This window comes from Podarcis filfolensis (assembly GCF_964270895.1).
Source record: "Podarcis filfolensis genome assembly, chromosome: 8".
NCBI lineage: Eukaryota > Metazoa > Chordata > Lepidosauria > Squamata > Lacertidae > Podarcis > Podarcis filfolensis.
Genome location: NC_139611.1, coordinates 25,649,554 through 25,711,624, shown reverse-complemented (window position 1 = coordinate 25,711,624; position 62,071 = coordinate 25,649,554). Strand labels below are relative to the sequence as shown.

Here is a 62,071-nt window from a genome sequence, read left to right as displayed (position 1 = left end):
CGAATCCAGGGTGTGTTCCCACACTTGGAAGGGGGGGAGGATCCCACACAGGGACACCTAAGGAAAAGTGGGGGGAGGGAGAGAGACGGTTTCACAGACCAATTATAATAGGGCTCCTGGCCAACCAGACCTTTTAGCTCAACGCCCCCCCCCCCGCAACCCACCTGACCAATCCACTCCCTCTATGTTACCTGATAGGTCAGTCAGCCATCATAGATAACATCCCCCCCTCATCCCAGCCTGTCCTCTCACAGCCCAGAGAATGAGTAGGCAAACTATGGCGTGGGGCCAGATCCAGCCCAATCACCTTCTAAATCTGGCCCATGGATGGTCTGGGAATCAGTGTGTTTTTACATGAATAGAATGTGTCCTTTTATTTGAAATGCATATCTGGGTTATTTGTGGGGCCTGCCTGGTGTTTTTACATGAGTAGAATGTGTGCTTTTATTTAAAATGCATCTCTGGGTTATTTGTGGGGCATAGGAATTCATTCATATTTTTTTTCCAAAATATAGTCCGGTCCCCCACAAGGTCTGAGGCCCCCTGCTGAAAAAGTGTGCTGACCCCTGGCCCAGAGAATGGTGTGAGCAGTGAGCAGAAGGACCACTGCCTCTGAGTCTGCCTCCTATCAGCTTAGAAGTTTCTCCTGAGGCTTACTGAAGCCTGTTCCTAGGGGATCCCTAGCTACCCTTCCTTGCAACTAGGAGACATGTTCATGTGAGTTAGTTCCATCACCTTTCAGCTCAGGTAAACTGTGAGGAGGGCCCCATCTTTGTCTCATTTCATTGCAACACCTCAACAACTGCATAATCTGTGTTTGTTTGTAGCCAATGACCTCCCAGGTCTCACCCTCTTTTACTCCTTGGCCAAACAAGTCTGACCAGCGGTCTTTCAGTTTTTCACACCTACATTTCATCCGAGCATGAATTTGGGGGACCCACTTCTTAATCAGGCTGCAGTGAGCCCAAAACGTATTATCACTGGAACACAAGTGGTTGTGAAGAAAAGGCGTTTGCCTTCACCTGGCAAGCAGAAAGCCCCCACCCCAGATAATAAGCTGACCATGATGCCCTGTGCTGGGAAGTACAGTATGTGAAATGTCAAAGGAGGAAGGGGAGTTGGGTTTCCTGTCACTGGGCTGGATTAGAAACATGAGCGGTAATCTTGCAATCGTGATTGAAGATAGAGAACTGTTAACTGTGGCTTCAAATAGGATGTTGTTGTGATTTTGAAACAGATAAAGCAGTTTTTCTGCTTGATGATACCTACACATATGCAAGCAAAAATGTAAAGTGCAGTTTAGATAAGTTATCCTAACTGAAAAAGCATTGGCACCACTGACCCGGTTGGGCATGTTCATTTTATTTTAATTAGCTGCTTATACCTGTTTTCTTCAACTTGGAAAATAAGACTGTTTTCTCTTGGAAAAAAGTATGTGCAGTTGCCTTTATTCTTAATAGAAATTATTCTGAAATGCCCATGCACTGACTCTCCAGCTACTAAACATGGGGTGAAGATTGAGTGCACAGAGAAATCAGGTGCTGTGAATGTTACTGCTGCTAAAAAAATTAAAATGGGGACAGGTGATGTGCTGCTCTGGTTATATGTTAATAGCACATTGTCTTGATAGTTTCTTCAGTGGCACAGCCAGGCTTGATGGGGCCATGGGCAGGTGGGGCATACTGCTACCTTGCTTCCCCCGCCAATGGTTGCTCAGTGCCCCAGCCCACTTGCCAAGCAGTTGAAAGGGACTAGACGACCAGGGAGGAGCGAGAGAGCACACCCCTCTCCACCCCCGAATGTCTGAGATGGTTTGTATCACCAGTCTTTGGCTAGATCTTTTGATAATCCTAGAAATCACTGTGTAAAAATCTAGGAAACTGCAGACCATTAGCTTAATATCTGTTCTGGGAAAAGTGGTGGAAAGCATTACAGATATAATTCTGAATCATGCAGAAGAACAAGTCTTGCTGGAGCAGAACAAGCATGGCTTTTGCAAGGCCATCCTGTCGAACTAACCATTCTGAGTTCTTTGAGAATGTCAATAAGCATGTGGATAGGGGTGATCTGGTAGACATTGTGCATCAAGACCGTTAAACAGCTTTTGAGAAATTTCCTCAGCAGAGAAAGCTTAGCAGTCATGGGTGATGAGAACAAGTCTTTCCGTGGTTCAAGAACTGGAAGCAGAATTAGTACAGCCAAGGACCCACAAGCTTTGGTGTGCGTTATGAATGCCTACCCCATTGTTAAAATGGCCATGAGGTTACTATGGGATTGCTTGGCCCAATGTTTACATTCCACAATACTGTCCTTCGAGTCTCTCAAAGCTGCTAAAAAAATTCTAGCATTTGAAGATGGGCAGTTTATTGAATTCTAATAATGACTTTAACCAATGACAGCTATTTGAACCAACTGACACGACCAGATGATTGGTTGTAAGTCACTCTGGGTTGCTTTGGGCAATATAAAGTGACTAACAAAAGTAAGAAATAAGATAGTAAGATAGTCAGCCCTTCTAAATAAACCCTCAGTCATCCTGTGAAGGCACCCAGACTTGAAATTTTGGATATGCCAAAGAGCCTGTTGAAAAAGCTGTGCCGCTATTCGTACCAAGTGACTGTGAAATGGTAAAATCCTAGTTTCTGGGAAATATCTTAACAACTTTGTTCTCTGGGAGTGAAGTTTAAGGCGGCAAAACTCTGATCAAACACTTACTGATGCCCGTACTCACACACAAGAGTCGAATAACTGGCTTTTCTGCTTTTACCACCCAAAGAAAATTTCTGCTATCAGAAGATTTAAGAACCAGTCTGGTGCATCCTCAAGCCTGAAATCAGAGTCCAGAGGCATCACGCTGCCGCTTCCCACGTTGGCCAGCCAGATGTGCCTGAGAGCCTATAAGCAGAATGGGGAAACAACAGTTGTTTGCTCTCCAAGCACCTGGAATTCTGGGGTAGACTTCCTCTGGACAAGGAGGTTCCACTTCGCTGTCATGGCAATCACATTACAGTGGTACCTCGGGTTAAGTGCTTAATTCGTTCCGGAGGTTCGTTCTTAACCTGAAACTGTTCTTAACCTGAAGCACCACTTTAGCTAATGGGGCCTCCTGCTGCTGCCGCGCCGCCGGAGCACGATTTCTGTTCTCATCCTGAAGCAAAGTTCTTAACCCGAGGTACTATTTCTGGGTTAGCGGAGTCTGTAACCTGAAGCGTATGTAACCTGAAGCGTCTGTAACCCGAGGTACCAGTGTATTCATAAACATGGACCCAGCGTGTTGCCCCTTTGTGCTTGGTTTTCCCTTCACAGGGTCTGTGACCTTCTCACTCCTGGGGTTTAGTTCGACCAGAATCCGGAGCATCCATTTCCAGAGTTAACTCTCATAACATGACTCCCCCGGGGTCCGACGCACAACGCAGAAGCTGCCTTTCCCCATTGGCTCCGCCGCTGCAGGTAGGCGGGCCTTGGCCTTCCGCCTCGCGCCGACCCAGGTGCGAACGTGACGTCAGCAAAGCCCCCTCAACTGCCAGAAAGCGCGGGCTGAGGCGGCCGCTCGCTCTCGCCTTTTAAGCTTGCTTCCCCTCCCCCACCCGCGACCTTTTCGAATGACGGCCGCTACGCGCAGGGCCTGAAAGCGAAATACGTCACGAGTCTCCTCAGATCAGACCCCCTCGCCAGGGAATTTCCACACAAGTTCTTACCAAAGACATTTAAAACACGCGACTCCCCCACCCTCCAAAAAGAAGAATATTATTGGCTACTGTAGTTTAAGGGCGCTGGAGACTGTGGCTGTGAAGGGGGCACATTGGTGGGGAGGAGGTGCCGGGTATCTGCGAAGCCACCCCTTCTCCACTACCACCCTCTCGCCATAGGCCATGCAGGCAGCTTCGCGGTGAGCTCCCACAATGTTGTTAGGAGACTTCCCCACCCCCTCTTTCGCGAGCCATAATTCTCGCAGTCGTTTAACGGCTTTCCCCTTAGGGAATTCTGGGAATTGTAGTCCTTATGGGGGTGGCGGCGGAAAGGGGACCTCTAACGGTTCTCAGCACCCTTAACAAAATACAGTTCCTAGGATTGCTTGGAGGGGGTCGCAGCTCTTTAAAGTGGTAGGAGATACCACTTGAAATGTGAGGGGCTGTTGTTAAGAGAGGGAGAGCCGCGGCTGGCGCGGAAGGGGTTAAGGGGAGTCGGAGGCTCCTCCTCACGGGAGTTGTCGCTCTCTCTCCGGCTGTACCATTCCTCCTGGAAGCGGGGGGGGGGGAGAGGAGGAGGGGAGGAACCATTAAGCCTTTGCTGACGGAGAGCCATCGCGAGCTTCCAGCGAGTGGCAGCAGCAGCAGCAGCAAGCGCCCGCCTTGTCTCTAGAGGAGGAGGAGCTGCAGTTGCCGCCGCCTTTTGCACGTAAGAACGGGTGCATAAGCGTGCGGGAAGGAGGCGCGTGCAAAAGGTGGCGGGATGGGGCGCCTGGGTGAAGCGAAGGCCTGGCTGTGGAGGCGGCGGGGCGAAATCCTCCCTCGTAGCCGCCGGAAGGCCGCCCCTCCGCCTCGTGTGTTCAGCAGCCTTCCTCCCTCTCTCCCTCCCTTAAGACTGAAAGCCGGGCAAATCCCAGCAATGGGAAGCGCGGCGGGGGAGGCCTGGCTGGGCGCGCATTCGCACGACTGAGGTGACCCGGGTTGCGACATGCGCGTCAAGGTGGTCCAGGGGAGTGCGTGCCTCCGCCTCTCCGGGGCAGGCCTCCAGATGACCGACAACGTCAGCCCCGCCCCACGCCCCTTCTCCAGTCCTGCTCTAAGCATACAGGCAGACAGCAACCAGGTCTGCTCCTCTGCCCTTGCTTTCCATCTTTGGGTAAACCAGGCATCCAGATACCCAAGGCTGAAACCTCTAATCTGTCCCCTGCTTTCGCAACTGTGCCCGCTGACCCCAATTTCCTGAAAAAGGCCAATGCACTCGGATAACACAGGACTACACTGCTGGACTGTAACTCCTTCCTACTCAGCTAAATAGGTATAGCAAAGCAGAGCTATTTTGCACTGCTGGCAATAAGCAGTGCACCCTCAGCTGCATAGCCGTCTTGATACTGGTATAATAATGATGGGGTCTTTTATGCATAGATACTGGCCATGGAATTAATATTTGAGAGGTTGCAATTTCCGCAGAGATTTGAGCTGCAAGCCCTTCACTGCGTATCTGCAAAGTGTCTAACAATATCTTGCGGTTTTCCTCCTGCAACGTTTCTAGGGAGAAAGAGCTCTGTGCTCTTTGTGTCCTCCCTGACAAGAGGACACCAATTGCAGGAGCCATTTTACCAAAAAGGTTCTATGGTCCCTTCTGGTCCCTGTTTGTAGCCTTGAATTCATATGGTTGGTCTGTGGGCCTGATTCTACAGCTCTTCAAGTTTTATTTCCATTTCACTTTAGCCTCACTGTGTTAGTGCTGTTCTTAATATTTTCTTCAACCCTTGCTAACTGTAATAGCATTCAAGCATTGTGTGCATTTCTCCCTCCTCTCAGTAAATTCAGTTCAGAAGCTATTTTTTTCAGCGTTATGTCTGAATCAGCTGCAACTGATGGGAAGCCTGTCAGTTACCGGCCATTACTGTACCACTCACAGTCACAGCAGGCCTAGCCGCTGTAATTGCTGGCAAAAGTAATTGAAAATGTGAAAGAAACCTGTGCTCCCATGACGATTTACAGAATGTTTAACTAAGTGCGAGATGTCTAGATTACTGTCATTGCAGTTGTTATGTAGCGAGCCCTTGGGTCATCTTGACTCTGCATTTCTGCATCCTCCCAAGGTGCTTATTTGACCACTGAAAAGTTGGAAAAGGGGCAACAGAAAAATGGTAGTCAGCCCACTGGGACTTGCTTCAGGCAGGATTGCAGCTTGTGACCTTGCCAGATTAATGATCGTTATGACTTCCTTGCAATAAAAGTTGGAGATGAGGTTTTCTATGTCTTCTCGGCAAGAGTTGGCTTCTGATGTAGGGAGAAATGTCATTCCCCAAGCACTTGGAAGTAAATAACCTCATTTCCCCAGCAACAGGTTTTCCCCCTCAGTCACAAATTGGTGGTTTGTTCGTTTGGGGCTGTAGTTAGAAGATCACTTCTTCTTGCCTGGTGTCCCTCATAACCAAGGCTCCGCTGCAGTGGGCATCTATGATCTCTTGTCTCCCTTGAAGATTGACGTAGATTTAAAAAAGGGCTGAGATCAGATATGCAGCTGGCAGGAAGCTCCTATTTCATCACTCTTCCAAGAAAGAAATGCTAAACCAGGGCTTTTTTTCAGAAAAGTGCTGTGACCTTTAACCTTCCCAGGATCTGTGGGTGTTCCTGGCTATACTGATGCTGGCTGCTTTAAGGTGCCTCTAAGGCACTTAACGTTGACCTCTGTCCAGCAGTTCTCCTTTCTATATCTTTCTTCTCTTCAGTAACTCCTTAGTTTGGCTGCAACTTGGATTATTGAGCAGTGGTGATTGAACAATAAACTGTGCAGATAAATGTTGCTTTGCCTAACACTTTGTTTTTCTCTTGTTCTGTAGTGTGTGTGTGTGTGTGTGAGAGAGAGCTAGCTTTTCGTTATCGAGGTGAGCAAAACGCCCAGTTTTCAACATGACTGCCAAAAGGGCTCTTGTGATCTTGGCCAAAGGAGCTGAAGAGATGGAAACTGTCATCCCCACAGACATCATGAGGAGGGCAGGTGTGAGTATGCCCTGGGGCTTCCTAGATAGCTCTTCCTTTCCTCCATTCCTCCTGGCATTGTTGTTGTTAACAATAAGACACTGTCCATGTGCAAGAAGGCAAGTCCCTTCCTTGGCATAGGGAGCTTACAGTAGCTGAAATGGTTGTCCTGTGCCTCTGCGTTGTTGCCTGCAGGTGGATTCCTCATGAACTAGATACTGAGCTGGTTGTAACAGGGTTGACTGTTTAGTCCTGGGACCTGGAGGACTCATGCACTGTTTAGAGTTGCATGGACAAGGCATGTTTAGTTGCTTGGCAATTGCGAAGTGGTTTGAGAAGCCATTTCTGCTGAGTTTCCCTTGCGTAGGCAAGCATGGGAAGTACAGCAGGCCACCTGTCATTTGAGAAATCCTCCATAGCGGAAGGTGGCTGAACCTGGAGCCTGGGTGATGGCCAGGGATGACGGGAGCTGACGCTCTGGAGGGCTTTGGGTTCCCCCACTTCTGTTCCATGCAAACAGCACTTTATGTTCTGTATTAAGGATGGGTAGGTTTACATTCTCAACAGTCCTATCACCACCACTCCCCTTCCCATACCACCAACCCCCTCCCTCTGTTATTATGTTGGGGAGAAGGTTATATTACAATATAGAGAAGCAGACCCCCATCCCTGCAGCTTTTAGCCAGGAAAGGAAAGAGAGATTTATAGATACAGGTGATCTAGATGTAAGTATATGCAGGTAGGTAGATATAGGTCTCTGCCTCTTCTGCGGGCTCAGAGGGATTTACAGTGGTTTTATCATTCTTGTCCTCATGGAGCTCACAAAACCAAATGTTTTGGCATGAAAGAAGCTCAAATAAATAAAAACTGTTCTTGTAAATGTTATAAACCCTGTTCTAATAAACAAAATAGTGAAATAAAGTCGAACCTCTACTTACCACTGCCTCTTCTTACGGTCGTTCCAAGGTGCGACCACGGCAAACCCTGAAGTAACCAGCGGGTTTGCCGCCATTTGCACATGCGCAGAAGCGGTGATCGCTGTTCGCACATGCACAGAAGCGGGCAATCACCGTTCACACATGCACAGAAGTGGGCAATCACTGCCCACGCCTGTGCACAATGGCGCCTCTCCTAGCGACCTGTTTCAACCTCCAGACGGGCCTCCAGAATGGATTATGGTCGCAAATAGATGTTCCACTGTAAAGTAAACCACACCATCCAAAAAGCTATCCAGAAGCAGGCTGGCTGGCACCTGCTAGACGCAAAAATGATGTGCTGTAGAGCAGGGCTGGACTGCAGAACAGAGGCCAGTTACAGGGGACGGAGACAGTATCTCTTTCTGATTGGCCACTTGTGCAGACCAACCATTAGTCCTCTGAGTTTGATATAGCCGCTTAATTCCACGTATGCCTCTTTAACAGCTATTGTATGCTCACATATTTAGAGGGGGTATGCTAGAATGTCTGCAGACATTTATTTGGAGCCAGGGAGATATTGTTCAATTATGGATTGTGTTGCTCCCTGTATAGATTTCTCTGAAGTGATTCTTCAGAGAGTTAACTTTTTGAATAATAGCGGGTGGGGTTGGTTACTTGCTGATGGATTGGGTGGGGGAGAAAACACACTATATGCAGATTTACTAAATCCCCATTGTGCTGGGGACCGCTAATGCAAAAATTTACCTCCCCCAAACTATTTCCATTTCTTCGGTAACTCAGTAGATTTTGGCAAATAAAGCAAAGCTGTCTGTTTTCTCACCAGATCTCTGTGACTGTAGCCGGCCTGACTGGAAAAGAGCCTGTGCAGTGCAGCCGAGATGTCTTAATTTGTCCCGACAAGAGTTTGGAAGATGCCCGGAAGGAGGTTGGTGCCACACAGATTCCATGTTACAAAAAAATGGGTGCCCCGCCTCTTTCATATTAGGCCTGAGTTTCTTCATCATCATCTAGGGGTGGCCTAAGGGTACCTTCAGCTTGCACAGTGATAATAATCAGGAGAAAGGGGGAATTGCTGAGGAGCTGGAAACTCCAACTGGTAAAGAGGCAAATGGTGACTCTGGGAACTTTGGAGAAACCTCTCACGGTGCCTGCATGTGGCTTCATGGAATCATGGCCACAGAAGGGAAATGCAGTGGTTGAACTTGCAAGTTTCTAAGTGGCGTTCCATTAGCAAATGTGGATAGTGATTCTCAGTGCCACTGAGTTTAAATAAACACTATGACCTTACATGTCAAACAGATGCTAAGAAATGGCACTATGAAAAAAAACAAAACACCCCACAATATTTATAACTTTTGGAGGGAGGGGAAAGATGCTAGGATCAAATCTGTCTGGAAGTAGCACCCTCTGATCTGGAAGGTCTCTTCTGCCCACCCACCAACCCCAAAATCCTGTCATTTTAATGATGAAGGGAAAACCTTCACACCAGAGGTGCTTATTTCTGTTTATTCCAGGATTGAGCCATGGCACAATACTGAGCGTTCGGTTGCCTGCTAAAGGATAGCTGCAAATAAGATGTTTGCTTTTGTTTTTCCAGTCTTCATGCTTTTCTTTTGCTAATGCTTTTCCCTATTCTTAGGGACCCTATGATGTGGTGGTCTTGCCAGGAGGGAACCTGGGAGCTCAGAACTTGTCAGAGGTAACAACTTGGGGAAATGTGGGAACTTCCCTCCTATATGAGCAAATATTCTCCCGTTCTGAAAGTGAAGGAAGCAGAGTGCAATCATTCCAAAGTCCAAAGTAAATGTTGCAACAGCTTTGGTGTGTCTAAAGCCAAACTGGTTTCTTTTCTGGGGGAAATTGGTCCACGTTCCCTTCCCTTGTATAAGGCTGTAGATATAAAGCCACAATTGAGCCAGGCTTACTCGAGTGGTTTTGAAACAAAAGAGGGCCCAATGGCACGTTTTGGGGTGTTGGGGCAGGGGAAGGAAGAGGCAGTTTCCTTTAGTCATCTAGTAACAACAAAATCTTCTGACACCTTCCTTTGTACCCTTTTTCTTTGTTAGACGACCAGATCTGAAACATAACAGCCTTCTTGTGTGCATAGCTGGAAAAGGATAGCTTGTTGATCAAATAATATCTTTCCTTGCAGTCGCCTGCTGTGAAGGAGGTACTGAAAGACCAAGATGGCAGGAAAGGGCTGATTGCTGCCATCTGTGCAGGTATGCTATCAAGGTCCGCACCCAACACTCTAAAGATCCAGGATACCAACCCTGCATAGAGCTTCACCTACCACAGCTGATGCCATTGGCTGCCTCACTTCTGAGGTTTGGCTTTCTTGTGCCACTGATGGTGTAAAGAAAAACACAACTAATATCGGCACGCTGCAAGTCTTGCGGGTTTGAAAACTGAGAGTTGAAACGCTGTCTCAAATCTCTACCCATTGAGGAGAGAAACTTGAAGATAACAATCCCGTTAATTGTGCTTGCCCCCATGTGGAAAACGCTCTGTTTATACAGCGAAGCAGGCCTGGTTTGTTTTTCAAAGGGAGCCTTCCTTTAGGGGCAGCTTCTCTGAGATGGGATGTTACATGAAATAACACTGCAGAAATAGCTGCATTTCCCCCATGGAATCCTAGGTCCCTCTTCCAGTTATCAGCTGCTGACTGATTCTCTGCCCTCCTTGCTGCTTCTGACAGAGTGGCTGGCCAGGCTGTGCTGTGCTTGCCATATGTGGTGTGGCTTGACCTTCTCTCACTGCTTGGCCTTTGGGTGCTGCGAGTGTCAGGTTCCGCAAACTCCTGAGAGTTGCTCATCTCAAAAGCATTTTAGGTTGGCTCTTGCAAAGGGATCTGTTTGCAGGAAATGCATGTGGATGTCTCAAGCTTGGCCTGCCGCTCCAGGAGGCCTCTCACTGTAGTGGGGATCCTTGGCTCAGTCTCTCCTTAGACACTTTTGCTGTAGGAACTCCTCTGAAGTGGGAGTGAGTGTCATTCTCCATGCAAGGGTTTCCCCTCTAGGAATTGGCTTCTTCTGGCCAATGGGGAACACCAGTCTCCCTCTACTTTGTGGCAGTAATAATCCTTCCAACTGCTTATTTGTATTTGCAAATGCAAGAACCAGCCAACCTCCTCGTTAGGGTGTAGGTGGGGCTGACTTTGACATATGGGCAGAGCCACCTACCTGTCAAATGACCTGCAGTCATGGCGATATCAGGTGACTTATAGGTGGGCAGCCCCAGCCCCCTGTTGAAGTTGACCCATAGGGTGTGAGGAAGAGTCAGCTTCACCAGCGCCTTCCCCACAGGAAACTTAACGGCTGGAGTGAACTCTGGGTTCTGTGCTAGCTCTACACACCCGAAAGGTGTTACCAAACTTCCTGTTACCTTCCTCTTCCAGTTCAGTGGTTTAACCAGGACTAATTTTTTCGTGTCTTGTTAATTACACAGGGCACAATGGTGTTTTTGTCACCAGATTAAAAGGCGGGAAATCACTTTGAAACTCTGCATAAAAGTTTCCTCTCTTAGTTATGTAGATCAGTTCAGTATGTGTTGTACTTTGTTCAGTGGGACTTACTCCCAGGCAGATGGTGATGGGTGTACTACAAGCTGCATAACTTAATTGCTGGTTGTTTCCAACTGGGGAATCGTCATCCCACATATTTGGAAGTTTTGTTAAAATGGGGGGAAAAGGTCTTACGGTCTTCCTTCATTTAAACCTAATGCTATCATTTCAAGCTTATTAACTGCATACACTTAACCGTTCCTCCCAAGTCCTGCATGAGTAGGGTGTGTGATGGTGGTAATGGAAGGGTGAGAGATCCCCAACACTTTTGTGGATCTGGCCTCACTTGCCACTTCGATGCTGGGATGGCTTTCCAGCATGGTAAATGTGGCCCCGGGTTCCAAAAAAAGGGTTCCCGCTATAAAGTGTGCACAAGTGACGGCTCTTTGTTGATCTCTAGGACCCACGGCTCTGCTGGCACATGGCATCGGATACGGATGCAAAGTGACAACCCATCCCTTGGCCAAAGACAAGATGATGAGCGGAGGTAGGTGGCTGCAGGCGCACGGCAGATATTGACTTGCACAGACAGTGTTTTGTGAAGCACAGCTCAGGATTGTAATTAAGATGCTTTCCCCCCAAAAGGAATGTCGGGTAACGTATGCATATTATCAGAGACTTTGGTTTTGAGAAATCGCCAATTCTGCGAGACCTAAATCTGGCGGCAGTTCAAAGTTTGAGGTTTTTACTGCTTTGGGTGTCCCTCCCCCCTTACAAACCATCAGTATATAAATTTTATGAAATAAATAAAGGATGAGAATTGCAGCTTCTCTCCTTGCTACAGTGGATGAGGTTCATAGTTGGGGGTGGAGTTACTTCCTACACATTCAAGCCAGCTTCCTGTGGCTGATGCCTGCTGGAGTAACCTGTTCTTGTTTTGGTTTTTTCCTTGTGCTTTCCTCTGAAGACCACTACAAATACTCTGAGAGCCGCGTGGAAAAAGATGGGCACATCCTCACCAGTCGGGGACCCGGCACCAGTTTCGAGTTTGGCCTTGTGATTGTGGAAACGCTGCTGGGGAAAGAGGTGGCCGCTCAGGTGAAGGCCCCCCTTGTCCTGAAAGACTAGGGCAGTGCCTTGCTGAAAGAGGAGAAAGCCTTGCGGCAGAAAGCCTTTTTTCCCTTTTATAGCAATAGCAACACACACTCTCACACAGGTCAGGCAGCCCCCTTAAGCGCAGCAGCAGCAGCAGCAGCAGAGATGATAGTTGCACTTAAGCCTGGAAACTTGAAGCAGCCTGGAGGGGAAGGTGCTGCTGTCCAAGTCCCTTTTGTGTTTTCCGAGACCCACTTGCTTTCAATAAAAGAGGAACTCTGTTGAAGAGGTTTGTCTTGTATTTGTGGCCCTGTTTATTTATTTAAGAATCCACATCCCATTGTTCTTTTATCTTTTATCCCAATAAAACAATTTTAAAAAATCTGTGAGTACAACAGCAAAAATAAAACCACCGAACTGTAAAACTTAAGCAGTGACCACCTGCAACCCAAATGTGTTGCAAAACAGGCTTGCTAAGATGGTGGCCTTGAAGCCATATGAAGTTGGGGCTAGGTGGGCAGCCATCCTGGGGCTGGAATTCAGCTAAGCTTTATCAGATGAAGCCACGTATTTGTCTTGCAATGCTTCAGCATAGGCAAAGGGGTGGATTTGTTTCATTGTTTGAAAAGATGCAAGATTTCGCCAGACCATCAATGGAACAAGTAACTGACAAGGGATAGGTTGAAGCCACGGCCTCCATTCCCCCTTTCTAGCAAACCTTTTGAAGCCTAAATTGCAGAATCACAGGTGCAAAATGGCATTTTTACCTCCGTGCAAAACAGTGTTTGCTTATCAAATTATCTGGTTTGCCTAGTCAAGTCATGCAAATAGAAGATAAATGTTGAGGGAAGTGATTAAATAAGAGCGATTCTGAGAGAGTACTGCAGGGAATACATAGATGGTTGAGACATTTTTCATGTTGACTACGCACAAATGACTTCTAGGCTTAATTTTCATATTCACTATTTATATATGTTTAAGAGAAAGAAAGCAGCTTTGGATCAATGCAGTTGTGTGCCTAAAATCCAGAAGGGACACCTCAATTGTTTGAGATGCCATCCAACATAAAAACAGACACACACTTGTCCGCAGCAGGGGTACGACTGCCCCCCCCCAAATGAAGGAAAACATTGCAAAAACCAACAAAAACACAATTATTCCACGCACCCTAACTTGAACTTAAGGATTTTAATAGCATGCATAACACCTGAGTTGAATTGATGCTGAATCGAGTCTACTTTTGGCTAAGTGTTCCAAAGCATTGATTTATCCTATTTAACAAAATTTATATACCGCTTGGTTGTTTAAAAAACCCTAGCAGCAAACCTGTAAATTATTTACAAAAACAGTCAAATGCCTTGCCCCAGGGGCACCTTACAGTGGGGATACCCCTTCACAGATCACCCCTACTGAACTTAAGGGTCAGTTTGAAAACACCAACAGAGAGTTTTGTAAAATAATTCTGCTGCCCTGGGTAGATGGTGCTGAAGTGAGAAGGAACAGCCCCCTCCCCAGATTCTCCTTTAGTTTGACTTTACTCCTCTTCACCCTCCTCCTTCCTGCTGTACCAGGAATGGGGACCTGCCCAATATTGTGTGAGCTCCCAGTTCCCATCAGCCCCAGCAGACCATGTGGCCAAGAGTCAGGGAGGATGAGGACGACAAGCATAACTCCAGCTGCATCTAGAGGGGGTCCCCCTAAGGCTTCCCTATCCCTGCCCTAATTCTGGAAAGAGGGTGTCTTACTTGGGCCTTTGATCTTGCCTTCTGATGGTGGTGGAGGGAAGAGGAGCAGCTATCACTTTCTTACGTAGGATCCCTAATAAAGATTACACAGACAAGCGGCAGAGAGAGTGTGTGGACCAGTGCTCTTCGGCAGTAGCCAAGCAGCACCATCGACAATCCTGTTTTCATTGAACCTCTGCCCTAAAATCCATTGAAATTCTACACCGAATTCTCAGAAGCTTGGAATATATAAATGCAGCCTTGCTCTGTAGTTTCTGCTATTTGGCCCTCGGGTGCACAGATGTTCTCTGATTCCGAGCACCCGCCCTATGTTTACAACACAGGTGAAGTGTGCAGCCCCTGTCTCCAGGCTCCCCTGTTTCTTGTTGAAGCAGAAGTTTTCTCGCGGTCCTTCCGGGCTTTCTCCTGTGGGAGAAGTGGGTGCTTCAGCCTTTTCCCCTGCCCCAAGGAAGCCTTCTCACTGCTCGGCGTTTCTGACTGTGGCCGTGTAGGCTTGGATACAGGTCTGGAAATGGGCCACTGTGTTGAACTGCGGCTGGAAGAGGATCAGGTAGCATTTGGGCAGGAAGAAGGTGCAGAGGATGGCGTAGACGCTGGTCTGCACCGTGAACATCTGCAAGGCAGGGATCCCTTTGCCCTTCCCTTCGGTGGTGATGTAGATGAGCATGAAGCAGCCCCAGCCCATGAGGAAGACCAGCATGCTGGTGGTGAGGAGCCTCGCCTCGCTGTAATTCTTGGGCAGGTTGCGGCCCCAGAAGGCGAAGGCGAAGCAAGCGCCGCCCAGCAGGGTGATGTAGCCCAGCACCCCTCCTAGCCCCATGAAGTGGCCTTCTGAACATCGCAGGTAGACCTCCCTCTCGCTCACAAAATCCTCTTGCAATGTAGGCGGGGAGAAGCGGAGCCAGAGGAGGCAGATGAGGGCCTGCAGGCCGCAGCTGAGGCCGACCGAGATGTAGGTGCCTTTGTACTTGACCCAGCACTTGGCGGCTCCGGGGGGCAGCTTGCAGGCCATTTTGAAGATGAAGATGATCTGGAAGGAGCGGACCAGGAGGCAGGAGACGCAGACGGTGAAGCTGATGGCGAACAAGGGCTGCCGGATCAGGCAGGTGACCTCAGTGGGCTTCCCGATGAACAGGCTGGTGGTGGTGCAGGAAGCCAGCAGCGAGGCCAGCATGACGAAAGCCAGCTTGCCCCCGGCCGCTTTGACCACCGGCGTTTGACGGTGGAGGGCAAAAACCAGCAAGCAGCCAAAGAGCAGGAAGAAGTCGATGATGGTCAGGATCACCAGGGCCAAGATGGTCGTGGTGGTGATGTTGAGATACGTGATGAGCGGGGGGAAGCAGGTGCTGCTCTTCAGAGGGGACCACATCCCCGGGGGGCACGGGATGCAAGTCTCTCCACCTGAAGAGGACGAAAGGAGAAGCTCAGTCAGCAGCAGGACTGCTTAGAAGTAGAAGAAAGTGCCTTACACCAAGGCAGGCACCGACTAGCTCAGTGTTGTTGTCTCTACATTGACTCTCCAGGACTTCCGTGCAGGGATCTCTCCCAGGCTAGGGATGCACCTTTGCCGCATCAAGTAGTTGGTCCCTTACCTTTCCCGCCCCAACCTGGCCACAGTGATCCATGCGACGGTCACCTCCAGGCTTGACTACTGTAATTCGTTCTACGCGGGGCTGCCCTTGAAGCTGTCCCGGAAATTCTAGCAGGTGCAGAATGCTGCAGCGAGGCTCCTCATGGGGTCCCTGCCATGGGTGCATATTCACCCAGTGCTTTTCCAGGTGCACTGGCGCCCGGTGGAGTACATGGTGTCAGATTTAAGGTGCTGGTTTTGACCTTTAAAACCCTTCACGGCGCAGGACCCTCGTACCTATGGGAGCGCCTCTCCCGGTATGCCCCACGGAGGACCTTAAGGCCCATAAACAACAACACCCTAGAGGTCCCAGGCCCTAAGGAAGATAGATTAGCCTCAACCAGAGCCAGGGCTTTTTCAACAGTGGCTGCAGCCTGGTGGAATGCTCTGTCTCATGAGACCAGGGCCCTGCAGGATCTGATTTCTTTCCGCAGGGCCTGTAAGACAGAGTTGTTCCGCCTGGCCTTTGGCCTGGAGTCAATTTGATTCCCTCCCCCTCTTTCTTTTTTCCTTTCTCCTCCTGTGATGAGGCTGCATTTTAATGTTTTAATGTTGTATTTTAATCTTGTTTTTAAGTTGTATTCATTCAACTTGTTTTTATTTTATTTTTTAAATAATATATATTAAAGTTTCAAAAAAATTACAAAAATAAGGAAAAAGAAAAAACAAAAAATACAAAATACAGAAAAAGTAAAAACAGTTAAAAAGAAATCCATCTTTCCATAACTTATCTTTCATTTACTTATTTCCTTGACCTCCTCGCACCTCCCTTTTTTGTATTCTAGTTAAATTGATTGTTTCAGCAAGTCCTTTCCATTCTTGTATTTATCTTATTAATTTATCTTAATATATTGTAACTTTACATTCTGACCTGTTAACAATCCATTCTTCCTTAACCCTATACAACATTACTGCAAAAACCACATTACTTCATTCCAACATCCTTTTAACATTCCTTAATTTTACAATGTTTCTGTAGATAGTCTTTAAATTTCTTCCAATCTTCTTCTACCGACTCTTCTCCCTGGTCTCGGATTCTGCCAGTCATTTCCGCCAGTTCCATATAGTCCATCACTTTCATCTGCCATTCTTCCCGGGTGGGTAGATCTTGTGTCTTCCTTTTTTTATAAAATAAATGTTTATTAAAATTTTTCCATCTTAGTAAAAAAAAAATCAAAAAAGGAAAAAAGAAATTTTTTTTTAAAAAAACACAAAGTTTACAATCCATATTTTCCATGACATATTTCCCTGACTTCCCCACACCTCCCCTTCTTATATTCCAACTCAAATTGTTAGTTCAGCAAGTTCTTATCCCCAATTTTTGACCTTTTTATATTTAGTTCATTTTGATTAAAAAAGAACCCATTTTAACTTATAAACATCCCTATTTATACATCAGTACTCATTCTTAAAACCTTTTTCTAAAGCCGACCCAAATTCCCTTCCACGAATTCCCCAATTTTCTTACTAATAGCAAAACAAAATAAAAGAAAAACAGATTATAGTTATACACCCTTTGGGTTCCCAAACCCCGCCACCCCCTTTCCTGGTTTCGATCCCCAACAAATGTCCATCAGTCTTAATCTACTGTCAGCCTGGAGACCTCACATCCGAGGCTCTTAATTCTCTCTCAGTTCCTCTCTGCCGGTTTTTTTGATAGTCTTTAGTATTAAACACCAGATCTCGGAGAAGCTCTGTCCCCATAAAGTCCATGTTTCTTCCAGCCAGACCTCCATACTTGAAAAAGGAGCCCAAATCTTGTTTCTTACTCCTTTTAAGTCCAATTGTCCCAAAGGCTCTAACTTCCACCTTGATCAAATTTGTAATCCATAGGTCTTCAGATCTCCACATAAGGAGATCTCTCCATTCTTCAATCTCCAATTCAAACCAGATTTTCATCATCCAGTATTTATTTTCCTTTGTAGCCGTCATGTCAAGCCTCTGGCTCGATTTCTTATTTTCCTTTGTATCCATCATGTCAGGCCTCTGGCTCTCCTTTGTCATCTGCAAAATTACAGCTCCTCCTTCCTTTTCTTCAGAATCAACATATGTCTCCTTCTCCATACTCTCAAAATTCTCAAATGTCTCTTTTTGTCCAGCTGCATGGGCTTCCTGAGTCAAATCCTTATCAAATTCAATGATATTATTTACTGTTAAGTTCAGAGTTGCAACATTTGTAGCCAAAACATCCATTTGGCCTTGTAACTTTCCCAAGAGAACAAAAGCTCTGTTCAGCCCAGCTTGAATTTTCCCTTCTCCAGCCATTCTTGTAATGTCCCAAATCCCCCTCTAGATGGATTTTGGTTACTTAGTATTCTTTCCAGTTCAAATCCAAAAGTCAAGTTAGTTTGTATCAGTTCTTCCTTATTTTCAACAAAATATGACCAAATTGCAACAAATATTTCCAGCAGAGACAGCAAAAACAAAGTTCTCTTTTTCCTTCTTGACAGCTAATTTTGACAGCTGTCAAACTCTTCTATATCTCCTCAACAGGCTTTCTCGCAGATCACTCCCGGGTCCGGGGGGGTGGCACTTCAGCTCTCAAAATTAGCTCTTATCCTCCGATAAGGTTATTTATGTTTATACTGCCAAATCGCGAAATTAATATCTTTTACCCAATGAAGAAAAAGAAATTCTCTCGACCTTAGTTAACTAGTCCTTGCTTTAAAATATTTACAAGACAGGGAGGCGGACTTCCTGTTTGCACCTTCCCCGATCGTGCCAAATTTAACAAAAAAAATTCCTTTTCAAGTCCAATTTCCGTAGTACTCACGGGTTGTTACTTTTAGAGTCCAATTGTTCACAAGAAGTCAGCACTCTCCGACCATGGCATGCGGCTTCACTCCGCAGGGAGCAGTCGACTCTCAGCACCGCGCCGCTCACCACGTCCCCCGTTCCGAAGCCTTTAAAAAGGCTCCTTCGCAGGTCGGGGGGCGCAAATGGTGCCCGCCGAGTCACCAGGTTCACAGGCTTCAGTGCCTGTGATTTCTGAGGGTCCCCGCGTCGCCACAGCAGCCAGACCCAGCTCCTGCGCAGCCGATTCCCTCCGGAGCTCGGAGGGAATCCGCCATTAGCCGGTCGCGCTAACCCGGAAGTCCCAGATCTTGTGTCTTCCAATACTTCGCTATAAGTATTCTTGCTGCTGTTGTTGCATACATAAAAAAGTTCTATCCTTCTTTAGCACCGATTGGCCAACCATGCCCAGGAGAAAGGCCTCTGGTTTCTTCAGGAAGGTATATTTAAATACCTTTTTCATTTCATTATAGATCATCTCCCAGAAAGCCTTAATCTTTGGGCACATCCACCAAAGGTGAAAGAATGTACCTTCAGTCTCTTTACATTTCCAACATTTATTATCGGGCAAATGATAGATTTTTGCAAGCTTGACTGGTGTCATGTACCACCTGTATATCATTTTCATAATATTCTCTCTTAAGGCATTACATGCCGTGAACTTCATACCTGTGGTCCATAACTGTTCCCAGTCAGCCAACATAATGTCATGTCCAACATCTTGAGCCCATTTAATCATAACAGATTTCACCGTTTCATCCTGAGTATTCCATTTCAACAGCAAGTTATACATTCTTGACAGAATCTTAGTTTTGGGGTCTAACAGTTCTGTTTCCAATTTTGATTTTTCCACCTGGAAACCAATTTTCTTGTCCAAATTGTATGCCTCCATTATTTGATAATAATGAAGCCAATCTCGCACTTTGTTTTTTTAGTTTTTCAAAGCTCTGCAATTTTAATTTATCTCCCTCTTGTTCCAAAATTTCCCAATATTTCGGCCATTTGGCCTCCATATTGAGCTTTTTCTGAGCCTTCGCTTCCATCGGTGACAACCACCTTGGGGTTTTATTTTCCAGTAGGTCCTTATATCTTATCCAAACATTAAACAGTGCTTTCCTAACAATATGGTTTTTAAACGCTTTATGTGCTTTGACCTTATCATACCACAAATATGCATGCCACCCAAATACATTATCGAAACCTTCTAAATCCAAAATGTCTGTGTTTTCAAGAAGCAGCCATTCTTTCAGCCAGCAAAATGCAGCTGATTCATAATAAGTTTTGAGGTCTGGCAGGGCAAATCCACCTCTTTCTTTTGCATCGGTTAGTATTTTAAATTTTATTCTGGGCTTCTTGCCCTGCCAGACAAATCTGGAAATACCTTTCTGCTACTTCTTGAAACAGTCCATTTTATCCAAAATTTGCAATGATTGAAACAAAAACAACATTATTGGCAGTACATTCATTTTTATAGCAGCAATACGGCCTAGCAAAGAAAGCTTCAGGTTTGACCATATTTCTAAATATTTTTTCACTTCTGTCAAGCATTTTTCATAATTATCTTTAAATAAATTCACATTCTTAGCAGTCATATTAACCCCCAGGTATTTTACTTTCTTCACCAATGTTAAACCTGTCTCCTTCTGAAACCTCTCTTTCTCAATCACTGTTAGATTTTTCTCTAAAACCTTAGTTTTTAACTTATTCAACTTAAATCCTGCAACCTGACCAAATTCTTGAATCAGTTCCAGTACTCTTTTAGTACTAGATTCAGGCTCCTGTAATGTCAATACTAAGTCATCTGCAAATGCTTTCAATTTGTACTGTTTGGCTCCGACTTGTATACCTTTAACCAATTGGTCCCTTCTAATCATATTTAGGAGAACCTCCAGGACCGAAATAAAAAGCAATGGGGAAATTGGGCAACCTTGTCGTGTCCCTTTCTCTATCGTAAACTCCTCCGTCACCACATTATTGACAATTAATTTGGCCTTTTGTTCTGAATATATTGCACCTATACCATTTCCGAAACCTTGACCAACCCCCATCCCCTGCAGGTTCTTCTTCATAAACCTCCAAGAAATGTTGTCAAAGGCTTTCTCCGCATCTACAAATATCAAAACTGCTTTAGTATTAATATTAACTTGTAGCTTTTCCTAAGATATTAATTATATTTCTCGTATTGTCAGACAAATGTCTGCCCGGGAGAAAGCCTGCTTGGTCTTTATGTATCTCTTCCACTAGTACTTTTTTTAATCTTTTAGCCAAAATATCTGCAAAAATTTTGTAATCCACATTAAGCAGAGATATGGGGCGGTAATTCTTAAGTTGTGTCTTCTCAGACTCAGTTTTCGGTATAAGTGTAATGTAAGCTTCCTTCCACGACTCTGGTGCTTTTTTCCCTTCCAAAATTCCATTACAAACTTCCTTTAATGGTTGTATTATCCAATCTTTCAAGGATCTATAATATCTTGAAGTTAAGCCATCCGGTTCTGGAGATTTACCCAATTGCATATTCTGGATGGCACCTTCTACCTCCTGTTCAGTTATTTTGTAATTCAGCATTAACTTATTTTCTTGAGAGATTTTTTGTAGTCCATTTATTTTCAAAAATTGATCTATATCAATTTCTTTCTGTGGCCCTTGTGTATATAATTGTTTAAAATACCTCTGGAAACATTTTCTAATCTCCACTGGATTCTGTATATTCTTTCCTTCCACTTCCAAATTTGTAATAGTGTTAAGTTTTTGTCTTTTTTTCATTTGCCAAGCTAGCAATTTCCCACATTTATTAGCCGATTCAAATGTCTTTTGTCTCATCTGTTTGATTTTCCACTCTATTTCCTGGTTCATCATTTTCATATATTGTACTTGATGTAGCTTTATTTCTCTCAGAATCTCTTGCGACTTTGGTCTCGCTCTCAATTTCTTCTCACCTTCTTTTATTTTCTCCAAAATTTTATCTTTTTTCTCATTTTGAGTTCTCTTCTTTATTGCATTCTGTTGTATCAGAAACCCTCTCATAACCGCTTTGCTTGCGTCCCAGATTACTCTTTTTTCAACACTAGTATTCATATTTATCTCAAAATAATCTCTCAAAGTTTTTTGGGCCTTCTTGGTCACTTCTTCGTCTCTAAACAAGGTGTCATTCATCCTCCATCTGAAGGAGCTGATTGGTGTTAGTTTCATCTCCATTTTCACAGCATTATGGTCGGAGCAGGTTTTAGGACAAATTTCCACTTTTCTAGTCTTTGGAGCCAGTCCTCTAGTTATCCAAATTTGGTCAATTCTTGTCCATGTCATTTTGGCTTCAGAGAAGAAAGTTCCCTCTCTACCCAAGGGGTTCTTTGTTCTCCAAATATCAACTAAGTCCAAGTTGTCAGTCATCTCAAAAAAGGTTTTTGGTAGTCTGCCGTCCTTGGTCTTTGTGCCTTGTCCATATTTGTAGATACCACCCCATTCATATCCCCCATCATGATCATATTGTAATCCAAATAGTCCAACAAGGTCTCATGCAACTTTTTAAAAAATTCTGATTTTCCCTTATTCGGTGCATAGACGCCTACTATCAAAAAATTCTCTCCTTGTAGTTGAATTTCAATTGCCACAAATCTTCCTTGATCATCTTTAAATATAAATTTCGGTGATAGGCTCTCCTTTGCATAAATTACTACACCTCTTTTTTTTACTTTGTCTAATGAAATAAACTCTTGACCCAATCTTTTATTAATCAATACTTTCCTGTGGAGCCTTGTCACATGTGTTTCCTGTAGGCAAATCAAGTCCAATTGTTCCTTTTTTAATAGATGAAAAACACTTTTCCTTTTTTGAGGCGAGTTCAAACCATTGGTATTCCAGCTCAATAGTTGCAGGGCCATGATGTAATTATTCTGCTTTTCCTCCAACTGCACCAAGTGCTTGCTCTTGTTCTGTCGGCGCTATTACTGTTACTTTCTCTGGACAGTCCAATCCAAAAGATAGTCTTGATATGTCTAGTATTCCTCTTTTTGGTGATCCTCTATCCGATGCTCTTTGCTCTAGGCCTCTGTCAAACGGTTCTCTGCCCAGTGCTCTTGGCTCTTCTCCAGATTCTTTCTGTAAGTCTTCTCCGTAATCTTTCAGAATTTTTTCTTTGTCTTCCACTGATCTTATTTTTATCTTTCTTCCTTTAAAACTAAAAGATAGGCCTTGGGGAAATTCCCACCTAAAGATAAGTCTGTTCCTTCTCAGCAAGGCAACCAAATCTCCGTAATTGGACCTAAGGTCCAAAAGATGTTTTGGAATATCTTTAAATATTTCGACTCTTGACTGATGTATTTCTAATGTCTTCTGGAAATGCAGACCCAGAATTTTGTCTCTCTCCTCTTTTGATCGGAGGGTAATCAAACAGTCTCTCACCCTGTTCTTCTTCCCCCCTCTTCCAAGTCTAAAAGCACTCACGATCTTAAATCCTTCTTTTCCCGAATCCAATTCCCAGAAGTCTGCAAATTCCTGCATAAGAAAGTCTGTCAAGTTATCCTTCTCTAACTCAGGCACAGCTCTAATCCTCAAGTTAGTTTGTTTCTCCTTAAGTTCAGTCATAGAAAAAGTTGACCTATAGTCCTCAAGTTGCCTCTGTATACCTGGAATCTTCTCCTCTACGGCAGCTGCTTTTTCCTTAGCTTCTTCAGCTGTCTGTCGAGTCAGAGTAGATTCCTGTAGCAGTTTCTCAATAGTTTCTGTGTTGGTATTTACCTTTTGTCCCAGATTGTTAAAACTTATAGTATTTTGGTCAATTTTAGTTGTTGCTTCAACCACCTGTTTGCTTAGTTTTTCCAATGATTCATTTATCTTGCCTAATGCAACTGCTAGAGCTTCTTCAGATGGCATACCTTTTGACTTGTGTGGATGCAGCCGCAGATGAGGCAGAAGGACCAGATGTTGATGGTCTTCGCTGCCAAGATTTCCCAGACCTCGTTGTTTTGTCTAAAAGAGAGTCTGCTTTTTCTTTTCCATCTGCCATAACACTTCAATTGAATACTCAAGGTCAATCCCACGGCCACAACTTATTTTGAAGTGGAAAATTCCCCTGGCCCAATTGTTAACAGTTTCAGAAACTTCCTCTAGGGGGACACAGTATCAGTCTCTTGTTGTTATATTCCAAAGTAGCACTTTAAAATCCCCACTTCAAGCAGAAAAACAAAGATAAAAGTCAGTTTCAATTTCAGTTACTTTCCAGTTACTTCCTTTTCTTTCTAAGATCAGGAGGCAACAGCCAAAAACAATGTATCTCCCTTGCAGAGCTAGCTGTCAAAAGTTGCTCTGTTCACCAGCAGTGAGCTTCCAAATACGGCAGTCTTATTGTCTATTGGCAGCCCGTTCCCAGGTTTTGAGCAGTAGATCTTTTTTCCTTCCCTCTCTCTTGCAGGTATACAAAGTTCAAATCTCTCCCCCCTCTTCTCCTGCATCCAAGGGGGGGATCACTAATTTAGGTGTTGGGGTTTTAATCCTTTCAAATCAGTTCCCCACGGCTTTGGCTTACAAGTTATTTGCTTTAATCTATTTACAAAAGCGGAAGGCGGACTTCCTGTTTATGCCTTCCCGCTTCGGTGCCAGATTTAAATCCTTTTTTCCCTTGCCTTTTCCAATTAATCCTACTCATGGGTAGTTGCTTTTGGAGTCGAATTGTTTCAGGAAGAAGTCAGCGCTCTCCGGTAACAGCTATGCGGTTTCGCTCCGTGGACGTAGCAGTTTACCCTCAGCACCGCGCCACTCGCCCCGCTTCGCTCCGGAGCCCGTAGTCGGGTTTCCTTGTGAGTTGGGGGGCGCAAAGGGAGTCCCACGTTCACAGGCTTCACCCTGCCTGTGATTTTAGAAGGGTCTCCGCTTCGCCGTAGCGGTTTGACCCGATTTCCACGGAGCGGATCCCTCCAGCTCAGAGGGAATCCGCCATTACCGATGGCGCTAAACCCGGAAGTCTCCATTCAACTTGTTTTTATTATTGGTTGTTAGCCGCCCTGAGCCTGGCCTTGGCTGGGGAGGGTGGGATATAAATAATTTTTTTAATTATTATTATTGTTATTATTATTATTATTGGAAAGATATGTTGACAAGCTGGAACATGTGCAGAAGAGGGCAACTCAGATGATCAAGCGTCTAGAAGCCAAGCCTTACGAGGAATGGTTGAAGGAGCTGGGTATTGTTTAGCCTAGAAAAGAGGAGACTGAGAGGAGATACAATGGTCATCCTCAAATGTCCAAAGGGCTGTCACATGGAAGAGGGAGCAAGCCTGTTTTCTTCTGCTCTGGAAGGGAGGACTCAAACCAATTACTTCAAGTTACAAGAAATGAGATTCCGACTAAGCATCAGGAAAAACTTTTGACAGTAAGAGCTGTTCTACCGTGGAACTGTCTCCCATGGGAGGTGGTGGACACTCCTTCCTTGGAGGTTTTTAAGCAGAGGTTGGATGGCCATCTGTTTTAGCTGAGATTCCTGCATTGCAGGGGGTTGGACTAGATGACCCTTGGGGTCCCTTCCAGCTCTAAAGTTCTGCTTTTGAGCCCTGCCTTCCCATTGTGGACAGTGAAAAAGGCTTTGGCCAATACTCAGTCTCTGTGCAAAGTCTATCATCATCATCATCATCATCATCATACGTAATAATTAATTAATTTTTTTTTTAATCCCACTTTTTCCCCAGATGGTGTCTTATAGCTGGTGAGCTTCCTGGGGCTTTTCAGAGCCCCACACTCTGTGCAAAGTTCAGCACGGGCCTTTGCAAAGGTCGTGGAGTCACAGATAGAGACAATTGCTGGAGCCTGTGTTGCCATCCACAAAGAGCCCTTTGCCTGAGTCTCTCCTTGGGGGAGAGGGGAAAAGGGCAGAGGGAGAAGCTGTGTTGCGACTCAGAACAAAAACAAACCCTCCAGAGGACCCTTTGTCAGCCCATGAAGGGATAGAGGCAAAAGAGAACAGTAGAGGCCCTTTGCGCTCCTGTCCTGGACTGTTGTTCATTTGGCGGAATTGGCGCCATCACAAAAGACTTCATGAATGGGGATTTGAACCTAGCACCTTAGCTGACACTCTTAACTCCTACACCTTGGGACTCTTTCCTGCCTTCCGCCTCTGCCTACTTGGCACTGATGTCCTCTGAGTCAAGGGAGGGAGCTAGAACTTGTCTAGCTCATAGCGGAGGCCGGTCTTCAGATTCACAAATGTGGCTCCCTGAGCCACGCGGTGTTTGTACTCACCTGTTTCGTTTTGATAGGTCCCTTCCAGGCAATCGTCACAGCGACATAAACACTCCTCCAGCAATTGCTTGCTTCGGATTTGACCTACTTCACACACTGCTATGCAATATGATTTGGGGACCTAGAGCAGGAGAGTTTGGTTAGGTGGAGGCATTTGAGTTGTTGGCGACTCGTGAAAGTCAGTCGGTAGTTCACTGCACTGCATCCAGTGTGGTATCCGTCATTAAAAGGCGTCATTAAAAAGGAATAACAAATCTGTCTGCCAATATCACAAGGCTTTTATGCAAATCTATGCTGAGAAAAATGTAGGATAATGTGGGATATTATATCAGAAAAATGTAGTGTACTGTTAAAACAGAAGGAGGTCAAACCATCACAAGGGTGTTGAAATTTTGGGAGGCTGGATAGTTACAATGGAATGGTCTCAGTGGTGGGGTACACATGTTTATTCTTATTTATTTATGATTATTACTTTGTCTAAATGAATGAATGAAAAAAATTAAAATGTAGGATATTGTAAAGCTGGAAAAGGTGTACAAGAGAGCAAGTTAAATTATCCAGGAGCTGCAGCAACGCCTTGGATAGGCAAAATGTGGATGTCAAGGAAGCAGCAAGATGAAGCTTCTCAGAAAGATCTTTTTGGTCACTGAGAAACAGAATGCCGGAGCAGAAGGAGCCATTTGGGTCAGATCCAGATGGCTGCTCTTAGGTTCTTTTATGTCCAAGTAAGCCCCAAGCTGTTCCCCAATCTGATGTCCTCCAGATGCTTGGAGTACAGCTCCTAGCTTTTGTAAGATCTAGCTACTGACTCACAGCTGTGTGAATGAAAGGGTTAACCTGAGCTCAGGTTCCTCCCCACCCCTTCTCTCTCTTTCCCCCTCTGTGCTTCCTGAAATAAGCAACTGGATTCCCTGCAAGTGAACTGAATCTCTCCAAAAAGGAGATTTTAAAGCCTGCGTCTTTAGGTTAACAGATTGCATGATTCTTTTCATATGGAAACCAAGTTCTTTTCGGAGTCATTTGGAACCTTTTCTTTCTTATTTTTACTGCCAGTGGATAGAGACTTGTTTCTTGTAACTTCTGGAATCTCTGTGAGTAAAAGCTTCACTTATTTGGAAAGCTAAGTCCCTGTGATTTATTCTAGCCTGAGCATTTATGTGGGGAACATTTGTTTAAAGGTGGGCAGATGTAAATTGGAGCTTCCGCCACTGTGCTTAGCTCTGCTATGGAGAGTAAGAATCTCTTCCAAACTTCTCTCTCCCAACATCTATCATCCCCATCCAGCATCGCCCATGTTTTCCTTCTTTCTGGGTGTTTTGCCTGGTATCTTACCTGATCCCCTGGTGCTGGCCAACTGATTTCAGACTTGTTGATATTCAGGGCTTGGGAACTGTAGCTGCCGATCATCTTGAAAGTAGCAGTGCCATTTTCCCAGCTCCAGGTGACGACACTGTAGCCCAGGAACAGATCTCCCTCTTGGCCAAATGTGATGGTGTTGTCTTGCAGAGGAAAGTTCACCTTGTACAATGCTTCATAAAACTGAAATGAGAAGATAATTGCATCTTGGGAGTGCAGGGGGAGGGGCTTACTGTGCTTGTTGAAGGATGTGTGGGTAGCACAGCTAAACATTGGCCTGAGAGATGATGATCCCTGTTGTTTGCTTTATTTCAGCTGGAGGCAGGAGACAATGTCAGCCTTCTCCAGAGATTCACGCTGAGCAGGATTTTCTAGAAAAATTATGTCAAGCGTTCTGGGCATATTTACTTAGAATTTAAATGCCAAGTTTCTTTAAATTACAATGCTACCTCGGGTTACAGATGCTCCAGGTTACAGACTCCGCTAACCCAGAAATAGTACCTTGGGTTAAGAACTTTGCTTCAGGATGAGAACAGAAAATGTGCGGCGGCAGCGGGAGGCCCCATTAGCTAAAGTGGTACCTCAGGTTAAGAACAGTTTCAGGTTAAGAACGGACCTCCAGAACGAATTAAGTTCTTAACCTGAGGTACCACTGTACAACGATTTGCTGTTAAAATGCACGTTTCATGGCATTTATTTTTTATGTATTTAAATTAGTTAAAATTAATGAAAAGGTTAAAAGTGCCCTTTTGGCATTATCACTCTCTTGCTCCCCCATGGAAATTCCTTTTAAAAAAAAGAAAAGAAAGAATAAGCTCTGCTACAGACACTGCACCCACTCCTCTCCTGGGTGATGGGAGAGATCTGCTTCAAGTTTCTTCCCTTTCCTCCCATGACCTCAGGGCACCTGATCCTAAAGGCAGCTACTGCCTTTGACATCTGAATGCCACCTGCTTGCCTTGGGTCTCTGAGCCGAGTGAGCTGGGTAAACTGCTCTGGCCGCAGCCATTACTGCAGAGGCGCTAGCTGACACCGATCGGATGCTATTAAGTCACACCACCAATAAATAACAACAACAGCAACAACAATAACAAATTTTATTTACAGTGAGGGGGGGAACTATTTGATCCCCTGCTAAATTTGCCCGTTTAACTCTATCTGAAGGTTTGAGTAGCTACGCATCAGCCTCGAAATCTTACTGACTTGGAGAGGATCTGCAAAGAGGAGTGGGACAAAATACCTCCTGAGATGTGTGCAAACCTGGTGGTGGCCACCTACAAGAAACGTCTGACCTCTGTAATTGCCAACAAGGGTTTTGCCACCAAGTACCAAGTCATCTTTTGCAAAAGGGATCAAATGCTTATTCCACTCATTATAATGCACATCAATCTCTTACTTTTGTCTTCTGGGTTTCTGGGGGTTTTCCTGTTGTTATTCTGTCTCTCACAGCTACAATAAACCTACCATTAAAATTACGGACTGGTCATTTCTTTGTCAGAGGGCAAACAGGCAAATTTAGCAGGGGATCAAATACCTTTTGCCCCTCACTGTATACCCCGCCCTCCCCGGCCAGAGCTGGGCTCAGGGTGGCTAACACCAATAAAATTTCAGTAAAAACATAATAAGAAAAAAAAGAAAAAGAAAAATTTAAAATAATAATAATAATAATAATAATAATAATAATAATAATAATAATACAACTAGACATGTTGCACATGGACACAGGAGGGAGGCGAGTGGCAAATGCGCTTTAGTCCCTTGATGCCTCAAGCTGACTTCCTCCAGGCATTGAGGGTTGAGGACAGGCGCTTCCTAGCCTGCCTTTGAGCAAAGGGAGATATGGAGCAGCCTGATCCCAAATATACCAGATGTTTGGGAAGAAGCAAAGGAGCTGAAAGGAAAAACCCCAGGGAGAGGATGCTATTTATCAAAACAGCAGCAGTAGCAGCGGTGTCATGCAACACCTGCTCCCCTGAACGTAGCGCTTACCTCCATGGGAGCATATTCACCCAGTGCTTTTCAAGCTGCACTGGCTCCCAGTGGAGTACAGGGTCAGATTTAAGGTGCTGCTTTTGACCTTTAAAGCCCTTCATGGCCTACGGGACCGCCTCTCCCGGTATGCCCCACGGAGAGCCTCAAGGTCCATAAATAGCAACACCCTAGTGGTCCCGGGCCCTAAGGAAGTTAGATTAGCTTCAACCAGAGCCAGGGCCTTTTCAACACTGGCTCCGGCCTGGTGGAACGCCCTGCCTCATGAGACCAGGGCCCTGCAGGATCTGATTTCTTTCCGCAGGGCCTGTAAGACAGAGTTGTTCCGCCTGGCCTTTGGCTTGGAGCCAATTTGATTCCCTCCCTCTCTTTCTTTTTTCTTTTCCTTCTCCTCCTGCGATGAGGCTACATTTTAATATTTTAATGTTGTTTTTAAGTTGTAATCATTCAACTTGTTTTTATTATTGCTTGTAAGCCGCTCTGAGCCCTGCCTTGGCTGGGGAGGGCAGAGTATAAATAAAAATTATTATTATTATTATTATTATTATTATTATTATTATTATTATTATTACCTGTCGTGGCTTGAACTCCTTGCTTGCTGGACATCCTTGCAGGCTGCACCCCAGGTGGTTGTGGAGGGCCTCGGCCAGGATATAGACAGAAGCGTAAGAATAGAAAGACCACTGCCAAACGGAACTGTTCAAAATGTTGGCTAAAGCGTCCAGAGAGAACAGTTGGTTCTCATCGCAGGACTGGGAGCAAGCCTCCACCGTCGGGGCCTCAGAGAGCAAAGGGCCATCCGTCTTGTTTGATGGGGAGCGCTGTAGTGTTTTCCCAACAAAGTGTAGAAATTGAGGCAGTTTGACTGGCTTGACGGTGAGTCCAAGCACAGTGCCTGTTTCCTCAATGTTCGGTATGGAAGCAATCGTGTCAGTTAAGATCCAGGACTCGGGTGCGATCCAGACTTTGCCTTTGATCTTCAGTTTGATGACAGCGTGGAAGAACTTCCTGGTAATGACCGCATTGGAAAGGACGACGACAACGTTGGTTCTGGCTTTCTCTATGTTCTCGATCACCCTCTGCAGCCGGCTTTCCAAGATGCGGAGATCGGTCGTCATCAGCCCCTGGTAGGAAATGCAGATGCCCTTGGCTGCTGCCTTGGCAATCAAAGACTGAACTGTTTTCTCGCTGGCTTTGGTGCCACTGTCCACAGCGGAGACGTACTCCCAGCCGAAGGCCAAGATCAAGGAGATGAGCCCCGAGACCTGATGGTCATTGCTTGGGATCGTACGGAAAAGCAGCGGAAAAAGCTTCTTGTCAGCAAAGATCTCTTCCTTGATACCGTACGAGACCTGGACAGGAGACAGGCACGTTTTTAAAAGCAGGAGGGCAATATGCAATGGTGTGTGCACAGCTCAGAGAGTGCCCAGGGCAGCGTGTGTTCTTACCAGGTACAGATGGAGGAAGTGGGAGAGCTCTCGTTTATTGCGTCCATTAGTCACCTAATACTCGCAACCAAGTTTAAAAACATTTACAACTACAGCCCCAAGGTGAAAGACTTCTGGGAGAAGATTTATAACGAATTGAAAAAAATGTTGAAATATACATTTATTAAGAAACCAGAGGCCTTTCTTCTTGGAATAACAGGTTTGGAATTGCCCAAAAAAGTTGTTAAATTGTTTTTGTATGCCACAACTGCAGGAAGAATTTTGTTAGCGAAGAATTGGAAAACACAAGAAATACCAACAGTGGAAGATTGGCAGATGAAGATGAGGGACTTTTTGGAGCTGGCCAACCTGACTGGAAGAGTCCGCGACCAGTAGGAGGGGGAGTATCAGGAAGAATGGATGAAATTTAAAGACTATTTAGCTAAATATGTTAAGATAACTTAATTGGAAAAGCTTGCAAATAAATAGACAGGCTTAGGATTCAAATATGTAAAGATAAGTTTTAAGATGTTTAAAGTTAAATTAGAAAGAATGAAAGATGTTAAGTGACCAAGTTAATTTTTTGAAAAAATAGATTTTGGAAAACTGTTATAATGATATATAATGAAATTCAACCAAGGGGATTTAAGTCACTTAATAATGTAACTAAGATTTAAACAGGATGTATGTATGTCTGTTTGTCTGTTTTGAAATTCTGAAAATCAATAAAAAAAATTGAAAAAACAAAAACATTAACAACTACAACATGAGCAACCACTGGCCATTAAACAATGTATTAACAACATACATGTGGTTAACAACATACATGTGGTCTATGTGGTTGACACTGCCTGGCAGCAGGCAATGTTTCCTAGCCCTGCCTGGAGATTCCAGATGCAAGGGGATTGTCAGGCTTCAAGGAATCTGTTTCCCCTCCCTCACGGCAGTCTGCCAGCAAGGGAAAGACAAGAAGCTCTTACCAATGTCTTTTAGTCAATATTCACAGAGAGAGACATCGACAGCAGCGGAGCAAGCTGATTGGGTGCCTGGGGTGGCGCATGTGCCCTTCTCAGGGCCTCTGAGAAGTCTGCCTGCCTCCTCCCACTCAGCTGCCGTACAGCTGAGGGGGAGGTGGCGGGCGGACTGTTTGGGGCAGTGCGGAGTCTGCGGGCGCCCAAGCCACTGTGTCACTCCTAGGAAAGATGCGTGGCTCAGGCATGCTGCAGGCCCCGCGATGGGTGCTGCCCGGCATTTTGTCACCCCCCTCAGTGGTGAAACCTGGGGCGACACGCCCCCACCGCCCCCCTTCCTCCTGTTAGGATATTTCTAATATCCTAACATCCTCCCCCTTTCCGTGTAACCTGTAGTACCTGTGGTTCAACCCACAGATAGAAATATCCTAACACCTCCGCCCCTGGACATAGAAATGCAGTCTCTCTTGGATAATGGCGTTGCTCTGAGTAAACCCCTCCATCTCTCCTATTATATGCCATCCCTACATTGGCTGATCTGTGCTTTCTGCCTCTGAGCTTTCTGTTTTACTTTCAATGCCCGCTGGGTCCTAGGAGGGGTGTGTGTGGAATGCTTTCTCAAGTCACTGAGTCTGTCAACTGTCTCTCCCCTGGTGTTGCTTCTTTTCCCTGTTCCTCTCCCAATATTTCCCAGCTTCTCCCTTCTGCAGCCTCTGAACTGTGACCTTCTGCAAACCGCTGTTCTAAATCTATACTGTCTCTCCCTCTTCTTTGGGAAGTGCAGGAGGAGGGGAGGGGAGGGCAGTCTCCACCATTCCTCCTCAGTCCAGTCCCTGACAGGGGTTGAACTTGGGACCTTCTGCATGCAAGCATTGTGGTAGTGGGGCTGTGCCCACTGAGCCATGGCCCTGAACGGCGGGCGCTGCCAACTCTCCCAAGCCGCCTACATTGCTGGGTGAGGCAGCTGCAGGCACCTCTCAGCCACCTGCTGTGTTTGCTATTGTCTGTCATTTGGACATTTTACATGTGGTGCCCAAGTTGCTTAGGGCTTTGTGAATGAATTAACATGAGAGCTTTGAACCTGTCCCAGCGGCATGCTGGCAACCAGTATAGCCCTGGGACATCCTCTCCTGGGAGCAACCTGCCTGCCGCATTCTGCGGAAGTCAAAGCTTCCAGACCAGTTCCACTTTACACATTCACCCAACTGGTGAGGGCCTAGCAAGGATTTGGCTGACTTAACTGCTGCCTTTGGGGTCTTCCTTCCCTCTCCCAACCTGGTTGCTTGGTGCCTGAGAATCCCTTGAGGTTCATTCCACAGCTTTTCTGGCAACAGTTAGTTCACATATACGCAAATATGGCTGACACCACAACGAACCAGATCATTTGTAGGCCCACCACCTTGGCAGAGCAGAGACGGCAACAGAGTCGGATGTTGAAACCATTTCTCAATAAGGCCACCGAGACTAATGCATAGCATCAATTTAGCAGCTCACCTGCGGAAGGCCGTAATAGGTGAAGACTCTTGCTGTCAGCTGCGTCATTTCGGCTGAGTCAGGACCCACCACACCGATGACTCTCTGGGAACAGCCTCCTTGGTGTGAGCGGCACCACTGGTGTGGGGAGAGCTGGAAGGCGGCTTGCAGGTAAAGGCTTTCTTGACAGGTGTCCCATATGTGGTATCCCAAGGTGATGTTGGGGAGCAAAGTAGAAGAATTGTTGATTTCCTCAACAGCCAGCCTCATGGCTTGAAAATGAACATAGCCTGAAGGGTTTAGACTGAGGAAATAAACGTGGAGCTCAGTTAAGCCTGTAGAAATGGTACCTCAACACACACACATTTTGTGGGAATTTGTAACCCTACCAGAGAAGAATGGCAGATCAAGTTGATGGATTATGCCAAAAGGGCTAAAATGACCGGAAGAATCAAAAATCAGGAAGACCAAAACTTTAATAAGGAATGGGGGAAATTTATAATTTATCTTAAAAACCATTGCAAACAGTTAAAATCATTAGTAGGATTGGAATAACACTTGTAGTTTAGCGATGAATTTTGGAAACAATGGAGAGGTAAAAAATTTGGATTATTATAAAAGATTAACAATAGGATCCGCAAAGGGGAGGAGGAAAGTTCCAGAGATTCTTTGGAATCTTGTTTCAATGTTGTATGTTGGATATGTGACTGTAAAATTTTAATCTGAAAAACCAAATAAATTTATATATAAAAAAGTAGTTATTATTATTATTATTAATTTGATTTATATACTGCCCCTTATGCAAAGATCCCAGGGCAGTATACAACATTAAGGACATAGTTTATGGAGCATAATGATAAAAAACATAATATGGAGCACAATTAAATAATCATAGTAACAGTCCCAGCCCCCAGCCCCCAGCCCAACACACATTTAACAGGCCATAGATTATTTAACGGCCGATGGCCTGAATAGAGGAATGTTTTCGCCTGGCAAGCTCTCTGTGGAGAGCAGTCCACAGACAGGGAGCCACCACAGAAAAGGCCCGTTCTCGTCTTGCCACCCTCCAAGCCCTCTCATGGAGTGAGGGTATAGAGAAGGGCCTCAGATGAGAAGTGCACATTCCAGCTGGGTTCATACCCAGCCAGAAGTCCTTCGAGGTGTGGAGGTCCCAAGCCGTGCAAGGGTTTGTAGGTCAAAACTAGTTATAAACAGACTCCAAGTTTACTTGCCAGCAGGCAGAGAGGGAGGGTGGTTGGAGAAGAGGTCTCCTAAAATGGTAGGGGAGGGTGTCTCGGGGAGAGGCATGCCCAGGGCAGCTAGAGAGGGATGGAGGGCCAATTGTGGCCCACAGTCTCGATGTTGCCCCCCCCCCCCGATTCCTGGCCTCCCAGCTTTGTGACGGTCCAAGGAAAAAGTGTGTGCACAACTGTTAGAGAAAGATGCTGTGTGTTGCACCCCAGTCCTATCTGAGAGATTCTTGCTCTGAGCAGAGAAGGCTGGGCGAAGTGGACCTCTTTTGGTCTGACCCAGCCAGAAGCCAGGCCCCCTTTTGTGTTCCTCAGCACCTTTTGCAGCCTCCTCATTGCTGCCCTCACAACCAGGTGCCCATGAACGGTCACCCACCAGCTGGCCAAAGACAGAGGAAGAGTCAAAGGGGGTGAAGCATGCTGAGGAAACAGCCCTGATTTCTGCTTCAGGGATGGGAGAAGAAAGAGGAGCCTCATCCCTGCAACGCAACACAAAAAAACCAGCCCTCTCACCTCTCGCAGGAAGGCAGCTGAAGTGGGCGGGTCCTGTTCCGCTCAGTGCTATTGCTATGGACTGGGTAGAGGCCCCCGATGATGAAGTCCCCTGGCAGGTTAAAGAGGGCCTGGCAATAGTTGTTGGCAGCAGCCATGCGCCCCACCAGGAAGGCGGCCAGAACAAGCCCCACAGACATGATGGAGAGAAAAAGCTGCTCGCTGCCTCTCCCTCCTTGGGTAGGCTGGTGGCATGGGGCGGGCAGAGGCTTGGAGGAGGCTCACACGTTCCGCCGACGCCTGGCTTTGCCACTGCTACCTGCCCCTCTCTGCATGTCGCCCACGGGTGCCACTTCTCCTGCTCTTTGGAGGAGGAAGCCCATTTGCTTGCTTAGAAAGTGTTTTACATGCAGCTGAGACTGCTTTGCTTAATGGTGCCAGCTGGGAGTGGGAGTGGAGAGGCAGGGGCCGGAGGCCCGACCAACCCAACCTCTCGGAGGGAGAGGGGCAGGCAGGCATGTTAGTAATATCCAAGGCAACACGATGACCAAGTACAACAACAACAACAACAACAACAACAACAACAACAACAACAACAATTTATTTATATCCCACCCATCTGGCTGAGGTTCCCCAGCCACTCTGGGCGGCTCCCAATCGAGTGTTAAAAACAATGCAGCATTAAATATTAAAAACTTCCCTAAACAGGGCTGCCTTCAGATGTATTTTAAAGATAGGGCTTGTACTGATATTTGGCACCATTTTGGAGTGTAACGAGTGATGCCTTTAAAAAATAATAATTGTGATTCCGTGGGTTAGGGTGCCGAGGACATCGTTTTGGTGGTCTCTGCGGAACACGGAATTTTAGCTGCAAAAAGGCTTCTCTGGGCTGTTTTCCAAGGTTTCGCGCCATTTTGGACTGGATCCATCTACAATTGGGTGCCTGATGTCATATTGAATTAATATGGTGGACCAAACTAACCCTAGTTAAATATTTGCTCCCACCCCCACCAATTAATTTGGGGCTGGATCAGGTCAGGTCAGAGCTGTAGATTCACACAGCCCTAAAATTAACAAATAACACTATCCATTTTAAAATCACGGTATTTTTTAGGCTTCTTTGACTTCCAGGGCTGCACTGGAAAGTTCCTGCTTGTAAAATGTGTGATAAATACGTAATATATACTGTACAATTAACAAAATAATATATAAAATGTATTATTATTGTATATAAAATATAAGATATTTTATATACAGTAATAATATATTAAATGTAATAAAACAATGTAATAGTGTAACTGAAGCCTCTTTTCCTACCCACTGCTCCCACCTGGTGGCATAATAGTATAAATGCAGCCTCTTTCTGTGGACTCCTGCCATCTGGTGGTATAGAAGTAAAGGGACCCCTGACCGTTAAGTCCAGTCACAGACGACTCTGGAGTTGCGGCGCTAATCTTGCTTTACTGGCCGAGGGAGCCAGCATTTGTCCGCAGACAGCTTCCAGGTCATGTGGCCAGCATGACTAAGCTGCTTCTGGCGAACCAGAGCAGCGCACAGAAACGCCGTTTACCTTCCCGCAGGAGTGGTACCTATTTATCTACTCGCACTTTACGTGCTTTCAAACTGCTAGGCTGGCAGGAGCAGGGACCGAGCAACGGGAGCTCACCCCATGGCGGGGATTCGAACCGCCGACCTTCTGATCAGCAAGTCCTAGGCTCTGTGGTTTAGACCACAGCGCCACCCACGCTGCAACCTATTTAAAGCCACTGGTTGAACTGTTCAGGCTCATAGCTTGGAGGTGCTGCTTGATCTGGTCCTCCTGTTGTAGTTGTAGGTGGCATCAGTGGCAAAGGGACCTTTTCCCATCATGAGCAATGACTTACCCTGACCAAATTGGACCATGACATCATAATGCATGTTCTAGGGACCCCGAGATTAGACCAGTGTTTCCCAACCTTTTCCTGACTGTGACCCCCTTCCAACCTTGTTTCCTTCCATGACTGTAGCTGGGGGGGCAGGGGGCAGCTGCAGCATATTTTAAAGATGAAATGAAATAATAACATAAAATAAAATCTGCTCCTTTTGCTTGAAATCACCAGAGCCCCGTAAATATGACTTTTGAGATACAACCGGTCTCTAAATTTGTGGCTTTTGCAACAGAGAGTTAATGCCTGGAACAAGAGCTCCCCCTGGAGGCGGGGAAGATAGGATTGGGAGTCTAGGTGTGGGTACAAGCTGCTGAAGTGAGGCTCAATATTCAGACCTCAATATTCCTTGTCTTGCCAAGCTTGCTTTCCCAACAGCCCAAACTATTTTCTAACTGGCTTTTTCCTTTGCCTGCCCTCACTTCCAAGCCTTCTCTGCCCTTATGAGGGGGGGGGGAGGAGATGCGCCACTCATCAAAATCATTAAACCTAAGGAGCACCGTCTATCGCACAACCACCTACTCACAAATTCCTCACCGTTCCCAAAGAACCTCCCAGGACCTCATTAATTTGCAATTATCTCAGGATGTGCTTGGAACTGAAACACTCCCAAAGTGTAGGCAGCCCAGGTACGTCATGCCAGCCTCATTCCTGGGCTGGAGGAAACAACAAAAGCCTTTGCCAATCATTTATATCAAGGTGCTCCTTGGAAGCACCAAAAAGCCAGTGTGGTGTAGTGGTTAGAGTGCCGGACTAGGACCGGGGAGAGCAGGGTTCGAATCCCCACTTGGCCATGAAGGGTGTGACTCTGGGCCAGTTGCTGCCTCTCAACCTAACCTACCTCACAGGGTTTTTATCGGGATTAATTGAGGAGGAAACACACGTATGCCACCTCAAGCTTCTTGGAATCGGAATATGAATGCAGTAAATAAATAAAAACATTGTCCACATTATGGGGGGAAGAAAAGCTGGTGGACCAATGGGCATAATGAATGAATGAGTACAGTGGTACCTCGGGTTAAGTACTTAATTCGTTCCGGAGGTCCGTTCTCAACCTGAAACTGTTCTTAACCTGAAGCACCACTTTAGCTAATGGGGCCTCATGCTGCCGCTGTACTGCTGGAGCCCGATTTCTGTTCTTATCCTGAAGCAAAGTTCTTAACCTGAAGCACTATTTCTGGCTTAGTGGAGTGTGTAACCTGAAGCGTATGTAACCTGAAGCGTATGTAACCCGAGGTACCACTGTAATGGAAAGCCTGCATTTTGCTTTCACACCAAGCCTGAAGGGACAATTTTGAAGATTCACACATGTCAGCTCTCAAATTCAATTGAGGGGAGAATTTTGAGGAGCTGTTGTTCAAGGGGCTCAGATTTTGTCTCCCCGACTTAAAAAAAAATAATTGATCTGGTGGCCCAAGACAAGTGGAGACATGCAAGAAGGCCTAGATTGGAAGAAATTCAGAGGTCTGGAGAACCACTAAGGGATGGGAGTCTGCTGTAGGACGGTGAGGGATGGCAATTCTCCCCACCCTCTGCAGCTGGACAGAGGAGGTTCATGATGGTTCGTGACCTATCCAATTACCACCCAGTTTCAAATCTTCCATATGTGGGTAAGGTAACTGAGAGAGCGGTTGCTGAACAGCTTGGTAGGTTTCTGGAGGAAACATCGGCTTTAGATCCATTTCAGTCCGGTTTCCGTCCTGGTTTTGGGACGGAGACGGCTCTGGTTGCCCTAACAGATGATCTCCGTAGACAACTGGATCGAGGCCGGTCAGGACTGCTGATCCTTTTAGATTTGTCAGCAGCCTTTGACATGGTCGATCATGATCTTCTGGACCACCACCTCGCAGACGTGGGGATACAGGGCATAGCCTATAACTGGCTGTGCTCTTTTATCTCTGGTCGGGGACAGAGGGTGGCACTAGGGAGGGAAATGTCGTCACGCCATTCCTTGGTGTGTAGAGTGCCGCAGGGCGCAATTCTCTCCCCGGTGCTTTTTAACATCTTTATGCGCCCCCTTGCCCAGATTATCCGGAGCTTTGGGCTGGGCTGTCACCAATATGCTGATGACACTCAGCTCTATCTGCTGATGGATGGCCACACCGACTCGGCCCCGAACACACTGACCAGATGCTTGGAAGCTGTGGCTGGATGGTTTCGTGGGAGCCAATTGAAACTAAATCCTTCGAAGACAGAGGTCCTATGACTCGGTCGGGATGGCATGGGGATGAGGGACCAACTCTCTTCTCTTGCGGGGGCCCAATTAGTGCCATTGCCTTCCGTTAAGTGTTTGGGTGTAATCCTTGACGCCTCCCTTTCCATGGAGGCGCAAGTTACAGCAACAGCCAAGGCGATATTTTTCCACCTTCGCCGCATCAAGCAGTTGGTCCCTTACCTTTCCCGCCCCAACCTGGCCACAGTGATCCATGCGACGGTCATCTCCAGGCTTGACTACTGTAATTCGCTCTACGCGGGGCTGCCCTTGAAGCTGACCCAGAAACTCCAGAGGGTGCAGAATGCTGCAGCGAGGCTCCTCACGGGGTCTCTGCCATGGGAGCATATTCACCCAGTGCTTTTCAAACTGCACTGGCTCCCGGTAGAGTACAGAGTCAGATTTAAGGTGCTGCTTTTGACCTTTAAAGCCCTTCACGGCCTAGGACCCTCGTACCTATGGGACCGCCTCTCCCGGTATGCCCCACGGAGAGCCTCAAGGTCCATAAATAGCAACACCCTAGTGGTCCCGGGCCCTAAGGAAGTTAGATTGGCTTCAACCAGAGCCAGGGCCTTTTCAACACTGGCTCCGGCCTGGTGGAACACTCTGCCTCATGAGACCAGGGCCCTGCAGGATCTGATTTCTTTCCGCAGGGCCTGTAAGACAGAGTTGTTCCGCCTGGCCTTTGGCTTGGAGCCAATTTGATTCCCTCCCTCTCTCTCTTTCTTTTTTCCTTTCCTTCTCCTCCTGCGATGAGGCTACATTTTAATATTTTAATGTTTCAATATTTTAATGTTGTATTTTAATTTTGTTTTTAAGTTGTAATCATTCAACTTGTTTTTATTATTGCTTGTAAGCCGCCTGAGCCCTGCCTTGGCTGGGGAGGGCGGGGTATAAATAAAAATTATTATTATTATTATTGTTGTTGTTGTTGTTGTTGTTGTAACAGGAGACGTGTCCTTGGTGTTCCCAGTGGTGATGAGGACAAAAGGTGGAGGGTGTCCTGGAGGCAGCTTGGGGGCGGCTTTGGACCCCCCAAATCTTAAGCACCTTCCTCAACCAATCAAAGGATGCCAATCAAAGGATCACAGTAGTCTTGACGGATACAACCCAATGTCACCATCCCAAACGAAACAAAATCAGATCAGCCCTCACCAAATCATGTGATTACACAGAACCATCTTTTCAATGTCTTTCCTTATTAAGACTTTGGCTAATTTTCCTATTAATTAAATCATGGGTCATCTTGATCCAACTCCCTGCGAAGCAGGAATCTCAGCTGAAGCATCCATGACAGAGGGCCAATATGTCTCCCAATATCATCAGTCTACAAAACAACTCAAAATTAATCACCCGCGTAATGTGGAAAATATGAAAACAACGAGAAGAGGCAGGACTGAAGATTTGGAGATATGATTCAGAGGTCCAGACTATGGGGAGCCCAGAAAAATGAATAATTGCAATTTGGATTACAATTTGGTCTTTTTTATTTTATTTTAGTTTTTTGTTTTTAATTGGATTATGATGTGGACATGTTGATTAGCTGTTTTTACTGGAAAATCAATAAAAATGCTTAAAAAAATTAATCACCCTTGTGGTCCCTTCCAACTCTGCAATACTAGTTGTGTGTGTGTGTGTCGGGGAGATAAGCCCATACTCTACGTCTACCCTTCCCCCGCCGGCCAGCATGAGCTTGGCAGGGCCATAGCTGTGGTGGCCCCTCCGTCACAGCCTCACCCCTCCTGCAATCTTTGCAGAAGCGCTCTGCTCAGATGCTCAAAGATGCTGCCTCTTGATTCTCGGAGCTTGCTTCACCGCTTAACCACATCACATTTGACTGGCAGTGATTTATGGTGGGTTGTCCACCCCAGGAAGAACAGGACCCAAGGAATGCCATTGCGGGCGGAGTCCAAACTGTCTCCTCCCTTTTCATTCCTGAAGTCTTGTGTCCTCGGCTGCCTTATTAAGGGGATTGCTGCCTCCTTCGCACATCAGGGCAAAGCTTGATTGTGTTCGCAGATAACAGAGCATGGTTGTATAAGGAACTTGCCACACGTAGTTCAGGGAAGGGGGTGGGGTGAGCAGCAAATTCTTTGCCTGTGGAAATTGGCACATGGGCAGGGGTTGTGCAAGGCCCAAATTACCCTGCAGGACAGGGTAGAAGGGAACAGCTGCCTTTCCCCAGACGAGGTCAGCCGCTGAATTCATCACAGCCGTATTTATTACAGGTTAAAAAGTATGCTTGCCTCTGCCTGAGAAGCGTGCGTTTCAAAAGCAAGCCGTGATCACAGGAATGGCCTGCATTGGCGGGGATACCTGCCCACCCAGAGCTTCTACATCCCTGGCAAGAAAGACAGTCTTGCATAGTGGTTAGACTAGTGTTGGAGACCAGGGTTCAAATCCCCATGAAACACATCAGGTGGTCTTGGAGGCCAGCCACTGCCTCTCAGGCTTACCTACTGTATTTTTGCTCTATAAGACGCACCCGACCATAAGACGCACCTAGTTTTGAGAGGAGGAAAGCAAGAAAAAAAATATTCTGAATCAAATGTTGTACTAAACTACAGTGGTACCTCGGGTTAAGTACTTAATTCATTCCAGAGGTCCGTTCTTAACCTGAAACTGTTCTTAACCTGAAGCACCACTTTAGCTAATGGGGCCTCCTGCTGCCGCCGCACCGCTGGAGCACGATTTCTGTTCTCATCCTGAAGCAAAGTTCTTAACCTGAAGCACTATTTCTGGGTTAGCGGAGTCTGTAACCTGAAGCATATGTAACCTGAAGCGTATGTAACCTGAGGTACCACTGTATTTAATAAACAACCGAAGGGTTTCATCAGGATACTCTGAACCTTGAAGATACTTATATCACCCCACCCCACCCCACAAACATCCAAGGAGCTGCTAGGTAGGAGATCAGGACAGACAAAAGGAAGAACTTTGCACAAAGTATGGTTAAAAGACAGAACTTGCTACAAGACTGAACAACAGCTACTAGCTTGGGTGACTTCAAAAGGGGATTAGACAGATTCCTGGAGGATAAGGCTATCAATGGCTATCACACAACAACCTCATAACAACCTGGTGAGGTTAAGGTGGCCCTCTCTGCGCAGCACCTCTCCAGCAAAGCAGGAGGAGAAACAGAAGGGGCTCTGTTTGTCCTCCCGTTTCGCTGAAGGGGCGCTGCGCAGCTCTCCCTCTCTGTGCAGTGCCATTCGCTCCATAAGACGCACACAGATTTTCCCTTACTTTTTAGGAGGGAAAAAGTGCATGTTATGGAGCGGAAAATACGGTACTTTGCAGGGTTGCGGTGAGGATAAATGGAGAGGTGGAGAATTACCTTCAGGACCTTGAGCTCTTTGGAGGAATGGCGGGATGGAAATGAATTGAAGAAATAAAGAGAGGAGCCTCTTAGCAAAGCAGGTGTCTCAGTGGTCGTGCCAAGTGAAAAGTTCTGGCTTCCTCCCTCTGCTTGCTTCCCTACAGTTCCTTAGAAGCAGGGCATATAACTCAGCCTCCAAGACTATTCAAAGATGCCATTTGGAGTCCACTGCGGTGCTAAAGAGGGGCATTTCACCCGTGTTGGTGCAGCCATGGCTGTTATGTACTGAAGTTCTCATCCTGGGCCAGCAGGGGGATATGGTAGATAGCTTTCACTCAGGTCCACATATGCAAATAAGGAATTGAAAGTGACGTTCAGTGATTGGATAGTTACAGAAAGTTGTTACTGTTGCGTTGTAGTGGAGCTTATATAAGCAGGCTGGCTAAACCCTTCTGTTCTATTCTGTTCTGGCCTGTGAATAAACAAGAGCTGTCTGAAGAATCACTGTGTCGTCTGATATGTTCACCCACAACTTAACAATGGCGCTGTACCAAGCTCAGCCTGTAACTAACCCTCACCCTTTCCTCTTCCATTTAGGGCACAGCTCACCTGTTGAGAGGGAATTGCAGCAAGGACAGGGAGAGCAAATATCTAGAATGATTAAATCAGGCTTCTTCACAATTGTTATTATTGAATATGTGGACACACGAAAGTCTGGCACTCTAGGATCTCAATAACGCTCGAAAAACCTGCATTTGGCAGGGTGGTAGAAGAACTTATGAACTTCGGCTATTGCCAAATAAAACTACACAGAAACTGCGAGTTTCCAGGGGTTTTTCAGGGATCATTTCCTGCGCTTCGGACCTAGATGCTCAACGTTCACCCTCCACGCCACCTCTGGGAATATGGATGCGTTGGTTTATATTGGCGCCATTACCTTTTCCTTCTCTTCTTGTTTATTGCTTGTTTGCTTTGTATGATGTAATTTTAACCTTTTGCTATCGCACTTTGGGGTTGTTTATAGCATCAATAAAAGAAGGAGAATGGGAGCAGCAGAAAGATGGAAGTATCGCTGGTGAGGGTTACAGCTCAAGGTATCTCCAGAAGCGGTGAGGCTTGTCACATGGGAAACTGGTGCCCACCTCATGGACTGGAATTTTTAAGAAAGGTGACTTCCTACAAGGTAAAAGGTATGGTAAAGGACCCCTGGACGGTTAAGTCCAGTCAAAGGCGACTACGGGGTTGTGACACTCATCTTGCTTTCAGGCTGAGGGAGCTGGCGTTTGTCCACAGACAGCTTTCTGGGTCATGTGGCCAGCATGACTAAACCACTTCTGGCACAATGGAACACTGTGATGGAAACCAGAGCGCATGGAAATGCCGTTTTCCTTCCTGCCACAGTGGTACCTATTTATCTACTTGCACTGGCGTGCTTTTGAACTGCTAGGTTGGCAGGAGCTGGGACAGCAACAGGAGCTCATGCCATCATGGAGTTTCAAACCACCGACCTTCTGATCGGCAAGCCCAAGAGGCTCAGTGGCTTAGACCACAGCGCCACCCACTGTGGCTTCCTACAGAAGCAGAGATGGCCTACAGAAGCTCCTCCTCCTCTCTTTGGAGAATCTGGATTAGGACCACCGCTTTGGCTGTGCACTAGACAGGTTTCACTTGCAGATTTCATAAAAAAGAAAAGGAAAGGAAAGCTCAAACTTTACAGAGACAACCTAAGTTTGCACCCCTCTCTTCTCCAAAGGAAAGCAACCCCAGGTAAGCACTGCACTGAGGAAGAGGAGAAAGAAATTGATAGGATCATCCTCTCGCATTGCAAAATGGGATGGGGGGTGCACTAATATAGCAGGGGGAGGGACAAGGCAAGGTCTGTGCTACTCCTGAATGAGTCTCTGCACCACTTCCCCTCTCTCATAAACACAGAAAATCAGTAAGAAAATCCCAGCCTCCATTTCTCAGAAGGCAGAAGGCCTGTCTATGGGAATTTGGCCCAATTTCCCCCACACTGATGCTGAAGGTCAAATCCTGCTCATGGTCGACTGCTGCTTCTGGGTGCCTTAGGACCAACTGGCCAGTGGTTCTGAGGAGAGGGCCTGGAGGCAAATCAAAGACAGAACAACCCATCCTCTGCTGGGGTTTTCAGGACCTTCAAGCAGCAAGATTTGGAGGAGTTTGTCTGCAGAGCCAGCCCACTGAGGGCATCTCCTTACCACCCACCCACAGAACGCTCTCCTCTCTAACAGGGAGGTCTCCTTCAGACCTCCTGGGGAGCACCTCTGCCTCCCCCTCCCCTTCCTGAGGCAGCGCCAAGCCCTCCCTGTTGAGTATCTGAGTAAGTGATCAAGAAGCTATTTGCACAAGCGAGACAGGAGGCCTGGCAAGTCACATCCTGCACTGCAGCAGCAGCAGGAGGAGGAGCAGGACCAGCCTCCTTGGCTCACCGGTTATGGCAGTGCTGCTGCAGCATCAAGCAGGAAGGGGAAGGGAGGGCGAGGCAGAGAGACGGCGGCCCAAATCGGGCACCACAGCAACCTGCCAGGACAGGGGAGGTCAGCCTTCTTCTGCCCATGGGCTGGTGCATCTGTGGCTCTGCCCTCAACCTGCAAATCTCAACCTCTACATACAAGAACCCAGATATCCGCCCACCAGAGCAGGGAAACTTGGGTGTCCAGGAGTTTTTGGACTACCGTTTCCATCATCCCTGACCACTAGCTAGGGATGATGGGAGTTGTAGTCCAACAAGAGCTGGAAACCCAAGTTTGGGAAACCCTGCACCAGAGCCAAGGGGGAAAACACATACCTAGAATTAAAGAATTCTAAGCCCATGATTTATTTATTTTTTTAAGTACCATAACCAGGCACAGCTCAGAGCATCCTTCCACACAACACACATTTCTGACCATCAACTCCCAGTCTTCCTATAAATTCCACTAGCCCAACTGTGTGGTTTTTGGTATTGCCATTATTAAATGCTTGGGAGTAGGATCTACCCACATCATCTTTTGCCCACCTTGCTCTGGCACCATTTAAATTGTCAGTGGCCTTCCCTCAAGAGACACTGAGAACTGAAGGCAGGTGCTGAGCAGAGATATCATCAGTCCTGCAAGGGGAGTCAGCCCTAACTGTGTGGAGATGCAGCTAGCAGTGGTTCTCAACCTGTGGGTCCCCAGATGTTCTTGGACTACAACTCCCATCATCCCTGAGCTCTGGCCTTGCTAGCTAGGGGTGATGGGAGATGTAGTTCAACAACATCTGGGGACCCACAGCTTGAGAAAGGCTGGAGGCTGCAAGGAGCTTCAAGGTCGTTTGTCTACAGGCAGTGCAGTGATGCCTTCCACAGCCTCAGGTACTCAGGTGTTAATAACTGGGTGGCAAAAATGCTCCTAGGCTGCACACACAGTTTTCTTCTTAAAAAGCCGTGTAAGACATGCCTGTTTTCGTTATGAGTAAAATTAAGACATCAGTTCAGTAGCTCAGAGGGCATCTAGTCATCGGCCCCTGCACACACGTCCCCATTTTGATTCAAAAAAAAAAAGTTATAACAGAAAATGAGGAAAAAGGGAAATGTTTTTCAGAAAGGGGGTGGTGGTTTTCATGCACTACTGCCTAGGTGGGGGCAGAAGAGGCTTCATGGAAATCAAGCTGCAGCTTCGAGGATGGGGTGGGGAGAGGTGCCGACTCCTTGGCAGGACTCAAAATGCTTGAGCAGGGCTTCTTCCAAGCACCAAAACAGGTGATAGCAGCATTAATGTGGCTGCACACCATTTGCATGGGCACAAGCCACACTTGCAGATGGAAGGAGACGGGGTTCCTTTACAAGTCAGAGAAGGGGCTTCCTCCTTCTTCTGCTTGAGTCCTCTGCTGCCCCCTTCTCTCCCTCCATCTCCCAGGGCTTTCTACCTGCCCCACAGCTCTCACAACGCAAGCCCAGCCAGGGAGAGGCCTTGTGGGGTTGGAGGGTGGGGAACAGACTTCAGGGCTTGCCCACCCAATCCGTCCTGGAAGTGTCAACCCCTGCCACCAGCCCAGAAACCACAATGACAACGCAGGACAGGTCAAGAAACACCCTGGGAGTTGCACATCCTGCCTGCCCACGTGCTGGGTGGCTCTGGAAACCAAGCACCGGTGGCAAGCTGCCCAATCTTGATAAGCTGCATAGCATGATTCCAGGGAGCTTCTCATTGGCCAACACGGGGAGACGAGGAGACGCACCCCTAAAATGCACCAGGAGGGAGGAGGAGGTGGAGGAGGAGGCGGCGGCGGCGAGAGCTCGCTGCTCTGCCGCTTTTGCGAAAGGGAAACAGAGCCCGCACACAAGACGACGCAGCCGAGGTAGTGTTATCATAAATAAGTACATTATAACTTTATTAAAATCCAAGACACGGAAATATTCCAAAATACAAAGTGAATGACGTCATTCTTCCTCAATACTGTACACCTGATGCAGGACCTCTCTCAGTGCATTATTATCAATATTATTTCCAGAATGTGAACATTGCCTTCATTTAGAGTTTGTACTAGAAACAAGTCAGCTTCCCAGACGGTTTCAGAGGGGTGGGGTGGGGGTGGGCGGGAGGCAACAACAGCTCCCAAGCGAACTTTATTTTACACTGTAAACCGCAGTTGCGTCCATTGGGAAAAGCCAAGGCCACGCAGGACCCTGGCCAGAAAGCACCGTCCCCCTGGGGCCTGCGGGAACAAGTGGAGGTGTGTGGGTGTGCGTGCGAGTGTGCAAGGGGGGCGGGGAGAGAGACGGCAACACCCTTCACCAACCCTGACTGGGTTGCCTTCAAAGAAGACTCAGCAATGCGAGCCCAGCCTCTTCCACCATCCTGCAGAACACTGGACAAGACAGGCTCAAGACCAGCTTGTGCCTCACTGCTATGCATAAACACATTCTCCCAAACCACCTGGAGAACAGAAGTTGGTCCCATTTTTTAAAATATTGGGGTGGTGGGGAAAGGGGGGTTGCTGCTTCACCCGGGGTGCTGTTCAGCCTGAGCTCCAGCTACCCAACTGCAAGGACACACACAGTCGCGTGGAACCCACAAAAGCTAGTGCACAAAAGTCCTTCTCGGGTTTCATCAAAGCCAACTGCTGTGGGTACAGGAGAACCGGTTCAATTGTGGCAAGCATCTGAGTGGCCGGTTGTGGGTAGGTGGAGATTAGGAACCGGGGGCAAGATTCCCCACCCCAGACCAAAAGTCTAAAACATGTGGAACAGCCCATCCAAACTAAGGCGAGCTCAAAAAAAGCTCAGAAATGGGTGGTGGACTTCCCTGTAGCCCTCCCACCCCCAAATCTCTTCCCACTGCAAGGACAATTCTTGCTGGGATTCCCCACCAGTGGGAGAAGAGCAAATATTGGCAGAAAGGGTTTTTTTTTTAAGGGGGCAGGGCGGAAACACACTGTGGCCACCACTGTGCAGAAAAAAGAATACTGAATGGGGCTTCTCTCCTCTTCTGCTTCCAGCCGAAGCAGCTTGTCCCGTTAGCAAGAGTGCAATTCTTTCCCTACTTATGCAAGTTTGCTCTAAGAATATTGAATGACAACTGGCCAATGCTGGCTATGTACGCTCGAGTCCTCCTCCAAGTCCTCTCCCGGGCCAGAACCGCCAGGGCCAGGCAGCCGAGCCCAACGAAGGCAGCGGCTGCAGCACCAGACAGAGGGGCCTCCCCCTGCTCCTCTCCGGAAGCCGGAGGGCTGGGCTTCTGCCCCTCTTCCTCATCCTCAAAAGGCCTGTGGCCAGCTCCCCGATGCCTCCTTCCTCGCGAGGCTCCCTCTTCCCTACGGAGACACCATGCAGGGCAAGTGCTTGCGCTTGACCGGGACGTTCAGCATCCCGGCCAGGCTGGCTGCCTCCCCTTCCGGAGCCTCTGGCCACAGGGACGGCGGCAGCTGCCCTTCCGCGCTCAGGCTGCTGCCCTCTTCTGCTTCCCGGAAGAACTTCTCATACCTGTCCAGGTAGGGGGGCCTTTCGGGCAGCAGGTAGTAGTGGGTGGAGCTGACCTTCTTGCCGTTCTCAATGATGGGCAGGATGCAGGGCACCCGGCTGCCCGAGCCCTCGCTGTGCTGCCGCTGCAGCGCTTTGCTGCTGACGTACTTGGGGTCCGGGGCAAAGCTCTGGGTGGGCGGCATGATGCCGTTGAGGTACGAGGGCAGGCTCTTGGGGCTGGGCGTGCGGGAGTTGCTGCAGGACAGAGGCTCCCTCGGGGGGACCTTGGGCGGTTTGTCCTCGTCGCTGTAGGCGCCTGAAGCCACTTCGGCGGACCACCTCCGGTAGTCGGGCTTCAGCACCCTGGGTGGGATGGGCACCCTGGGCGGGACCTCAGGCTTGTCATCGTCCGAGCTGGGAGACGCCCGGCGGAAGTGGCTGGAGACCCTCACCACCGGTTTGTGGAAGGACCCAGCTGGCCCGGAATGCGAGCGCCGCAACCGGCGGTGGAGCTGATGCGCCGTGGGAGCCGGAGGAGGAGGAGGAGGAGGAACAGCAGCAGCAGCAGCAGCAGCAGCACAGACCCCAGCCGGACACCCGCTCGGCTTAGCGGAGGGAGGCTCTTCCGCCTTCGATCCCGCCGGGGCGTCGAAGTAAGCATAGTTTATTTGCCCACAGCCCCGGAAGCTCCGCCTGCCATAGGTGGCAGGCTTGAAGGCAGGGCCGCTGCACTCCTCCAGCAAAAAGTCCGTGTCAGAGCTGGTGAGGAACTCCACCTCCCGGTCCACGTCGTCGTGCACGAAATCCTCCGGGATGGGCAGTGGGGGCAGCGGGCGGGTGCTTCGCTCGGCACCTGGAGGTGCCAGGGGGAAGGAGAACGACGGCCCACCCTTGGTGGGGGTGGGGGGAGCCGCCTCATTGGACGCGGCGAGGGAGAGTCTGCCGAAGGCGGGGACTAGGCCGCGATCCTCTGGCCTCTCGCCGTTGGGGCTGGGCTTGTCACTGCCGCCGTTCTGTGCTGGATTAGGGTCTGAAATGTGGCCTGAGAGGGAGAGGGACAGAAGGGTGAGTTACTAATCTCAAGATACAGGGCACCTTATGCGCAACTTTCCTCAAAGGAGAGAGAGAGCGTTGCTGCTGGATGAGGCCGCAGAGGTGCTGCCTCTGCCCAGCACCTCGCAGTGGAGAAAGCCAGATACACCCGGCTGTTCATTGCCAGCACATGGCATTTATTGAGACTGGTAGACTACTTCTGAACATGGAGGCCCCACTGGCTAGGAGAGATGGATAAACCCCGCCTCCTCTGCCATGTTCTTAGACGACTAGATGGTTGTTGGGGTCCCCTGAGAACTCTGCAATTCTATTAAAAGGGGCTGGGTGGAGCCCAAGTAGGGCCCAGCCTCCAAAGTGGTCAACCGGGTGTCTCTGGGAGCCTCACAGACATGGCAAAAGCCACTCCTTGACTCCATCCCTCTCAGCACTGCTGGGTGAGGTATCACAAGCCTCCCTGACCTCAGAGCCATTTGGCCTCAATTGTGCACTCAGATGGGCGCATGTATATAGTCAGATCTAGATACACATGCATATAGTATTTATAACATATATGAGGATTTAGATCAAAGAACAGCCAGGAAGGAATGGATCTGGATTTCGGACAACTTCCGTTCTAATATAATTTCAGGAGAACTACTTTAAAACCTTCGCTCGATGGTATTTAACACCTTATAAATTGATCTATAGATAGATAGTATCAGATAAATGCTGGAGACGTGGATTAAATAAAGCAGTTCACATACACATCTTTTGGAACTGCTCTCAAATAGAAATACCCTGGAAATCCGTTCAGGCCGGTATCTCTGATGTGTTAGGATATCATATATCATATGCCCTCGGAACCAAAAATATTTCTGCTTGGCTATCTAAAACACGTTATTCCAGTAAACAATCAAGAATTAGTGTTCAAAACCCGATTAACCGCTGCTAAGATTACAGCTAAAAAAATCGGGCAAAAGCCTATCTCCTACTACATCTGAACGGACTGATACGATTTGGTCTGTAATAACTATGCTTAAGGTTACTTGTTACAAAATAATGCATATAAACTATCCTAACAAGTTTATGGAAAGAATGGTGTAGGTTTTTTTGTATCTTTCTGGAACAACAAACTCGGTGGCAATGCTGCCTTCAACTTGCTGTAACAGTATTTCTTTATGTTCCTTATTCTTGGGTATTATTATTATTATTAAAAGCAAGACAGCATGGGGCACTCAGGGCTCTGGCTGCCAAGACTGCTGGTTTTTCTGCTGCCTGCTAACCTTCCTCTTCCTCTTCAATAATAATAATAAAAACAGGTATCTTCAGGAACTGAATTGCTGGTGGAAGGAGGAGGGGGATTCACAACAGAAAAGCTCTGAGCTGCAACACAAATAAATCTGAGGTTGACGGCGGCGCCAGGTACCTACCGATGGACGTTAAATGATGCTGTGCGGACGAGTTCAGATTGTAGGCCATTGCTACGGGCTCCATGTTAAAGAAAGGGCTGAAATAATAAATAAATAAATAAATAAATTTTTATTTATACCCCGCCCTTCCCGGTTCAGAAAACCAGGCTCAGGGCATCTAACAACAAATTTAAAACACTTAATTGATGCAACAACAAAAAAAACAGCATAAAATACAGTATGAAACGTGAATAACAATAAATTCAGAATTCAAAAATCAATTTAGGGGGGGAAATCCATCCAATAAACATTAGATCATCACCAGGGCTAGCTGGCTAAATTAGTCCTATTTGGGCCAGCGAGGAGACCAGGGGAGAATTAGCTGTGGGATCCCAGAGTGGGTAATCTTCATAAAAAGGGGAGGGAAGGAAGGGGAATAAAAGATCAGGCTAAATTCAAATTGAAAGTCAGGCGGAATAGCTCTGTCTTACAGGCCCTGCGGGAGGAAGTTACATCCTGCAGGGCCCTGGTCTCATGGGACAGAGCATTCCACCAGGTCGGAGCCATCACAGAGAAGGCCCTGGCCCTGGTGGAGGATAATCTGACTTCCTTAGAGCCCGGGACCTCTAAACTATGATTATTCAAGGAGCTTAAGGTCCTCTGCGGGGCATACCAGGGGAGACGGTCCCATAGATACAAGGGCCCTAAGCCACAAAGGGCTTTAAAGGTCAAAAGCAGCACCTTAAACCTGACCCGATACTCCACCAGGAGAGAGAAAGGAGGGCATCTGTAGGTGAAGCAGGGACAGCCACAAAAGACCCAACCACCATCACTAGCCCATACCCATGTGCAAGAAAGTGGTGTGAGTGGGAGAAAAGATCTGGTACCCTCCCTGAAGGAAGACTCACTTTTCAAAATGGCCTCCCCAACAGGGCTTGAGGCTCCCAATGCCTTGCCCCTTGTGGAGGAAGCTGCTCTTCAAGGGGACTCTCATCTCCGGAGCTGCAATGCCGGCCGTGGACATGCTGCTTGGCTGACGTCTGCGCTTTCAGAAGTCCACTGTCCTCGCTAGGTAGCCAGCTACTTCAGCAGCCTTTAAAAGAGGGGGAAGACAGACAGACAAGGGTGTGTTAGTCCCGTGCAGCAGAGCCAACAAAGGTCAACCCAGGAAGAACTTTTCAAGGCTCAAAACAGCCAGCAGAAGGAGAAGCTGGCTTGTGTAGCAATTCTAGGTCAAAGGCCCTCCTTGTAGCTCGGTTCAGTGGCAGAGCATCTGCTTGGAGTGCAGAAGGTTCCTGCGTCAATCCCCAGCGGCATCTCTGGGTAAAGGCTGGGAGGGAATCCTGGAGCGCTACCCTTCCTCCCCCATACACACCATGATTTGAGCCCTGGCACGATCATATTACATAGCCTGTTCAGAGCGACGGCAGGAAGCATTGCCCTCACTCGGAGTGGGCAAACATTTTCACATATGCAGGAAACGCCGCCATCAGGTCTCCTGGTGTTTTGTTTAAAGGGGAGGGTGATAGGGGAACCCGAATGGACATCTAGAAATTGCTGGGCTCCAGCTCCCATTGTCACTGGTTCACAAACCCTCAGGGTCCCGAGCCCAGATTTAAAGCTTCAAAGGAGCCTCTTGGTGATGGTGGGGCAGGAAAATGGCATTCAGGGAGTCCGGAAGTGGCTACGGCTCCCCATATCCCCAGTGCAGACTCCTTCCCGGCACTGCTACCCGCCCCCAGTCCCGCCCCCGCTCCAGCTGCTTTAAGTGATGCTGGGTTTGGAAGGGTATAAGAGAAAGAGAGCGCGCTCCTTTGGCAGTACTCAGATATTTAAATCAGCTATACAAGTTAGGCGCCAAACAGCTCCTTAAACCAGGGTTATAGCCGCCAACGCGTAACGCCTAGTCCCCATTTAGGGAGCCATGTTTCAATACGACTTTTCGGTTCCCGAAATTCATTCCGATTGTGCAGATAAAAAATAACGGATGGAATTCTACAGGGTGCGTTGCCAGAGTGTGAAAACAGTCAAGATCCAAGGATCCCCAGGCATGTGCCTCCAGACAGAAGTGACACCAGGGGCCATCCTGGGGCCCGGGCACCTTCACTTGGCCACAAGCGGCCGACAGACAGGTACAAAAAGCGCGTGGCGAATTTCAAACCCTGCTCCCTGCTCCCTGTCCCTCCTCCTCTCGGCACTGCAAATGGGCACTTTCTTTCTAATCAAAACACGGTATACAGTGGTACTTCAGGTTACAGATGCTTCAGGTTACAGACTCTGCTAATCCAGAAATAGTGCCTCAGGTTAAGAACTTTGCTTCAGGATGAGAACAGAAATCATGCGGCGGAGGCGCGGCAGCAGCGGGAGGCCCCATTAGCTAAAATGGTTCCTCAGGTTAAGAACAGGTTCAGGTTAAGAACGGACCTCCGGAACGAATTAAGTTCTTAACCCAAGGTACCACTGTATCAGCATTGCAAAATAAAGTATGTCTCCAGCACAAGGCACAGGCCCACCAAAGTAAACATAAGAACCTCCCTCCACACCCCCTGAAGAGATGGGGCAGGTAACCTTCTGGGCAAACAGACCCCATTTGCCATCTTGCGAAAGCCAAGAGGGGGACACATGCCCCGGGACACTTGTTAACGGCCCTGGCCCCCCCCCAAGGTTGTGGGGATCAGGCCAGCTGCACGCTCCTGCTCAGGCTCTATGAAAATCCCTCCGTGTGCTGTGCCAAACCTGGAAAGCACAGAACACCTTGTGCCAGCCTGCCCCCTGCAGCGCCCGCAGGGGTGTTGTGCAACCAGCTCTCGTTTTGAAACCGTTCTGGAATGCGGAGCCTCCACTGCCATCAGCACATCTACGAGGACGGAAAGATCCTCCCACTCCCTGGCCTTTTTCAGGAGTCTGGCGGCTGTGGCGGGGGTGGGTGGGGTGGGGTTGGGGATGGTTTTATTGCCCAGTTCCTCCCTCCTCAAAAGAAAGTGAAGCAGACGTAAACCCATTTTCTACAAATGGAAGCCACCAAGAAAGGGGCACCCGCAATGCTATAAGAGCCAAACTGGGATGGGGGGAGGGCAGAGAAAAAGGGAAGGAAGTCAGCCCAAAGCTCACCAAAATGGAGGGACAGAATCACAGAACTGGAAGGGACCCCCAAAGGTCATCCAGTCCAACCCTCTCCAATAAAGCAATCTCAAAACGCAGTTCCCTATCCAGTTTGAAACCACACCAGACCCTGCTTAGCATTGCAAATGTGCTAGCAGTTTTATTGCTGCACCATTAGAATGGTGGTGATGTTATTATTGATGCCGAGACTGGCTCTCATCATTATCATCATCATCATCATCATCATCATCATCATCATCATCATAGCAGCAGCAGCTGAGTTCTGGTGCTAAATATGGGTGCCTTATGTCGAGGTCGCTTTGAAATCATTAAATAACAGTGCGCGCACCCCCTGGGTGCAGGGAACCAGGTATCCGGGGCTCCCATGGCTCTGGGCACAGTTCAGGGATTTGCAGCAAATGCTTCCAATTGCCCCAACCTAATTCTTTTTAGAAGGCAACAAAATTAGTACCCTGAGTGCACATCCTGGAATTTCAAGTTATGCAACCAGGAAAAGACTCTGACGGTGGGGGATGGGTGGGTGGGATTTACAAGATACCCACAAAATTAATGCGGAAACTGTCGCTGAGGCAGGTAGCGCAGCAGGTGGCTTTTAAACGGTCTGTAAGCTTACAAGAAAACAAAACTTTCTTCAGGGAGAGGGGGCAAGGGGTTGCTCCCTGCAATTGTGGCCTCCTTGGGGCAGAGACTCACCTCTGCTACTCTGACAAGCGCCCGGGGTGCTGATGACAAGCGTAACAGTAAAAGCAAAGGAACATAGAGGAAGGCACCCAGGCTCTGCCATCCCCCTTGGAAGGGAGAGCCAAAACTACAAATAGGATTATGGCCCAGAAAATGCAAAAACCGGACCCAAAGTGAGGCAGCACAAAAACGCACAGTCAGGTGAAGGCTGAAAGCCCTGAAGGAAGCCGCTGTGTGTCCAAATTCTGAATACACGAGGTGGGGGTGGGGTGGGGGGAGGAGGTGTCCGGACAGTCAGTCCATAACAACTTTGTCCTTTTGCGGCATCAAAGCAGCACAGGGAGGAAAGTTCTTTGCCAGGTTCCCAGGAGGCGATTCCAATTCCTCCTGCCCTGGGGGGTCCAGCCACTGCCTCTTTCCTCTCTCAATGAGAGCCAGAGTTTCAGAGAAGCTTCAGCTGCCCTCAAATCTTACAGGGCAGCCATGGGGGCAGCTCCCAGTCCACACCACTGACCACCAGCTCCCACCAATGGGATACAGACATTCCCGGAAGCCACATATCTCAGGTCCCCTTTGGGGGGCGAAAAAATTGGGTGGGATGAATGGTCAATGACTTGCAAGTCAGCTGAAATCCAAACCTATCTCAAGGATGCTTTAAACAGGCTGCCTGTACAGTGGTACCTCGGGTTACAGACACTTCAGGTTACAGGCTCCGCTAACCCAGAAATAGTACTTCGGGTTAAGAACGTTGCTTCAGGATGAGAACAGAAAATCGCATGGCAGCGGTGCAGCAGCAGCGGGAGGCTCCATTAGCTAAAGTGGTACCTCAGGTTAAGAACAGTTTCAGGTTAAGAACGGACCTCCGGAACGAATTAAGTTCTTAACCCGAGGTACCACTGTACTGTAGCATTTATTGCAGCACTGGGTTTTTGTTTTAACTGCTTGTATCCCATGAAACATATTCAAAGGCCCTGCGATGCTGTCAACACATAAAAGGAGTAGATGGAGATCTGCAAAGTAGGAAGGGAGGTGGGTGGGAATCTTGCATGAAGAGCCAAAAAAATAAATAAATCAGGCAGAGGACAGCCAGCCAAGAAACCTTCCTGCGGCCACAGCAAGTGGCTGGCAAGATAAAAAAAACCGGGATTCCTTCCTGTGGTTCAGCCAGGGTGCCGGGAGAGGCGCCATGCTGCCCTCGGGGGAACACAGAGCTGCATTTATCCAGCCTGCCTTTTGCACAGGGAGGAAGAGGAGGCGGAGGTGGAGGCAGCTGCTGCTTCTCTTTCTCTCTAGTGGTAACCTAATTTTGCCTGCTTAACCACTGAGTATCATGAGTAAATCTCAAAAGAGGGAGGGAGGGACCCATTACTAGCAGCCAACTCATCAAACCCAGCCTGCAGCTCTTCCCTGCTTGACAACCACATGACGTCATTTCCTCCTCCCTCCTCCTCCCGTTGAGATTTATCCAGAGCTGAACTCAGAGGCACTTTCGCAAAACACGCTCCTGAGATCCCAATAAAACCCAGGAGGGAGGGAGGGAGGGAAGAGGAAACGCCCCCCCAGTGCAAACGGGACTGTTGGCAAGTAGCACGTACCATGTCCTTCCTAGAATTCATAAAAGGAGTGCTGTGCAGTCCCTTACGTAATCTCCAGTGGCGTCAGCCTTGCAGGATTTTGCTCACAGGTAGATGATGCCAGGACATCCGGGGCTCCAGGTTGCAACAGACACCTGGGCTTCTGCAGCTGCAGCCTGCTGGCCCCTCCCCTCCGTACCTCCATTCAGTCCTGCTAAGTATTTTCCCACCCACCCGCTACTCTTTAAAATAATGAAGGGATCAGCCGCCCACAGCAAGCCACACCACTCAACACAAACCTCAACAGGCTTCCTGTTCCGTTCCCCCACCCCTGGACTCTTAAGGTGAGGAGAGCCTGAAAAAACCAGTTTCCTGATGCCGCTCAATTTCTGCGTTTATAATTTCCTGTGGTTTCCCCTCCAAGTGCTGCTTGCAAATGCTGGAGGGTGTTGCAGTGTTTCAAGGCTGCTTGCTCGCCACTTTTGAGTGTCGAGGGAAGGCAGTAAAATAAAAAAGCAGATTCCTGCTTTGCCCACACTTCCTAGGCACTTGTTCCGAGCGGTTTTGCCCAGGAAAGCCCTCTTCTTTAAGCAATAAATCAGAGCAAACGTCAATGCAGAGAAAACCTGATTGTTTGTTTGCTCAGATTCGGGAGTAAATATGAGAAGCGGTGGGGAAGTCTTGTGAGGTGCGAGTGCCCAGGGCTGTCCAGCTATACCTTCCAGCTCATTTGCAGTGCTTCCACAAGACTGCCTGCCTCTGCAGAGCAACACAAGAAACCTTAACAAGACCCTGGGCCAACATGCAAGAGCCTCTCTTTATTTCCTGAAGTTGCTAGGGCTATTGCCGGCTGCAGCCCATCACAGATGGAAGCCACCCACACACAGAGGGGTGCGATTGTGAAAGGGGAAGCAGGTGTGCCCTGGTCCACATGTCTGATGCTCAGGAACCCAACAGGGCTTTTGCACGTGGGCCTATGTGCCTGGGCACAAGTCATGTCTCCTGCACGCTGGAAGAGGTGTAGCATACTGAGCATAATGGAACAGGCTGACCCACAGAAACATCCGACTGCCTGGGGACACAGAAGGAGTAGAGCCCTAGAAACCCCAAAGGGAGCGGGGTTGAATTTTCAAGGGAGAAATGCACAGGTGGGAGGGGATTTTGACAGCCAAGGGGCAGCTGCACAGATCAATGCAAAAGGCAGCAGAGAAAGAAGATCGGAGAAGATGATGGTGAGGGTTTGACAATGGAGGCAAAATTCGGCCACGAAAAGCTAAATTCTGCAAAACAACCAGCACCACCCGTGAAACTCCTGAAAATGCACCCAGATAACGTTACTGGACTCAAATACGTCATTTACCCTTGAGGTTAGCTTGGTTGGTTAGAGTGTAGTTCTGATACTGCCAAGGTCACAGGTTCGATTTCCATACAGGACTCCTGCATTGCAGAGGCCTGGACATATTATTATTATTATTATTATTATTATTATTATTATTATTATTAATTTAATTATACCCTGCCCATCTGGCTGGGTTTTCCCAGACACTCGGGGTCCCTTCCAACTCTAAGGGGCACTCGTGTTTTATGGAGTCCTGCGCCACAGTGCCTTTTGAAGAGCTCCCCAGATATCCTCACACGCCAAACAAGCCCACAAGGGCTAAACCCTTGACTTCTCCCTACATGGACGCTGAACTCTGCACATACTTACAAACTCTGGTATGTCCCTCCCCCCCCCAAACCTATGAGAGCACAAGAGCAAGCCCTGGGTTTGTTCAGAGATGCAGAAAGAAAACTTACATCTGAGGCAGAAGAACTGAGCAAAGCAAGACCAGGATTTGGGGTGGCGGTGAAGAGATAGACATGCGAGGCATGGGGAGATGGTCTGGTGAGTCCAAGAGGGAATCCCTTGCTGGATGGACGGCAACAAAGCAGACCTTTCTTTCTTGGGAGCTGAGAAGCTCCTGAAACCCACCATGGCCTTTAAAGGTGGCAACCTTGTCTCAAGGAACCCCTTATTTAGGAAAGAAGAGCCACCTTTCCTCTTGCATTTTCAACACTGAGTGGCGAGCACAGTGGGGGTTTAGGCTGGATTTTGCTTGCAGAAGGACCCCGGGGTCATGGGCCCTGGCAATAGTGTGTACCCCTGGAAATGACCCCAAAAGTGGAAGGGGGCTGCTTGGGAGGGAGAAGCACAGCCAAGAGGCTGACTTCTGAAGTCCCTGGTTCAAATCTTCCCCCTGGCCTGCCTCTGGGAGGAATCTCCACCGCAATTGTCCTGTCTGTGATATGAGCCTTAAAGCTACTCCAAAGCTCAGAAGTTAGTTTGGCATCTCAGATGTTGAGAAGCACTGATGCCCAAAGCTCTCCCACCCACCCATAAATAGAGGATGTTTGGAGGCCAGTTTATCACCTTTGGCCTCATGGTAAGAACTGGAACAGACATGGGATATTCAACACAACAGAACTCAACCCACTTTGTAGATGCTTACATCTCCACAATGAAACTGGGGAAGTACATTGTGGCAAGTGTGTATTTTCTGCACAAGAAATGCAACTTGGACTCTCCAACATCTTTGTCAGATTGACTCTGAAGATGCAATTGTTTTTTAAAAAAATTAAATCAATTAAAGAAGAAACTCGGTGTGTGTGTGTCCTGGACGTGACAACTTATGAGAGCTCCCACATTAGACAGCAGTGATAATAGACTCCACATTTGTTGCCAAAGAAGCAGTAGAAGATTCTTCGCCCCTTTAGAGTTCGGGGGTTGTCAGATGCCTCCCTCTCCCTCTGACTGACCAGAATCAAAACCATTAAAGAACAAGATTGATCACCCCAGGATACAAGTCAGCCTTCGCCCGCCTGCTGCCTCCAGATTTGTTGGACTACAAGTCCCATCAGCATCAGCCAACTACGGGAGGCTGGTCCAACACATCAGCTGCTTTCAAACACACACCCCTTGCAGATTTCAGCAAGATAAGGCAAAGCAATTTTACACCAAAGTCTCTTCTCACTCAACTAGCCTGGTGCTTGCACACTTGAGAACATGGGCAGGCTCCTGGCCAGTCCTGAGGGGCCTTTGCCCACCGATGGAAAGGCTGACCACTCTCCATTTCCTGCACACGGAACTGGAACACACTAAATCCCCAAATCCACCCCCTTTCCTATCTGAATAGTTCTGAGCTAATAACCAACATGGTACCCTCAGCAATGTGTTGCAGAACTCCAGCTGCCATTATCCCTCAGTGACCACTGGTTATGCCAGCTGCTGCAAGTTGGGAGTCCAACAAGCACAAAAAGCAGTGCATACAAGTACACATATCAACAGTGCCCCTCAGCAAATGTGCCTTCTCAAGAGTAAGGGAATTTGCTGCACCAAGGGCCATCACAGTAGCAGAACCATCTTCAGAAATAACGCCCTGTGGCCTCAAGTGCACTGTTCTGCCCCCTCGGAACTGGCCCTACCTTCTGCCTTGCCGAAACGCGCCTTTCTATAAACCGGTGGAGGTGCAGAATTCACCACAACCCAGTAAATATTAAGAACTGAAAACCTGCAGGCAGAGATGAAGCAGCATGCTGGTCAAGCCATTTAAAGGCCATTGTGCACAAGACCTCTTGAGCCGCAGCCAGGGTGCAACACCAGGTTTCAAAAATTAGGGATTTAAGGCTGTAGTCCTCAATGCGCTTGCACAGCAACCTTCGTGATGCTCATGTCCAAGTAGACATATGCAGGGGCTGAGAGACAACCTAACCTTAACTGGCGTCAACAGTCACCCCAACAGGACCAACCAGGACAGCCCTATCTGCACCTAGGAAGAAATGGCACACATGCAAGCACCAAGCTTCCAAGGCCAGGGAAAACAGGCACAGAAATCGCTCCCTCTTTCATGTTTGACTGCTATCATTTGGATCACAGGAAAATACCAGCTTCTAAGGAAAATGTCATGGAAACCCAAGATGCAGAGGAGGCCTGGGGCTCAGTGGCAGCTCAAGCTGCCACCCACCACCTTGCGCTGCTCCCGCTGCAGGGACCCCTCCTCTGCCCCAGCCCAGAGGCTGGCACCAGTGAGACAATGGCTGCCGTTTGCCCCACCAGCCTTTCCCTGCCAGTGCCTCAGTTTCCCAGCCAGGCGGCGACAAGGGAGCCTGACACCGCGCAGGCACAAGAAGGGGGGGTGACGTCGCGTTCTAGGTGTCCCCCAAGTCCCTCTCCTCTGCATCCTGTGCAAAACGTTTTCGCCACTGCTGAAGGCACCGATCCTGAAGAGGTGGGAGCGGAGGGCGGGCTTGCGCTCCACACCTGCCGCGGCAGAAAGAGACCCGCCCGGGTCCGTGCACCGGAGAAGCCCTTCGGGAGCGGGCCAGGGAGCGAAGGGCAGGAGGCAGAGGAGACAGGGAGGCCCCGTCGGGCAGCAGCTCGCCGCCTCCGCCCGGGCGGTTGCGTGGCAACGGCCCTCGCCCTACCTGCGCGGCAGGTGCCCCGTTGCCCTCCTCTCCGCCGCCGCCGCCGGTCCTCCTTCCAGGGCGGGGATGACTAAGCCGCCCTTCCGCAGGCGGAGGCTGCCTCGACGGGCAGGACGGAACAGCCCGGCCAACCTTGGCGGGAGGGAACCGAGCGGCGGGCAAGGCGGGTCGCGCTCTCGCCCCTTCGCAGTGGCGGCGGCAGCAGCATCAGCATCTGACCCACGAAGAGGCGAAGCCCCGTCGGGCGCTCCGTCGCCACCCAAAGTCTCCAGCCCGCCCCAGAGAGGCGCCGCTGCGTTCCCACTGCCCCGGCCCGGGCTATGCTGACGCCATAAAAAAATAATAATCTACACGTGTCCCCGAATCCTCACGTCCTCTCCGTTCACGCAGCCTGCCTCCCGCCCTTACCCGTAGGGCAGCGCCGGGGCTCGACATGTCCCGTCTCCCCGCAGCGTCGTTACTGCGCACGCGCCGCCGCTGCCATCTCCCGGCACCTCTCCCGACCGCGACTTCCTGGCTCAATGAAGGCGGACGAGAGACGCAGCCTCTTTTTATAAGGGTGGGCGTGGTCCCGAGCTTAGGCCGCGCCTCCTCCCCGCCCAGCGCCAGGGAGTCTTAAAAGGGTAACGGCTCTAATTTCCGGCGCAGGGAGGTTCTGCTTCATCCGCGCCCCCCACTCCCGCTCTAAAGCCACGGTACTATCTGGGTTGGGGTCCTCCTTCTGCTCCCCCCCCCCCGCACAGGTTCAACAGGTGCAGCTTTCTTCTCGCAACAGCGCCTCCGTGATGCTGTTGAATTGTTGCCTACAGGCAGCCGTTCAAGGCAAAGGAACCCGGGGGCAGCTATGCACATCGCAGTTGCATCGTAGTTTATCTATTAGGCTCAACACCATTACAATTTTCCTTTGTTTCCTGGCACTAAGCTCCATGGACTTCAGTGCTGTGCTTACTTCTGTCAAGGTTTGTCCTCACCCTACCTGCGATCTTCTATTTACAGGGTATTTTTACCCGGGATTTCCCAAGAAAAGCTCGACAACTTGATTTCCTTAAAAAACAGCGCAACAACTTTGACTGCCCCCTCAAAAAAAAATCCTGGGTATGCCCAGCCCATGGCTTCTCATCTTTATCCCAAGGTTTTGCCAGTTGCAGCTTGTCATGGACAGGTGGGAAATTCTGTCTTTTGCATCGCCACTCTCCAATTTATAGGACCCCGGGAGCTGCTCCCTTTGCATCTTTGCCCACCCATTAGAACATCACAGGAGTTCCAAATGCAGCATGTCAGACTGACCCCTGCCCATCTCCACCTTCCTGAAAGGACATGGACCTGCCTTGGCTTTTTCAGGACAGCCCAGTGGCAGATTTTGACCTGGTCACTGACCTTGATGATAGAAGAAGGATCTGGTGTTTACACACTGAAATCTGAAAGGTACCAAAACATCCACAGCTTTCATCGTGAGAGCCATGGAACTCAGGAATATTCTTCTTCTGCAATGGCATTTCTTTCTAAGCCTGCTCACGCAGTACCCTGTGTGATTAATGTACAGGGTGGTTGATTTTTGCTGTGTCCACCTGGCTCTGCCATTTTGCATACTCTGGTGGGTGATGTAACAGCCTTTGGGCTTCAGCGAATTCTTGCCCATTTTTAACATTATTATTATTCCATCTTACCGTTGGGAGAGACCTCCCCTGCTTGCTGAGAGCATGCACCCAGGGGGGAAGGGCCAGAGGCATTCCTATCTTCCTGCAGTGAAAATGACCTAATTTGTGCCATTTCCCCTGGGGAGAAAGCTTTCTGCCCCCTCCCCCCCCCAAGGACTGCCTCCCTAGC

The 62,071-nt window shown here is 48.0% G+C and overlaps 3 protein-coding genes across 3 annotated transcripts; 1 reads left to right on the top strand and 2 right to left on the bottom strand.

Moving 5' to 3' along the window:
• Nucleotides 1–3,933: 3,933 nt before the first annotated feature.
• Nucleotides 3,934–12,498, top strand: PARK7 (Parkinsonism associated deglycase). Its single transcript, XM_083629023.1, has 7 exons — nt 3,934–4,398; nt 6,539–6,698; nt 8,439–8,540; nt 9,255–9,314; nt 9,768–9,837; nt 11,578–11,664; nt 12,085–12,498. Exons 2-7 carry the CDS (start codon nt 6,609–6,611, stop codon nt 12,243–12,245), a joined length of 570 nt encoding a protein of 189 aa, XP_083485149.1. The 5' UTR covers nt 3,934–4,398; nt 6,539–6,608; the 3' UTR covers nt 12,246–12,498.
• An 883-nt stretch (nt 12,499–13,381) lies between these two features.
• LOC310769363 (taste receptor type 1 member 1-like) lies at nt 13,382–35,020 on the bottom strand. The gene is made up of 6 exons (XM_083628619.1): nt 34,586–35,020; nt 32,844–33,126; nt 29,524–30,303; nt 26,939–27,145; nt 25,607–25,727; nt 13,382–15,358 (listed from the first exon to the last, which is right to left on the bottom strand). Exons 1-6 carry the CDS (start codon nt 34,762–34,764, stop codon nt 14,415–14,417), a joined length of 2,514 nt encoding a protein of 837 aa, XP_083484745.1. The 5' UTR covers nt 34,765–35,020; the 3' UTR covers nt 13,382–14,414.
• An 11,344-nt stretch (nt 35,021–46,364) lies between these two features.
• On the bottom strand, nt 46,365–60,779 carry ERRFI1 (ERBB receptor feedback inhibitor 1). Its single transcript, XM_083628794.1, has 4 exons — nt 60,653–60,779; nt 51,314–51,498; nt 50,427–50,503; nt 46,365–49,006 (listed from the first exon to the last, which is right to left on the bottom strand). The coding sequence occupies exons 2-4, from the start codon at nt 51,427–51,429 to the stop codon at nt 47,817–47,819; spliced, it is 1,383 nt and encodes a 460-aa protein (XP_083484920.1). The 5' UTR covers nt 51,430–51,498; nt 60,653–60,779; the 3' UTR covers nt 46,365–47,816.
• Nucleotides 60,780–62,071: the final 1,292 nt, after the last annotated feature.

Coding starts and splice junctions, on each gene's coding strand:
- PARK7 (XM_083629023.1), top strand. CDS start 6,609: ATGACTGCCAAAAGGGCTCTTGTGATCTTGGCCAAAGGAGCTGAAGAG. Junction 6,699..8,438: donor ACATCATGAGGAGGGCAGGT/GTGAGTATGCCC, acceptor TTTTCTCACCAG/ATCTCTGTGACTGTAGCCGG. Junction 9,315..9,767: donor GAGCTCAGAACTTGTCAGAG/GTAACAACTTGG, acceptor CTTTCCTTGCAG/TCGCCTGCTGTGAAGGAGGT.
- LOC310769363 (XM_083628619.1), bottom strand. CDS start 34,764: ATGTCTGTGGGGCTTGTTCTGGCCGCCTTCCTGGTGGGGCGCATGGCT. Junction 30,304..32,843: donor CCTATTACGGCCTTCCGCAG/GTGAGCTGCTAA, acceptor TCTCCTGTCCAG/GTCTCGTACGGTATCAAGGA. Junction 27,146..29,523: donor AGGAGTTCAAGCCACGACAG/GTAATAATAATA, acceptor TTCTCATTTCAG/TTTTATGAAGCATTGTACAA.
- ERRFI1 (XM_083628794.1), bottom strand. CDS start 51,429: ATGTCCACGGCCGGCATTGCAGCTCCGGAGATGAGAGTCCCCTTGAAG. Junction 50,504..51,313: donor TGGGGAGGCCATTTTGAAAA/GTGAGTCTTCCT, acceptor TTATTATTTCAG/CCCTTTCTTTAACATGGAGC. Junction 49,007..50,426: donor GCATCATTTAACGTCCATCG/GTAGGTACCTGG, acceptor TCTCCCTCTCAG/GCCACATTTCAGACCCTAAT.